This window comes from Oncorhynchus tshawytscha, linkage group LG27, assembly GCF_018296145.1.
Source record: "Oncorhynchus tshawytscha isolate Ot180627B linkage group LG27, Otsh_v2.0, whole genome shotgun sequence".
Classification (NCBI taxonomy): domain Eukaryota; kingdom Metazoa; phylum Chordata; class Actinopteri; order Salmoniformes; family Salmonidae; genus Oncorhynchus; species Oncorhynchus tshawytscha.
The window spans coordinates 13,131,443-13,203,193 of NC_056455.1; the positions used below are offsets into that span (position 1 = coordinate 13,131,443).

Here is a 71,751-nt window from a genome sequence, read left to right on the forward strand (position 1 = left end):
TTATTAATATTGTTGAAATTACATAGTTATGTTTACAGTGATATATTGGGGGGGACAAATAATTATTTTCCCCAGGATGGGGGGGCGTGTCCCCTCCATCCCCCCTGGGATTTCCGCCTATGCTTTGGAGGAAGGACATATTTGACACTAGTATCTAAAAGCATAATTGAGAAATAATGAATAAAAGTTGACATATTTATGTGTTAAATCTAGCAGTTGTGAAACTGTGGAAAAATATACCTGCTCTGTCCTCACTGTGTTTCTTAACAGTTAGACAGTCAGCTAAACCCAATCAAATCCATAAAAGTTTGTGAACTGTCAAATTTGTGAACTGTGAAAACATTACAGAGAAAAAACAATGCGTTGCTTAAACATAATTACAATACAAACTCCATGATGGAGCTACGCAAACATTAATCAAAACAGAAAGTTACTTGCTAGACAGACTAGCTACTTAGCATCTTGCAGAAAGTTATGGTTTATATAAACATCAACTCAGTTAATTACAGAAATAATAAATAAATAGTTGCTAACATACAACAAGAATATGCTGCTTTTACTTAACTAGCTACAAGACTAATGCTTAGCAAGGATTAAAGGAGTTTTACAGGGGTGATATTGTTGCAGTTTTTAGAGGAAGTTTGTTTGCTTGATACAGTGTTACTGTTTCGTTCACCTACGTCACCATGGACCACTTTCATGCGATGACAAAAACGGCCACTAGATTGCGCCAATGCTTTCTTCAACAGTAAATAAAAACGGAATGATAGCGGTTCTCTTGCGGTTCAAACGGAGTCCTTATGGGTGTGAATCGTTGGTTGGTATGAATTAATGTCACCCCTGGAAACTACTTATATAATTGTTTAGCTCTATGGTCCATCTGCAAGGTTTCTATTTTTGATGGGCATCCCAGTCATCAAGCCAGAGTCGCTGACTGTGTGTGTAGTGTCTTGTCCATTAGTCATGTGTCTTACTACACTGCCTAGTCTGATGTCACACAACCATGACTGCTGGAATTGTTTGGGACTATTAAAGGCTGAGTGCACTACTTTTGTGAAATAATCTATTTTTCTAAAATAAAACAATTATGTGATCACTTATAACCTAAATCACTTTATTAGGCTCACACACTACATTAATGTTTCCCCTAGGATAAAATAGGACATTTAAAGGGGCCTTTCTGTTTTGCCAACTGACACAGAATTTCATTATTATTTATTTATCATTATAAAACCTATTGGATAGACAACATCTTTTGTTGAATGCTTTTTAGCCCTCAATCTACAACTTTATTAAGACAACTACCTCCCTTTTGTCTACATCCTCAAATCATTTTTACCAAATCAACTTTGCCATTTTTCAATCATTTAAATGCTGTTGTCGATAATAGCTCATTGCAGTCATATGGCTTTCTCTATCTATTCAATCAGAATCTTTCAAAGACCTGTGAATGAGAGGCTAGCTGCCCTCACATAGACCCCCAACCAGTGCTCCCTCTCTCTCTCTCTCTCTGTTTCTCACTCTCTCAATTAAATTCAATTTCAATTCAATTTAAGGGCTTTATTGGTATGAGAAACATATGTTAACATTTCCAACGCAATGAAGTAGATAATAATCAAAAGTGAATTAAACAATACAAATTAACAGTAATCCTTACACCAAAATAATTAAGACATTTCAAATGTTATATTATGTCTATATACAGTGTTGTAACGATGTGCAAATAGTTACAGTACAAAAGGGAAAATAAATTAACATAAATATGGGTTGTGTTTACAATGTTGTTGTTTTCTCTGTCTCTCTCTCTCTCTCTCTCTCTCTCTCTCTCTCTCTCTCTCTCTCTCTCTCTCTCTCTCTGTCTCACTCTTTCTTCCTGTCGGGGATGTGCGCGCTAGAACAGGAAATGAATGCAGACAGCAGAGGCAGGCAAGCTGCGACCGGCACACACGCAAAGAGCACTCTCCCTCCCTCACACACACACACACACACACACACACACTGCCCAGAGATCCTCCAACCAGAGCTGGAACCTTTCAGCCCCAGGTGAAAAGACAGAAAGCGGAGGAGGGGAGTGGAGGCCGGCCAGAGGAAGAAGAAGGAGAGGGCAGGGGGGGGATCAGTGAGAAGAAAAGAGTGAAAGACAGAACAGAGCAACCTGTTTGTGAGATCTGGGACTCTGCTGAAGAAACCGTGGGAGCTGGGAACACAGGCTATAGGATGGTTCTGCTGTCCTCAGGCTCCAGGTACATTTTCTACAAAAACCTTTTAATAGACTTATTTCTGTGGTGATTGTTGTACCTTTATCACACCTTGTTACTCAGAAGTGTTTGCTTAGCTTTTTGTGCCATGGCAGAAATGTTGTTTGAGGGTTCTGTAGAGAAGTGGGACCTTTTTTTAACAAGCCAGGGGCGAGGGCTCTTATTTGAATGTATGAAAACAACACGTTTAACCTTAGATGCCCAGTGTGTGACTGTTTGGCTGTTGTCGTCTGTGTTTGACCGATTACAAACTTAGTGAAAGGGTGAAAGTTCACCATGGTTGTTGTGATTCTGTCACATGCGAATCACTCAGGAAAATTACAAATGTGTCACATGTTGATCTCTGAGAATGATCTTGTGGTGTTTGGTCAACACCCCAGTGGTCATGATTCATATTCATATCTAAACCTTCACCTTCGGGATTAATTTTTCATCGCTTTCTGTGGCTAATCTCAGCATTTTTGATTTTTATGACAGCCATACATTCAGAGATAGTATGGGTGTCCCTTTATATTCCTCTCTTTCTCTGTTTTTAGTGTGTTGTTGAGTGTGTTGATGAGTGTGTTGATGAGTGTGTTGTTGGGTGTGTTTACAGAACAGGAACATATTGAGTGCATGTGTCCCTGGAGCGCTCACACTACATTCCTGCCCCTGCCTGGTTGGGGTGGGTGTGGAGGGAAAAAGGGTAGTGCCGCGGGCTCGGTTATACACATACAGGTGTAGGATCTTAATTAGATCCCTTTTTTTGTTGCTGACAGTGTTTCTGCACCGGAGGAAATGCAGATGAGCTTTACATACATTCACTGAAAACACACACTCTCACATAGGGTCATTTTAACAGTATCAGATTTTTCATGTAGCCTACTTTTGGCCTGCTAATACCATAACCACCGATCAAGCAACATTATGGACTAAACTTTCAAGTCCTGTTGCTGCAGGATTAATTTTCTGCGACAATATAGGTCAAATAAAGATCCTACATCTGTACAGGACACATTCCAGCAAGTCCACCCTCGCTCCTACTGAGACACTTCTCTGTCTCACAAACACACACACCAACATCACCTTGTTCAGGTGTTTGGTGAATTTTTGAATGGCAGAAATGAACCATTGGTTCATATTGGTTATGTGGCTACTTTTATTTATTTAATTAACTAGGTAAGTCAGTTAAGAACAAATTCTTATTTACAATGACGGCATAGGAACAGTGGGTTAACTGCCATGTTCAGGGGAACAGTGGGTTAACTGCCGTGTTCAGGGGAACAGTGGGTTAACTGCCGTGTTCAGGGGAACAGTGGGTTAACTGCCGTGTTCAGGGGAACAGTGGGTTAACTGCCGTGTTCAGGGGAACAGTGGGTTAACTGCCGTGTTCAGGGGGTTAACTGCGGGTTAACTGCCGTGTTCAGGGGCAGAACAACTTTTTTTTTTACCTTGTCACATTTCGGTTACTGGCCCAACGCTCTAACCACTAGGCTACCTGATTAATGTGGTTGTATTTTTGTATTTTTTTTATTTCACTTTTATTTAACCAGGCAAGCTAGTTGAGAACAAATTCCCATTAACCACCATCACTGCTTTTCTCCTGAATCCTTAAAGCTCTAAGATTATGTGCCATTGCTCTGCCTTGAGCTCAGCATAGCCTTATTTGAAAGGTTAACAAAATCAGAGAATAGAGAGCAGTTCTAAATTTGGAACAAGGTTTAGTGTCAAGGCCTGTGAGTGTGGAGCGCCACAGTTCAGAGGTGTCCCATATTTGCAGTGGTAAGCTAAGCAGCGCAGCCTTACTCTTTTCCACCCTGGACATCCGGCCAGGAACCAGAGACACTGAGCGAGGTCAAAGGGAGCCCAACCAGAGGAAAAAGAGAGGTTTCCGTATTTAAACACAGGCTGAATGGGATCTGCCTCCTCCAATTGTTCTCCCTTTTCATCAGCCTTTTTGAGTTGGAGGGTGTTCCTCAACAGCATAGATACCAACCCAGCAAGGATGTTGGTTGAGTGTTAGATACTGCATTTGTTATTTTGAGCCAATGTTAAGACATTCATGCTACAACAGACTCTTTCTGAACACAAAACGTCTACAATCACACTTGATAAAGTTATGAAAACATTGTGCATTGTAAGAAATAAATGCATGTGTGTGATTGAAACGGTACGGTGAAAGGCAAGAACAATGTACCGAATCTGTTCTGAAAACATTTTATAAACATTTTGGGAACGTTTTGAGTCCCAGAAAAAGTTTGCTGGGATGGGCACTCTTTTCTGACTTGCACTGACATGAGGAATCACTGCATTGAGCATATCGATCATTCTTCTCCCTTTCTGTTCTTTCCCAGAGGGAGGGAGTCTCTGAAATGTTATCAAGTCGTCAAACAGGTTACTTTTCTCTACTAGAAGCGCCCTAGTTCAATCCTATGAAACTCTGCATTTTCACAAAGCCCTATTTGTTATGTCATGTTAGGAGATATGGATACATGAGCAGTGAGCTTGGCACTGAGAGTTTGTGTGGCTTTATCTCTGGAGACGGGTTAGGCGCTCCCTTCTTGGGTTTCTGTTCCTTTGGTAAACCACAGGATTGCCATTCCGGTGGGCCAACTCCCTCCCTCTGTTCAGTGTAGAAGCGGAGGCTGGGCTGTTCCGCTCTCTTCGTCTCCACCCTCTGCTCTCTCAGGCTGTGGTGGTTCTGCCCTCTGCAGAGGACCCACTCTGCTATTCAGGCATGCTGGAGCAGGTTGTCAGTGATATAGGGAGGATGGCTCGGCTGCTACAGATGTAGGTCTGACTCTGAACAGATAATCCACAAAATATCCCCAAAGCCTAAAAATGACTATGGAATGGTGTAGGTTATTCAATTGAAATGCATTGCATTGCACTGGAGGCCCATCTAATATGTCATCCAGTCTGTTAGTCAGTTTTGTTGTTAGGTTGGAGTGAATGATGGGAGTGGCTCTACAGGTTCTATGCAGAGGTGGAGCTGAAAGGGGCCAGTGTTTACAGTGTAAACAAAGTAGAGAGGGATAAAGGGGGATCTTTCTCCCCTCTCTCTCTTTAACCCTCTTTCTCTCATTTTCTCTTTCTCTAAATTCTCTCATCCCTCTTTCTTCCCACTGCAGCGACAGACACAGAAAGGATATATCACATGACTAGCCCTGCCTTGTCCCCTCTCCCCCCCAGAGTTATTTTTGATTGTCAGTCCTTCGTCACAGGTTAATTACCTGAGCAGTGAGCACTTCTGATCATGTAGTAGAATCAGGTTAGACCAGAAATACAAGCCAGACACGTTGTAGCATTGGCAGATGTGCTCTGTGGGGGCTGTTCTACTGGTCTATGGGAATTGCTCAAGCTGCACTGTGTTGTTCTAAGAGAAGTTGGTGTGTAAGACAAATCTGTTGAGAGGAGACACCTGTACAAGAACATGCTGTATGCTATGTAGTGTTAGAGTACTCATTATGTTTGACTACTGGTATTTGGGCCTGCACACAATGGCAAGCAGTATGCAGAGTATCAGTCATTAGTAATAATGAAGAAAGCTGTTCAATCTACCTGCAATTGAGAATACTGACATAAAAACATAGAAAAAGCATACAAGTGCAATGTATTTTCATTTTCAGTGTTGAAATAGGCAAATACCACCCTTTCCCTTAGGTTAAATAGAGTTGTGTTTCCTTGAGTGGTAGACAGTGTGTGGTTTAGCGTTGTGGTCTGAGATAAGAGAGACATATATGTGTGTGGGTGTGTGTCTGTGTGATATTCTCAAGATGTGAGAGAAAGAGGGGTCACTTGGTTTCTATGACGACATTTTGTGACTGCTCTAAATTGGCCTTGAGGAGAGAGGTCAACTTGTTCTCACTTTGACACGTCACAGTAAGCTACTCTTAGACAAGACCAAAACAGGCTATGATGTCAGAATGGATATGTCATTTTCCTATTGTGTGGGAGGTCTGTTTACGCACATGTGTGTGTGTGTGTGTGTGTGCATTGTATGTGCATGCATGTGACTTTTCAGCTGATCTAAGGTCAGTTTTGAGCCCTAAGGATTACAGTTAGTACTAGGGTATTAGTGTAGGGTATGCTGCTCCCAGATCTATGATGAGGAACGACTTCCATCGCGAGCACATCCTGTTTCATGATGTCTGGCCCGCCACGGACTGGTTGGTGTTATGATATATTTTGGCATGTTGCTGAGAACAACACAACTTTTTCCTGCTTCTCTCTTTGTGTACGCCCCATCCCTAAAGAGAGGAAGGAACTACCACTAAACTGTCACACTCACAAATCAAGCAATGCAGATATTCATTAAAGTCCTAAAAATAAGGGTTAGCCAAATGATTGACTGGGACAAAACAACACGCAGAGGAGAGGAGAGACAGAATGTATTTATAGGATGTTTAAAGCTTAGGAAAGGCTTCCGGTGCTGTGATTTTTCACCATTCAGGGAAAATCTGTAATATTTACAATGACCATGAAAATATCATCCTCTACCAAATTACATCATACTCTACCAAATAACATCATACTCTACCAAACTAGTTAGTCAGTGCAACAAGAGGTGACTACGCTTGTGTGATGAGTAACCTTGCCAGAGACCTGAATACTTGCATTGGCTCCCCAAGATAATACCTAGGGTTTAGCTTAACAGGCTAACACAATGTGGTGACATGCATAGTCAGAACAATCGTTTAGGAAAGCTAAAAGGGAACATATGACATGTTTTGCTTTTTTCATGACATAACACTTGTCCATTTTAGGGCTTAAAACAGTACATGCATATCAACCAAATCAGATGCATTCCATCCAACTTCCTTAAAGGACTTATATGAAACTTCTAAATGGAGAACAGCATTATCATGACATGTCATTTCCACATTTGCTGGATTGACAGATGTCCAGATGTGTCACAAGCAGTGATCTATGTGCTGTCATGATATAGAGCTATAGGGGGTTGACTATTATATCTACTGGTAGTGTGTGTTTGACCACTTGGTAGCTGGGTATCTTTGAAGTTAAACAGTATCTGTTGACAATGGGCGTGGGGCGTGGCCATCGAGAGATCTGCTGTGTTTGCTGAACACATATTTTGTACTGTTGGTGCTTCAACTGGAATGGCCTAATGTACACATTCCCATGTACAGATATACTTATATACTAGCATTTGATAGTGACAAGATCATGTGTACTGCAATATGTATATGTATATACATTTAAAAACAGTAATGTAATGCAATACCTTTGTAAAGTATGAGTAATGTAGTGAACAGGTTTTTATATATTTTTTGTTCCCTTTTAGGAGGGCTGCAGTGGAGCCTTGACCGTCCTTGGGGAAAGGGAGAGGGGTGGGTGGCCACAACGGACACTGCCACGGCCACCACGCTGCCACAATGTCCTCCTTGGTGTGCAACATGGGGCTGGTGCTGGTAGAGTTTGAGTACGAGTACACGGGCCGCGACGGGGGCCTGGTGTCCATCAAGCCCAACGAACGATACATCCTGCTGGCCAAGACCAACGACCACTGGTGGCACGTGAGGAAGAACGAGCAAGCAAGGCCCTTCTATATACCTGCTAAATACGTCAAGGAGCTCCCCGCAGAGTTCCCATCCCCACTGGACTTTGCTGACCCACCCAGTCCCGATTTGGTCCCGGTTCCTGGGCCGGTGCCAGTGCCTGTCCCAGTCCCAAAGCACTACGTACCAGACCGGGCAGAAATGAGGGCTGGAGATGAGGTGACTATCCGCCTCCGCTCCCCGAAGAGACACCAGAAGACTGAGAACCGCATGTCCACATTTGGCGTACCCTTAGAATTCCACGACCCGTCTCCCGGGGTATTGAAGCGCGGCGGGCTGAACGACTCGATGCCGGGCCTTCACTCCTACGTTGCCCTTGAGGTTCCATTAACAGTGCCCTCGCCTCAAGCCAACAATAGTGCCAAACACAAGAAGCAATTAAGCCTGAGTTCCGGTGTGCTCTTTGGCTCCTCCCTGTCGGTGGAGGAGCCTCTCTCCCTGAACCCCCGAGCCCCCAGCTTCAGCCCAGCTGACCCCCTCCACCGACCCTCCCAGGCCATCCCAGTGGAGAGGCCCCTCATTCCTGATGCCGAGGTCACCGGTGGCGGGATTCCCCATCAGGAACCTCTGAAAGAGCCGGAATGTCCTCTGGAGCTGGAGGAGGGAGAAAATGAGAAATCTAGTGTGGAGCCTGAGGACGAATCCAAGGAGGACTCTGAAAATATTTATGAATCCATATTGGACCTGAAGCTGGATGAGTCCCCTATATTAGTGGAGAAGGCCCCGACAGTGAGTCCTGCTGCTGTGGCTGAACCTACACCTGTTGTCGCTCCCACTTCTCCATCTCCAACACAGACACAGGTAAAAGTATTATCTGTAAAGTGGTTGTAAGTAGTGAACCTGCAGGGCGATTTGCCTATATGATTGCATTGGGGCCACAGCCTTTCCCTCACACTATGTATGCGCCTATGAAGGGATGATTAAAGGTGAGGCCCTACATTACATAGGGCCTTTATGGGGCCTTTTACAGTTCATAGAGTAATAGTATCCCATGAAGTTTAATATCTGGGAGGCCCTTCCATAGGAAGTGGCTAGTTATTATAGGATACATGTTGGATTAGTCTGGTAAAATGCAGCTGTTTTATGAATACATTGTTTAGAAGAGATCATGTTTTCATATTGTGAGACGCCAACGGACAAACATGAAAATGAACAATTTGACCTCCTTTTGTGGCAGTTACTCCGTACCATCTGTCTCAAGGAAGTAAGAATGGGAGGAAGGTTGGGGGAGTTGTCCATTGACCTATACAGCAAGGCAGGCAGATAGACAGACACTCACTGGTGTCTCACTTTGTGCACAGCAATTACAGAGACCAAGCAAATAGTTGGAATAGCATATCAAGTCAGACAGATAACACCGTGGGCAGGGTGCAGAAGAACCTGTTCACAGATGGTGGACGTTTTCTTTCCTCCATTGCTTAAGATACCACAGGGAGGCACTGTCTGCAACTAAATGTTGAGAAAATCAAGGTTGTTCCTGGCAACATCCACATATTCATCTTCTACCCCCAAGCCATAAGACTGCTAAATTGTTTGTTAAATAGTTAACCAAATAGCTACCCGGACTATCCGCATTGACCCTTTTTGCACAAGATTTTGTCTCATCACATGCGCTGCTACTACTGTTTTTATCAGGCATAATATTCCTAGTTAAATGTACACACAGTACATGACCAAAAGTATGTGGTAACTCATTCCAAAATGATGGGCAATAATATGTGGTCCCTCTTTTGCTGCCATAACAGCCTCCACTCTTCTGGTAACGCTTTTCACTAGATGATGATGGAATATTGATGCAGGGACTTGTTTCCATTCAGCCACAAGAGCATTAGTGAGGTCGGGCACTGATTAGGCCTGGCTCGCAGTCAGTGTTCCAATACATCCCAAAAGTGTTTGATGGGGTTGAGGTCAGGGCTCTGTGTAAGCCAGTCAAGTTCTCCTACATCGATCTCAACACACCATTTCTGTATGGACCTCACTTTGTGCAAGGGGGAATGTTCATGCTGAAACAGAAACGGGCCTCCCCCAAACTGTTGCCACAAAGTTGGAAGCACTGAATCATCTAGAATGTCATTGTATGCTGTATCGTTAAGTTTTCCCTTCACTGGAGCTAAGGGGCCCAGCCCCAGACCATTATTCCTCTTCCACCAAACTTTACAGTTGGCACTATGCATTGGGGCAGGTAGCGTTCTCCTGGCATCCACCAAACCCAGATTTGTCCTTTAGACTGCCAGATGGTGAAACGTGATTCATCACTCCAGAGAACGCGTTTCCACTCCTCCAGAGTCCAATGGCGGCAACCTTTACACCACTCCAGCCGATGGTTGGCATTGGGCATGTTGATCTTAGGCTTCTTGGCCATGGACACCCATTTCATGAAGCTCCCGACAGCTCGGTACTGGCACCTGTTGTATATAGGCAAGTTATTGTTACTCATTATGTATTTATTATTACTTTTCTTATTAAGTGTTTTACTTTTCTATTATTTCTCTATTTTCTTTCACTCTACGTTGTTGGGAAGGGCCCGTAAGTAAGCATTTCACTGTTAGTCTACACCTGTTGTTCACGAAGCAATGAAATATTCAAGGTAAAACTTCAGGAAGAGATTTGTTTTCCGTATTTCTGTCTGGTAACTTGACTTTTTCACTGAAAGTTGCAGTCCACTGATTCTTTGAACAAGTTCAACTTCTCAGGAGACTATATCTATAGTTCAGTCTTGAATCTGTGACTCCTCAATTGCCAATAGTGGTGAAGGAAGTGTGTTCAAAAGAAAAAGAGCAGGAATACAATGGTAATCAGTATGACCACTGCTGCCAGTGACATCACACACAATAGACTGGAGAAACACGCGGTTCTATATGCTAGCGTTAGTCATGAGGTCGTGGACAGCCCGTTTAATGCTTTGCCCACAGAGATAATGGAATAGGGAGGCCAGAGGAAAAAATGGAAGACAAAGGAAAAGAGGGTCAGTTACAGGGCGGCACTGCTGAGGTGACGTCAACGGAGAATATGCTTTTTTGAGCCATGGCGGCAGGAAGTGGTGAGTTTAACTCCAGGGGAAGAGGGGAATCAATCCAGGATGCTTTTCAACTTTTCAAACATATGAAAATGTAAAAGTTCTCTGGTTATACCACTCACATTCACAGTGATTTAAAGAGCTGTAAAAAGTGCTGGAACATGTTTTTAGGTCAGATAATAGGAAAATTGTAGGAGAGACGAGAGGGATTAGGGAGGATCTAGATCAGGGTTGTTCAGTGGGCGATTCCACGCCAGCGGGTGTAATCTTGCAAAGAGATCGTTTTGGCAGATCTCGTATAGAAACATCAGAGGAAGGATGTTTGATATGCTTTTACATTTGTATCACAAACAATGTTTTTTTAGAAAATCATGATGAAAGTGGCCATTTTAGGCCCTTTTTAGACCAATAAATGCCTCCTGTAAGACCCTATGCTCTGTGAACTACACATGATACAGACAACATCTTGGTGCCATTATCCTCTTTTATAGTGTGCTCTAACATATGGAGTATGTCTTGATTCTGAAATAAAAAATGTGCACATTAATTTATTCAACATTAAAAATATTAATATCTCAAAACTACTGTTTTTGATTTTGTCAATTTAAGGACATATATTCTACAAGTACATCACATTTCCAGAGTGCTAATTCTGAAGTTATGATACATTTTATGAGCACCACCAACACAGTGGATGGTTAACAGATTCAAAGGGAATGCCCCCTGCTGTGGTTGGTTAATGACCTATATTGTCAATGTCTATGTATAAAATGGGTCATATCATTAAAAGTAGCAGAGAGCCACTCTGGAAATTGGACGTGTTTAAAGAGTATATTGTTCCAATTTTTAAAAATAAAAATAAGCTAAATAAAAAGGGTATTTTGGAGATAATCATGTTAATATTTTTCATGTTGAATAAATGCTTGTGAAAATAGTACTTCGGAATCTAGACATATTCATACTCAGGCATTTATGTCAGAAGTTCGTGATCTGATGACACTGAGAATGCGATAGATAGAGCCAGGGTAAGTTCAAAGTTCATGCTGTACTAATGTAGTTTAAATATAGTAAAAAGTAGTTTAATGTTTGACTTTCAAGTCATTATTGCCTGCCTGTTTTAAATTCTCACCAGTGTTAAGTTAACCATTGAATGTGTGTAACACTCTTTGTTCTACCTACTATCTGTGTAAAGTCATTCACATGTAACCATCCTATGTATTCAATATCTTATCTTTTTAATTGACTACTCAACTTTTGACACTTCTTGTTAGAAAACTTGTTGTCACTTAATACATTTTGAGCAGAACTGAGACAAGTCACCACATGCCTATAGACTGCTGGGGAATATCTGAACCGGCACAAAGATTAGTAACCTTGGTTTACATTTTAGTCAACATAGTAATACTTTTAGACTGCAGTGGAGGCTGCTGAGGGGAGGACGGCTCCTAATAATGTCTGGAATGGAGTTCATGGAATGGTATTAAACACATGAAAACCATGTGTTTGATAGCATTCTATTCACTCCATTCTGGTCATTATTATGAGCCGCCTCCCCTCAGCAGCCTCCGCTATTTTAGAGGTATTTGCTTCATTCTCACATGCACAGTTTGATTTCTGTTATGTTTAAGCAGGTACACAGAAGCCTGAGTTCCAGTAAGAAACAAACTGAAGTGTATTTAAAATATGGCCGCTCGCTAAAAAGGACTCCATTCATGTTTGCACAATAACAATCGATTGGATTTCAGCCACATTCTGTGTCTGTTCACCTCTTTGCGTTTGACACAAAAGAAACATTGTGTGATTCCTAGGTTTCGGCTTTTGATTCTGTGGCCTTTTGTCAAGTGACTTGGTCTACTTACAGCACAGGAAAACAACAATGTTTGTTATTTGGAAGCCGAACTGTAGGTGACATTAAACTATAATTTATCATGGCTGAGAAGCATGGAATCATTCAATTACATTTGGAGTAGTGGACATTATATTTAGAAGGTGACAGCCAATGAGTTGGTCAACTTCTGTAAGCAGCTACATAAGGAAGAATCCATTCATCATTTATAACGACTGTATCCAAATAATTCAAGGTATGCACCCCTTAACCTGATAACGCGCTATTGTAAACCACCCAAGCTGTATGAGTTGAAAACTTTACGCTATATATCCATTTTCAGACATGTTGGTAAATTAGCTTTTATTGTTTGAAGAAATTCTGAAAGAGATTGGTGTGTTTTTTCACTATCTAATCATGGCATGGGGTTGTTCAATGACAGATCAAATCTACCGCTTGATGGTTTCATTTCAGAGAGACAAATAATCATGTTTTTTTGCTAAATATTATATATCCGCCTCACTCCCAGATAAATTAGTACTGCTAGGTTTTACACATTTAAATATAACAAATAACTACATTTTGTATAAAGAAATGTACAAATGATACATTTATGACATCAATATATACAAACATTGTTTCGTCATTGCTTATCCAGAGCGACTTGCAGTAAGTGCCTTCATCTTAAAATTGCTAGGTGAGACAACCACATATCACAGTCAAATAAACAGGATACGAACATCCCATTCCGGCTAAAGAATGGATATACTGTATAACGTTTAGCAAAAAAAAACACATTTTCATACACATCTAAAATCTATTGATAAAAAATCTGAGAACAGTAATATTTTACAAACACATGAAGGTACCCATAAGCATCCACTTCTGATGAAAAAACCCAAATGTGAAATATTGGTGAATATAGCATTTTGGAAATAAACTCTTCAAGTGTAGACAGTCATGAGAGTGTGAACTTTTTTTCTTGCCTTAATAGCTAAGTAATTCTAAATGTAGCCTGTGTCTGACTGCAACATGAGAATAAATAACTGCTAGATGCTTTGTGGTTGAGGTATAATCAGCAACATACATATTTGACAGGATGTAACATGCAGTATGACTCAATGAGCTTTCGATCATCTGAGCATGTCTCACTCACAGTACTCTAACATTTTCTATAGCTCTTAAGCAATAAATGCACTCTTCTCTGTTTCTGATACATATCAAATTGTATTTGTCACATGCGCTGAATTCAACAGGTGTGGACCTTTCCATGCTTACTTACAAGCCCTTTATTTGACATTTTTGAAGTAAGTAAGGAAATATTTGTTCAAACTAAACAAATAAGGCCTCCCGGGTGGCACAGTGGTCTAGGGCACTGCATTGCAGTGCTAGCTGTGCCACCAGAGACTCTGGGTTCGGGCCCAGGCTCTGTCACAGCCGGCCGCGACCGGGAGGTCCGTGGGGCGACGCACAATTGGCCTAGCGTCGTCCGGGTTAGGGAGGGTTTGGCCAGTAGGGATATCCTTGCCTCATCGCGCACCAGAGACTCCTGTGGCGGGCTGGGCGCAGTGCACTCACTCTAACCAGGTTGCCAGGTGCACTGTGTTTCCTCTGACACATTGGTGCAGCTGGCTTCCGGGTTGAATGCGCGCTGTGTTAAAGAAGCAGCGCTGCTTGGTTGGGTTGGGTTGTGTTTCGGAAGACGCATGGATTTCAACCTTCGTCTCGCCCGAGCCCGTACAGGAGATGTAGCGATGAGACAAGATAGTAACAATTGGATACCACGAAATTGGGGAGAAAAGGGGATAAAAATTAAACAAACCCCCCCCCCAAAAAAACAACAAATAAAAGTAACACAATACAATAACAATAGCGAGGCTATATACAGGGAGTACCAGTACCGAGTCAATGTGCGGGGGTACAGGTTAGTCGATCTAATTGAGGTAATATGTACATGTAGGTAGGGGTAAAGTGACCATGCATAGATAATAAACAACTAGTTGCAGCAGCATGAAAAGGGGTCAAAGCAAATATTCCAGGTGGCCATTTGATTAACTGTCTAGCAGTCTTATGGCTTGGGGTAGAAGCTGTTAAGGAGCCTTTTGTTCCTAGATTTGGCACTCCGGTACCGCTTGTCGTGTGATAGCAGAGAGAACAGTCTATGACTTGGATGGCTGGAGTCTTCGAACATTTTTAGGGCTTTCCTCTGATATCACGCCATCCTCTGATATCGCCTGGTATAGAGATCCTGGATGGCAGGAACCTTGGTCCCAGTGATGTACTGAGCCTTACACACTGTAGCGTCTTGCGGTCGGATGCCGAGCAATTGCCACACCAAGCAGTGATGTAACCAGTTAGGATGCTCTCGAGGGTGCACCTGTAGAACGTTTTGAGGATCTGAGGACCCATGCCAAATCTTTTCAGTCTCCTGAGGGGGAATAGGCATTGTTGTGCGCTTTTCACAACTGTCTTGGTGTGTTTGGACCATGATAGTTTGTTGGTGATGTGGACACCAAGGAACTTGAAGCACTCGATCCGCTCCACTACAACTCTGTTAATGTGAATGGCCCCCCGTTTTCCTGTAGTCCACGATCAGCTCATTTGTCTTTCTCATGTTGAGGTAGAGGATGTTGTTCTAGCACCGCACTGCCAGGTCTGTGATCCCTTCCCTATAGGCTGTCTCATCGTTGTCGGTGATCAGGCCTACCACCATTGTGTCATTGACAAACTTAATGGTGGTGTTGGAGTCGTGCGTGTCCACAAAGCCGTGGGTGAACAGGGAGTACAGGAGTGGACTAAGCATGCATCCCTGAGGGGCCCCTGTGTTGAGGATCAACGTGGCAGATGTGTTGTTGCCTACCCTTACCACCGGGGGGCAGTCCGTCAGGAAGTCCCAGATCCAGTTGCAGAGGGAGGTGTATAGTCTGAGGGTACTTAGCTTAGTGATGAACTTTGAGGGCACTATGGAGATGAATGAGGAACAGCATTCTCATGTAGATGTTTATTTTGTCCAGGTGGGAAAGGGCAATGTGGAGTGCAATAGAGATTGCGTCATTTGTGGATCTGTTGGCGCAGTGTGCGAATTGTGCTGGGTCTAGGGTTTCTGGGATGATGGAGTTGATATGAGCCATGACCAGCCTTTCAAAGCACTTCATGGCTACATACGTGAGTGCTACGGGGCGGTAGTCATTTAGGCAGGTTACCTTGGCATTCTTGGGCACAGGGACTATGGTGGTCTGCTTGAAACATGTAGATATTACAGACTCGGTCAGGGAGAGGTTGAAAATGTCAGTGAAGACACTTGCCATTTGGTCAGCGCATACGTTGAGTACGCATCCTGGTAATCCATCTGGCCCTGCGGCCTTGTGAATATTGACCTGTTTAAAGGTCTTACTCACATCGGCTAAGGAGAGTGTGATCACACAGTCATCCGGAACAGCTGGTGCTCTAATGCATGGTTCAGGTTTGCTTGCCTCAGAGTGAGCATAGAAGTCATTAAGCTCGTCTGGTAGGCTTGCATCGCTGGGCATCTAGCGGTTGGGTTTCCCTTTGTAATCCGCAATAGTTTGCAAGCCCTGCCACATACAACAAGCGTCAGAGCCGGTGTAGTAGGATTCAATCTTAGTCCTGTATTGACGGTTCGTCGGAGGCAGTGATGGAAAAAGTACTCAATTGTTATATTTGAGTAAATGTAAAGATACCTTAATAGAAAATGACTCAAGTTAAAGTCACCCAGTAAAATACTACTTGAGTAAAAGTCTAAAAGTATTTTAAATATACTTAAGTATCAAAAGTAAATGTAATTGCAAAAATATACTTAAGTATTGAAATTAAAAGTAAAAGTATAAATCATTTCAAATTGCTTATATTAAGCAAATGTATTTATGGATAGCCAGGGGCACACACCAACACTCTGACATCATTTTCAAACAAAAGGTGTGTTTAGTGAGTCTGCTAGCTCAGAGGTAGTAAGGAAGACCAGTGATATTCTCTTGATAAATGCGTTAATTGGACTATTGTCCTGCCCTGCTAATCATTCAAAATGTAAAAAGTACTTTTTGGTGCGAGGGAAATGTATGGTGTAAAAGTACATTATTTTCTTTAGGAATGTAGTGAAGTAAAATTAAAGTAGTTAAAAATATAAATATATAAATAGTAAAGTATAGTACAAGTACCCCAAAAAGTAACTTAAGTAGTACTTTCTTATTTTTACTTAAATACTTTACACCACTGGTCGGAGGGCATAACCGGTTTCAAAGAAATGTCCAGATTAGTGTCTCGCTCCTTGAAAGTGGCAGCTCTAGCCTTTAGCTCAGTGCGGATGTAGCCTGTAATCCATGGCTTCTGGTTGGGATATGTACGTACGGCCACTGTGAGGATAATGTCGTTGATGCACTTATTGATGAAGCTTGTGAATGATGTTGTATATTCCTCAATGCCATCGGATGAATCCCGGAACATATTCCAGTCTGTGCTAGCAAATCAGTTCTGTAGTTCAGAATCCGCGTCATCTGACCACTTCCGTACTGAGCGAGTCACTGGTGCTTCCTGCTTGAGTTTTGCTTGTAAGCAGCAATCAGGAGGATAGAATTATGGTCAGATTGACAAAATGGAGGGCGAGCGAGAGCTTTGTACACGTCTCTGTGTGTGGAGTAAAGTTTCACATGTGACATGCTGGTAGAAAGTAGGTACACCCACCCAGCCATAGTACCCAGTTAGCAGCACCCCTGGGCCACTGTGCTGTGTGTTTACAAACAAAGGAGGAGCCCTTTCCTGTACTGTAGGGCTGCAAGCCTCACCCCAAACAACTGGAAACAAACACACGTTTCCATACTCCACTCCAATAGGCTAGCCCCCACGCCACGCCAGTCTGCACACAAACACTGACACACACACACACTTAAGTTTTTGAGCAGAACTGTTTGCAGAGCTCCTGAATCCTGAAATGCTCTCCTGGCATAATTATTTAATTAGCTAAATGTAAACAGGCGATTTGAGTAAAGATACTCCCTTCAGTGTTTCTCAATTACACGCACGCGCGCTTTTCTAAAATGTTAATATTTAGTTATGCAAGGTATCAGTGTTGTGTTGGCTGCATTCGGTGCATTATGTGCACTCGCGATCTATGCAGGCAAGAGAGGGGTTAATCTGAGGAACATTGCAACCACTCCCAAGACTTGCTGCTGCTAGGCAGTGGCTTTACTTGTACTGTAGCGTACCTGACATGGCATGGAGTGCGTGAGTGTACAGTGTGGAATAGTGAGGTGAATACTGTACCTTAAAACTGGATAAAGGGAAAACTGAAGTCTATATCTTCTAAATGATATCTTTGAAGGATAGTCTACTCTACATTGAGCCTGGGATTAACCAAACAAACTTTAAACAGGTAATTTGCCCTTTTTATGGTCGATGATGGCTCCATTTGTTGTTTAGATTTGGATTGAGGTTATGGTCTGATTTCATAGGATTTTATGCGCATTAATAGCTACTAACTGTAACAGTTTTAATAAATGTATTATACATGTGGTGTAAATTACAGTGATTCAGAGTAAGCAATCATTTCTATCAAATTTCATTTTGGTCACTGGCAATAGCCTGGTATTATTTGAGCACACATTCCATTTTTGAAAACATGACCTTCCTCCAGTTGACTTATCTTGTCAATATACTGTACATTTGTATACGAAAATGACATAGACCACAGTGTCTGTCAATGACCTCTAACATACACCGTGTTTGACCCTCAGATGCAAAATAGCTCAGGTATAGATTGTGATTATGCATTAGCCCAGACCATGATGTTCTTGTTCTGTAGGGGGGTATTTCTGTCATGCTCTATAGGCTACTTACTATTACTCTAAATGTCTACAGGCTGAATATGGGTCCATAACCTTGATAGTGTCAGCTGTTTTTTCTTCAGTTTATTAATATGAGGAATTGATGAGTCAGTCCACTGTTGATTGAATGGAAAGGGACATCAACCAGTAAACCATGTGGCACTCACTGCCATGCAGCATTCAGTCACCTCATTTAATTTATAGGGTCAATACTGAGTGAGCGTTCGAAGAGTTAAGATGAAGACAGTATAAAGCGAGATTGAGATCATGCTCTTATATAGTTCCAATTTGTCCATATACACTGACTGTACAAAACATTAGGATCACCTTCCTAATATTTAGTTGCATCCCCTTTTTGCCCTCAGAATAGCCTCAACTCATCGGGGCATGGACTACAAGGTGTCGAAAGCGTTCCACAGGGATCCTGGCCCAATGTATTTTATTGTTTTGGACCTTTATTTAGCTAGGCAAGTCAGTTAAGAACAAATTCTTATTTACAATGATGGCCTACCGAGGAACAGTGGGTTAACTGCCTTGTTCAGGGGCAGAACGACAGATTTGTTGACTCCAATGTGTCCCACAGTTGTGTCAAGTTGGCTGGATGTCCTTTGGGTAGTGGACCATTCTTGATAAACATGGGAAACTGTTGTGCGTGAAAAACCCAGCAGCGGTGCAATTATTGACACACTCAAACCGGTTCTCCTGGCCCCTACTACCATAAAACCCTTTCAAAGGCACTTCAATATTTTGTCTTGCCCATTCACTCTCTGAATGGCACACATACACAATCCATGTCTCAATTGTCTCAAGGCTTAAACATCATTCTTTAACCTGTCTCCTCCCCATCATCTACACTGATTGAAGTGGATTTAACAATTGACGTCAATAATGGATCCTAGCTTTCATCTGGATTCACCTGGTCAGTCTGTGTCATGGAAAGAGCAGGTGTTCCTAATATATTGTACACTCAGTGTATCTCTATTCCACTACAGTGGTTTTACAATAGTACATTTTAAACCATCATGTGTCAATCAGTTGTAGTTCAGTTTAAACTGTAAAGTGTCAATCAGTTGTAATTTCTCTAATATTCTGGCACATTCTACGCAACTACATTATCATAAATGACACATTGGGTACAGTATGTACATCTCAAATTGTCTTTGACTTCCTTGTTCCTGTTTATGCAGTGTCAAAAGGCTTGATGTAATTGTAAGTGTGATAATATTATGATGACGGGCATGACAAGGTTTTCCCCAGCCCTGCCAGGGAGAAGGGGTCAAACTACAAGGGAGGAAGGCCATCTTGGTTTCCATTGCTAGTAGATATCAATCATTGACAATGAGTCACAAGCAGAAAGTTAATACTTGACCATAACCTGCTTGGATACGCGCAGCCAGGAACATAATCTGATGTAAAGGTGTGATATCTCTTCTCCTTCTGTGACAGCAGGCCTATCCTAGAGAGAATACAAAAAGTCACACTACTGCCATTATCCACTTTGACTCCAAACAAATGGTTGGCATGACAGGTATTGCTGACTGGCAGAAAATGTTCACGTTGCTGTGTGTGAACCAGTCATTCTGGTATCCTTTCCATTTAGTTTGGTTTGAGGAGGCTGGTATGCTATTTAGCTTGGAGGCCTTAGTGCATAAGAAACAATGTGCTTCCTTCCGGTGGATTGAAAGAATCATCACAACAATCACTTTTATTACTATTACGCATCTGTTATTAAATATCATTTTAGTTTCTTCTGCTACACGCACCTGCACTTGTAGCTTATTGTTGTGTTGCTACTTTAAAGGAAGAGGGAAAGGCTAAGCTTCATTAATATCGACTTTAGAAAAACTGGGGCTTTCCACAGTCAGGTCACTGCCACACTCCAAAGACAACTCTCCCACTGCAAAGAAGAACTTATCAGGTGGTGTTAACCGAAACCTGAAAGTGAGTGAGTGTTTGTTTTTAGTTTTGCTTGCATATTTACTGCTGCCCATGCTCTGCGTTGCCCAAGGCGTGTTTATTAATTTGTAGCGTTTATTACTCTGTCTAATGAAGCAGGACTGCATAGTGATTCTAGGATTGTGAGTATCAACCTCTCTCCTGCAGCTTTGTAACCCAGGTGGTTGCTAGGGTGTGTCTGTCGGAGGTACCATTTGAATAACAAAACAATTATGTTGGTACAAGAGTCTGGAGTTCTTTTTATAATGTTGTCATCTGTTGCGTCATGCACACACATACCCACATTCCTAATATTGATTTGCACCCCCTTTTGCCCAGAACAGACTCAATTTGTTGGGAAATGGACGACAAGGTGTTGAAAGCGTTTCACTTGGATGTTGGCACTTGTTGACTCCAATGTTTCCCACAGTTGTGTCAAGATGGCTCGATGTCCTTTGGGTGGTGGACCATTATTGATACATGGGAAACTGTTGACCATGAAAAACACAGCAGCGTTGCAGTTCTTGCGACACTCACACCAGTCACCTACTACCATACCCCATACTTAAATATTTTGTCTTGCCCATTCACCCTCTGAATGGCACACATATACAATCCATTTCTCAATTGTCTCAGGGCTTAAAAATCCTTCTTTAACCTGTCTCCTCCCCTTCAGCTACACTGATTGAAGTGGATTTAACAGGTGACATCAATAAGAGAGCATAGCTTTCAACTGGATTCACCTGGTCAGTCTATGTCATGGAAATAGCAGGATTTCCTAATGTTTTGTACAATCAATGCCAGCTGTTCATAGGACATGAACAGTGGGCAGACTCGCTTATCACAGGTTAACCTTTAGGTACCACCAAACCAGGGGACCACAGCTTCTGACAAACACCTCAGGTCTCGGAGAAGGTGACGTCACAGCACAAAGAAACACTATCCATGCTATCTCCTACAGCAGCATTCCAGCACAGAACTAATACTCTCATTGTGCACATGTGTATTTTAGATGTTAGAGTACCTTCAGGCATAGAGGTGTGTGTGTATCAATGTGTCCCAACTGGGATGTGTGTTTATGTTCAAAACGTCCATTAGCCCATCTTGAGAGGAAATGACAGTTGGACAGCCGACTCCCTCCCTCCACCCAGCCATGTATCTTATTTGTGTTTTTCTTGAAAGTATTTAGGTCTGTACAGTCCGTCTGTGTGTTCAGGCCAGTGTACGTCCGTGTGTGGTACACAGAAGAGTCTTGACGATACGAAAGAAACCTTACCTCTGAGCTAGGCTTTTCTTTTAAAGCTATTTTTTCATGACGAATGTCTGTTTTACAAGGTGCGAATTGGGAAACACGAAGACAGTTATTCCCTGGTGTCTGGCTTTTTCAGTGTTTCTTAAAAATGTATTCAAAAGCTAAAATTTAAAAAAAGCCCCTCTTCAAGCCAGGTAGTAATCAAAAGAAGGAACTGGTACATGGTCTGAAAAACCTGTGGTATGTCCTTGCCAATACTTCTGCTTTTGGATCTACTAGTTAGAATGTTATATCCCCTGATGGGATGCAACATATTTGATCATTACATTATTCGAAGAGGTGCCTTTTTCAGGGAATATGACCGACATGATCTTCAAGGCTTGATGTAGCTTCAGGCACAGGCTTGTGACTTTTCTGGGTGTCTCCCAGGTAAGTACCTAAGGGTGTGCGTCCCAATTATGGTATTTTCCTTCGTGACCACTAATCTAAGACTTCATGGTCATTTCACTCAGCCTCTCCTAATTTTTGTGTCTGTGCCAATTGAATTTAATTGTATTCCTGCAGTACTTAGCCTACATGTGAGGGTGGCAGGTACAGTAGACCTAGAGGTTAAGAGCTTTGGGCCAGTAACCTGAAAGGTCGACTAGGTGAAAAAATCTGTCTGCACTTAACCTTAATTGGTCCTGTAAGTCACTCTGGATAAGAGTGTCTGCTAAATTACTCAAATGTATATGTGGCCTATAGTACTGTATTTAGCTGTGACATCCTCTGCATTGTCATTCAAACTTCCCCAGTCTTTATAGCTTTTTATCATGTCTGGCTCATGTTGAAATGTGCTTGTGTTTGTCTATGAAGTAACGGTCTGCCACACAGCTCCCTGTGGTCTACTCCACTCCACGTGGTGGAAATCTCCTCTGTCTGAGATGTGATGTTTTGCTCTTCACTTCCACACCCCTGAGATGTATGTAGGGTTCGGGAAAGACATTAACGGGACAGATCACTTTTTTGGATGCAGATATTACTGACGTATGGCCATTTCCTCTAAAACTGAAAAAAGGCTTACAATTGAATGTTGATGTTGTCTGTGTTCTTTTAAGAAGAAGAAAAAAACACTCAAAAGTGAGATCCACATGTAGCTCTTTAAATGCGTGCACTTTGTAAGAATGGGCATATTGTGATGAGTTGGGTAACTCAGCCTATTCGAACAAAGGGGTTGGGAGAATGGTATTTGATCCCAAGTCAGTGCTTTGTTACTTGATGGGAGTAAAGGGAGGTGCAGGTAGAGAGAACTTTTTTCCCTCTGTCTTTTGTGTCGTGGAGATTCTCACGGATTGTTCTCATAGGGGCTGATGGGGCCATTGGCTTCACCACAAATAAGGTGAGTTTAGGTAGTACTACGCAGGCAGTCAGTACTCTGTTCATATAGAGCACAAGATATTATTGACTAGTGGCTCGCTGGCCATTTAGGACTGGGGGTGAAACGTTTATTCCTTCTCATGTTATTCCTGATGACTGACCTGACTTTTCTTTCATCTCTGTCTCCAGGTGGAAAATGCCAGCCCCAACACTGCTGTTTACGCCAACGTCACCGAGCTGAAGAAAAACATCCCACAATCCCCGCCGTTAGTAGCTCTGAGTCCTGACTTGCCCCTTACCCAGGAGGGATGGCAGGTGCACACTGACAAGGACAGTGGGAAAGAGTTCTATTACCGCCCAGCAACGGGCCAAACCACTTGGGCCGACCCCCGCAGCACCCTCCCCTCCACAGACATGGAGCTGCCCAAGGAGGCGTTGTCTGTCCCGGCCCTGTCCATGGCCCTTTCCCCGGGCCTGTCCCCGGCCCTGTCCCCGGGCCTGTCCATGGCCCTGTCCCCGGCCCTGTCCCCAGGCCTGTCCCCGGCCCTGTCCCCGGCCCTGTCCCCAGCCTCATCCCAGGGTTCCAACTGGGAACAGGTGTTGGATGAGACCACCGGTCGAAACTACTTCTATAACCCCACCTCTGGGGCCACATCCTGGGGAGCTCCGGAGCCCATCGCCCCCTCCTCTCCTGTTACTGAGCCTCCTGTGCTGAAGCTCCCAAACAGAGGACCGGTAGGGGTTAGCTTCTGCTTTGTTTGACTAATATGGCCATTGTTTCAAGCTCATCAACAGATAAGGCTTCTAAAATACAGAACCGTGGAAAGTGTTGTTGGATTGTTGACTGCTAAAGCAGTCTCTGTCAGACACCAGCGCATTAACAGCTGCTTCATGGTCTTGAGGGAGTCTTGTTTTGTTAGTTCATTAGCTAGTTATGTCTTAAGCCTGCTATGGCATACACATGTTTTTTGCTGTTTATTCTCAGAGTTACTAGCCAAGTTACTAAGAACGTTTGCCATTTCAGCAGAATCGCTAGCATGTTATGAACCATGTCATAAACTTTTTATAAATTAGCCACTCAGTTTGAGTTCCATCTTAAAAGCATTTGCGAATCTTCTGTTCCTCAGCCCCCTCTCCCAAAGGAAGACTACCTGACAGAAGACCACGAGGCTCCAGACACTTCCTCCTCGGTGTTCCCCAAAGACCTCCTACCAATTCCGCAGGCTAAACAGGCCGTCATACCCCGGGCCATTCTAGACAGTGTCCCGGCGGGCTGGAAGCGCTCCATGGAGGCAGATGGGAAGACCGTATTCACCAGCGAACGCACACAGGAGCAGGTAAGTGTATTGAATGGAGGTCTAGTGCTTTAAAAGGGTAGCGGTTTGAGAAACCATGCAGTGTGTGTCATACACTGTTTTGTCTTGTGTGTGTGTATATATCCTGGCAGTGGCTCAAGTCTGTGGATCAAGAAGGAAAGACGTACTACTACCTGAGAGACGGCTCCAGATCCCAGTGGAACCTTCCAGCAGAGGTGAAGAGAAGCAATATTGTAATTTCAAGGAATGGTTGAGTGTATTTTTACCAGGTCTCAAAGAGCTTGACATTGTATGGGGTGACTCTGTACTGCACATAGGTGAAACAAATATGCCCTTACCTCAGATTAAATAGGCCAGGGCCTTTACACTGTTTGTTTCTGTTAACCCTCTCAGCTCCCAGTTGCATCCAGTCTGCCCAAGGTGAGGAATGGAGTGGACCAGGACAGTCTGCCGGTTCTGAAGAACTGGAGACACACCATGGGCCCAGCTCAGTTTGGCCCCTCCCAAGAAGACAACGTGAGTAGCTGGGGAGCCTAGAGCATGGACAGGGACGTTGAGGGAGGTTTCACACCGTTGGTATAGCAACAGATGTTTATCGGCCATTAGAATCTCCTTTTGGCATCTAGACTGAATTTGGCACTACGGTATTGGAACATAGAAACTGCAGAATTTGCTGTTCTGGTAGTCCCAAGCAAACAAGCCATTAGGACTAGTCCCTGACATGAGACACCTGGCCCTCACAGCTTTATGCACAATGCCCTTGTGGAATGATGTCGTTGTGTATGTGTCATTGTTGACCCCCTCAACAGGAGATGGAAACACCTGTCCTAGTTGATTTCCTCTCTGGAGGTCACTTACAAACCTAAATGGGAGAAACTACAACAAGAATGGAGGGGGTAGGGGAGAAAGCGGATAGAATTATGACTCAAAATTTGACAGGATTTCTGCTGAAGAGGGAAGCTCTGTTTGAACAATAAGTCCCTATCGACTACTGTTGACTAACCAACCTGAACCCAATTCCCTCCCTTCCGTTTGGCAGAGGTTCTTTCCAACACATAGGAGAAACGTTTCGGACGTCACCAGTGAAGCATCCAGCTCAGGCAACTCCCCTGAGACGCCACACCATGTAAGTACAGTAAGAACGTACAACACGATAAGGTTTTGAATCCATAGGGATCTTTGTCAGGTCATTTTCTACTGGCCCTCAATAATAAATTGTACGTGTTGGACAAGTACACACAATAATTGAATTGGAAATTGCATTATTTTTCAACAATGATTTTATTGTTAATTTTATGAATTTAATTAATTAATTTCCTGAAATGGAATTGACCCCAACCCTTCTACTAACTCAATAAAATGTACTCTGCTGTACAGACAGCACACAAGGACTTCTAAATGACAAAGAGCCTGAAGACCCATTATCCCATTCATTGAAGAATTGTATTGTTTTCTCCATAAAGACTGATAGGTTGGGAGCACGGAGTAGACTGTCACATCTGAGCACAGACTCACATCATGAGCACGTAGGTTCTTACGGCCCACGTCAGGCCTGATAGGCATTGCATTCTGGTGGTGTGTGGGTGTTCGGATCTAACTAACATACCATAGTATAGAACTGGATAGGAGAACTAACGGCGCTTGGGAAGGGGAGCTAATGGATTAGATATTGGTTACAGTACATACTATATACATGTATGCTCTTAAAAGGGCTGATTAAGAGTTTCTTATGTGGTGTTTAAGTGAAACTACTAACTTTGAATGTGTTGTTCTCTCTCTCTGCTTCGTGTGTGATAAGAAAGCTATCTGGATAACAAGCATCTGCTAAATCAGGGTTTTCCAAACTCGTCCTGCCCTAGCACTACACAGCTGAGTCAAATAACCAACTCTTCATCAAGCTTAGATTATTTGAATCAACACTGTACTAAATGATCGTGTCAGGATAGACCACCATTGACACTCCCCCCTAGTGGGGAGAGGGAGCATTTATTTTTGTTGGACCTTTGCAAGTGGTGGCTTGTTGGGTAGTACTTTCAGATCTGATTGACATCATATTTTATTACATTGCCTTTCAAAGCATTGTGCTGAATGTACTTATGTCGCTGTCTTATGTAGTAGGCACAGTAATGTCAATGTGCTGAATGTCAATGCTATAAGCAAAGTCAACCCCAGAGGATCATTTCCCATTTTATGAATCCATGCAAACATGCTCACGCCCAAGCATGTATAACTGTGCGCTCATGCACAAAGATGCACACACACATATACTAAGCTTGACCACTCCCATGTTGACACCTGACTCACATTTCAAAGGTGCAAAGAATCTGCTACTTAAACTCTTTGCTCTTTACCTGTGGACTCATAGCCCAAGAATTCAGTTTAACCTGGAACACTGCCAACACAAACATTTGTTGCTGCCACCTAGTGGCCTAGTATATGCATTGCAAAGTCACAGCACTACTTTATCCAGGCCTAGAAATATAGCCCACAATTACAATAATCTGCTAACATGAACAGTCCAATGTTCATAACAGCTAGTAGCATATGGGCAATGTCCAGTAGCATATGGCCCAATGTGGGTAGTAACTGCTTAACTCATTTACCTATGTATGTCAGTGAAAACCATGTGTTTGATTTCATTCACTCGATTTCATTCACTCTATTGCGGACATTATAATGAGCCGTCCTCCCCTCAGCAGCCTCCACTGATGTATGTACAGTACAATATGACTAACAACATCTTTAAACCTGATCTGAGGTCTGTGGGTTCCTGGTAATCGCCATTAGTAGAGATGTTCATACACTCTCCCTCTGTCATTTGTGTTATTTTGTTAATATTTGTCTCTATTTTGCTCATTTTAGACACATCTACTGGAGAAGGCAGGGATCCTGAACAAAACCAAGGTGGCCGACAATGGGAAAAGAATTAGGTAATGTCAAGTCAACTGCACAAATGACAACACATTGTGATGTGCGCAATGGACCAATGATTCCTTATTTTCTGGTTTTCTAATAGGAAGAATTGGAGTCCGTCATGGACAGTGCTGCATGGAGGCATTCTCACGTTTCACAAAGACCCTAAATCTGCACCCTCGGGAAACTCAGTAAGAACATTTTGCTACAGTAACCACCCACAACCACCACTATAGAAAATAAGCTCTTTGAATTCGTAAAGAATGATTTGCTTGCATGTCAGGATTGGGTGTCCAACAACCTACTATTACGAACCACCAGGTCTGTTGAATGAATGTCATTGGTCCGTGATTCCTCAGAACAAGACCAATCAGATCACCCCGGAGTACACAGTGGAGCTGCGGGGAGCCACTGTGGGCTGGGCCCCCAAGGACAAGTCCAGCAAGAAGAACGTTCTGGAGGTATGGGCTCTGTTTAAGGTCTATCAGGGTTGAAGTCAGTTCTATTTCATTCAATTCAGGAACTGAATCAAAAGTAATTGAATTTAACTCTTGGTATGGCTTTTTCCCTCTCCCGCTCCAGTTGAAAACACGTCATGGGTGTGAGTACCTGGTCCAGTATGACACAGAGAGCATCATTTGTGACTGGCACAGGATCATACTGGACACGGTCAGACAGCTGGTGAGTATCCAGGAGGTGTCTATGTAACAAGTTGTAATTAGAGTAGGCCAAGGGGGCGTCGGTCTTCATTATAACGTCTCCTCTCTCAGGACCAAGATCACTTGTCGGAAGAGGAAGAGGAGGAGCCTATGGAGAAATCTCCACTTGCTTCAGACAGAGACAAGAGGACCAGCTGTAAGTATTAGTGTCCGACAACCTACTATTACGAACCACCAGGTCTTTCAATGCTTTTGAGGTGTAAATAGGTGTAAAATGTCAATATTTGAGAACTGGGCATTAGATCAGGTAGTTAACGAAAGCTGCACCCATCATTAATTTCCCCCTCCAGCAGCCACCAAAATTACGCCAGGCATCAGTGCCGAGTCATCAGATCAGGGGCGTGTCCGCACCAAACTACGCAAGTTACTCCAGAAGAGGCCCACACTGCAGTCAGTGAAGGAGAAGGGCTACATAAGAGGTGAGACTGGGCTTTATAACATGGTTAAATGACATAGCAGAGTAACCTTATTGTACCTTATGATACCTTTATGGCACTCAGAATGTTTTTGATCGTGGTTCTCTAGATAATGTGTTTGGTTGTCATCTGGACACGCTGTGCCATCGAGAGAACAGCACTGTGCCCAGGTTTGTGGAGAAGTGCATCAGGGCAGTGGAGATTAGAGGTAGGTATTCCTTCTTTATCCTGATACCGTAATATCAACCTTTACCTTTACCACCTCTAAAGAGGTAACAAAATTGTACATTCCCCTTAGGTCTGGACATTGATGGGATCTACAGAGTTAGTGGGAATCTAGCTGTCATTCAGAGACTACGCCACAAAGCAGATCATGGTAAAGCAAGTTTCAAGGACTAGTAAGGAATTTGTAGATGGAGCATCTTGCAGTATTATCAACCATATTCTCTGCTCTCCTCTCTCTCTCTCTCTGTCTCTCTCTCTCTCTCTCTCTCTCTCTCTCTCCAGAGGAAAATCTGGACCTAGAGGATGGTCAGTGGGAGGAGATCCATGTGATCACGGGGGCGCTAAAGCTCTTCCTGAGGGAGCTGCCTGAACCTCTCTTCCCTTACAGCTTCTTCGACAAGTTTATCGCTGCCATCAGTAAGTCTAGGCCAGGCCCTAATAAAACATTTTGCATGCATCTCAATAGTCAGACTCAAATGACATGATAGTAATGAACTGACATTGTCAGACCTAAATAGCATGAAAGGATGTGAATAAATTGACATTTGGGATGACTCTTTCTCTGGTAGAAATACAGGACTATCCTCAGAAGGTGTCATACTTCCGTGACCTGGTGAGGTCCCTTCCCCTGCCCAACCACGATACCATGCACCTCCTTTTCAAACATCTCCTCAAGTGAGTGCTTGTTGTGGTAGAAACTGGATTTTTAAAATATATATATATATATATATAATTCTATTGTTTTACATAAAACTATAAAGATGATATAAATAACTGATACACTAAACACTTTCCACCCTCCTCATACTTCCTTTCACACCCTCTTCTCCTCATTCCCTCCTCTTCCTCTCTTCCAGAGTGATTGAGTTTGGGGAAAAGAACCGTATGTCAGTCCAGAGTGTGGCCATCGTGTTTGGCCCTACGTTACTCAGGCCCCAGACTGAGTCGGCCAACATCACCGTTTACATGGTCTTCCAGAATCAGATTGTGGAGCTCATCCTCAAAGAGTTTGAGACAGTATTTGCCCCCAGCTGAGACATTTTCTATGCCATCCATGAGTCAAGAGGGACGGAGACAATGGGGGTTGTCAAGTCCTGGGAAAAGACTGATGGTTACATGGGTTGTTAGATTTGGTAAAGGGAGATTCTTTTCTGTCAGTGAACTAGCCTTTAACTGTGGTAGCTCCAAGTCTTCAACCTTCAGGCCAAGTTTCAAACTCGTGCTGTCCACCCATCCAGTCCAACCATCCAGTCCACCCATCCAGTCATCCATCTGTTTTGGTACTTCCACTCACAAGAACAAAAAAGGAAGTTATGGGAAAAATGGATGAACATGTTGACATATCAAAAGATTTCCATGGATCCGATGACAATACCTGGCAATAGGCATCATGTTTAGTTTTACGAAGAAAATATATATTACATGTAGGTGTACATGTATTTGGGGGAATATTCTGATGTTGTATCCATGGTTTGGAGTGACATATCTGAGACAGATCGGTCTTTTTAGTGGATGACCTCTTAACTATATGTTAAAGTCTATGAAAAATATTAAATATTGTATACCTTCCCGAATGTTACCGTATCAACTATGAGATATTCCTTATCAAACCAATTAAAATGGTTGTTGTTGCTTCCCTTTTGGCGAGCCATTCAGATTACATACCTCGGCCTTGAGTGTAAAGTTATTTGATTACTTCCTCCTTTAGAAAAAGCCTGTGGATTTATCAAGGAATACCACTTGCGACTATATTGTGGTTCATTATGCATAACGTGGCTGTACGTTATGGGTAGTACATATGAAAATATATTATGATAGAGCATAACTGTACATTATGGTTGTTTTATAGTATTAATGTTATTACAGAACAAGGATAAGAACAATATATCAAGATATTTTGAACAACTTTTTTTCTCTGTACATAAGAGTTCAGTTGACCTTATAAATGAATGTTCTTTTAATAAAATGTCATTTCTGTCAATGTTTCTGTCCAAAAAGCTGTGAAGTATTTGTGGTTAATCATATCAGTAATGTTAGTTCATCAAATCAGATCTGTAGCTCCACCCACCGGTCAAGTGGAGCAGAGCATGTTGGGCGATCTACAGCTCACAGAATAAGATCAGTAGTCAGAGTAAGAGTAATACGATCAGTAGTGAGAGAAAGTTCCAGCCATCCTTGTCATTTCCCACCAGTTAGCTTTCATTGTGTTACACACACACACACACACACACACGTTGGTTAAAGCAAGATGCCAGACGACTAAGTGCCTTAGCCCATTCATACTACATACACTGTGCGGTGCTGTGCTGGTGCATCTTCTGCATTATTAAAACACCTCAACTGGAATCCTACCTGTCTGTCATCTGTGCCCTTACCAGCACACAGGAACGAACACATGAAGTAAAAACCTAAAGAATATACAGCCCACCAAGTCCTCACTTGCAATGATTTATTTTACCTTGAAAATGACTGAGGATTAATTAAATTGACAACATGATGACAATAATCACGCTGCAAATCATTACCCAAAGATTTTGAAAGTATTTGCAAAGCATTTCGCTACACCCATAATAAAATCTGGTAAACATGTGTATGTGACCAATAAAATCTGATTTGATTTTGAAGACAAAGTTTAGATAGAATAATATAATTTTAATGAACTGTGAATGGCTGGAGTGAAGTATACTTTCCACTAATTGGTGATCTGCGCAGCGCGACTGCAATAAAAACGTACTGGAACGCAGCCAGAATGTGTGGGCTTTGTACTCCAAAACGTTAGAGGGCGGAAATGCACCAGTTGTTGGGCTGTCCAGTACAGTCACAAACCAAAGAACGTAAAAAAAAACGTACGTCACTTCTATCAGACACATAACAACACTGAAATGGCGGCTGAAGGAGTTGGAGAGATGGCCTCAAAGGAGCAACTTACAGCGGCACAGAAGCAACTTCTCAGGAAAAGACAAGATCTCGACTATTGGAAGAAAAACGCGCTAAAAATACGTAGTCGTAACCGCATAACTGGACTAGCTATCGGGGCGTTTGTCATCGGCATGTGTATCCTTCCATCTAGGTTGTCTTACAATACATTTGTGTTTAGTGAGTCTGCTAGATCAGAGGCAGTAGAGGTGACCATGGATGTTCTCTTGGTAAGTGTGTGAATTGGAATAAGCATTCAAAATGTAACAAGTACTTTAGCGTGTCATGGAAAATGTATGGAGTAAAAAGTACAAGTTGTCAAAAAATATAAATAGTAAAGTACAGATACCAAAAAAAAAAACGTAAGTAAAAATACTTTAAAGTACTTTACACCACTGGGTGCATTACATTGAAAATTATACACTGTTTGTAAGAGCGAACTGGTTTAGGAATGTATAGTCAATTCATGACATTTGCAATCTATGACATTTGTCTCTGTAGTAATGGTGCAGTCATGACAGTAAGGAATCTGCGCCCACTTTTATCTCTAGGACACTTATACAACAAAGCTTAATCATTACAACAATTATTGTCTGTGTGATTATTTCTCTAAGTGCACGGTGCTCCCGAAATAAAATGGCAGGTCGCACAACAAAATATTTAGGAGCATATGCAACCAAAATGGTTGCACTTTATAGCCCTGGTTGAAAATGATCTGGTCTATGCTTTACATGATCTAAGTAACGCCTTTCAGACATTTGGAACAGTGGTAATGGTCTGACTAGGCAATAGTTTTCATAGCTAATAACTAGCTAGCTGCTAATGTTAGCATGTCATGGTCACCAAATAGGTTCCTAGCTAGTTTGTTTGTGGTGTGTGTGTGTGTCTTATCATTTCTCACTGCTCTAAAAGGATCCACAGCCCTCAATATGGTGCTGTAATGAAAACCACAACTCTCAGAAATATACTGAAATGCTCTTTGAGAGGAAAAAGGCAAAGGTTACTCCTGTGGGTTTTGTGACCTTAACCATTTCTTGTCTTCAGTCAGCTACACTATCCTCTCAGTGAAGCAGGAGAGGATCATGGAGGACATTGATAACGAGGCAAAGATCAATTACATCAGAGGCCCCAGGACCGGGACCAACTCTTAGGGATGTTCCCAGCTCCCTCACCTGCAAAGGAGCTGTACTCACACTGGACTGGACTGTCATCCTGCCATAAGCAACTGTGCCCAAAAGATACACACTTGTTTTTGAAAGGTGGAGGCTCCCATCAATTTCTGTTATTTCAATATGCATTGTAGAGATCGATGTAACCATGCACATGCTCTAAACCTGGATACCCTGCAAACTGGTTTCTGAATATAATATTACTTGTTATATAAGAGGTTGGTAAGAATATTACATGGTTTGTGTCTTGTGCAACTAATTGGCCTCGTAATATAGGAGAAAGCTTACGTGTTGGGCTATTCCATGATATTCGGATGTTGTTATAGAATGAAATAAAACGTAAAGCTGCAATCAGATGATTAGTGTGTAATAAATGATTCACTTACTTGACGGTGTATCAGTTTAGAGTTTTCAAAGTCAATGCGTGATGATTTTGGACATCAACGTACAGGGAAAGAAACCTCAAAACAGTGCATGATGTTGAATAGTCATTTTATTAGCAATATTTAAAAATATGATTTAGGAAACAATCACGCTTGGAAGGTTAAAAAAAAGTATGGTAAAGGCACAGAATCTGCATGGCAGTATGTTTTCTAGAAACATGATTGACAACAAAATAGAGTTCATTGTATATTTACTGTTGATGTCTTGATTTAGAAGAACACAATCTGAGTAATATATTTCATGTGTTCTACTACAATCGTTCCCCATGTGCATACTTTAAGGCAAATAGCTCAGAATTCTTCACAGCTTCAGTTCTTTGTCATGAATCAAATAATTACCAACACTAAATGCGTAGGCACGCATACAGATTTAAAATATATAACTATACATCTTTACCCCGCTATTATTTATAGGGACGCAATTGTTCAATACTAATAGTGAACGACCCCTATGGAAAGTGCATTGTATCAATCCATAGATTAAGAAGATAAAATACATTTTTAAAGCATAAGCGTCCACACTATGCTTAAAAAAATCAAGGCTGATAAGTGACACGCAGTATCTTTACTACTAGGCCATAGAGAGTGAGTAGTATATTATAAGACCTGGAGTGTTTGTATACTGAACAAAAATGTAAACGCAACATGCAACAATTTCAAAGATTTTACTGGTTTACAGTTCATATAAGGAAATCAGCAATTAAAAATAAATTCATTAGACCCTAATCTATGGATTTCATATGACAGGGAATACAGATGTGCATCTGTTGGTCACATATACCTTACAAAAAATGGGCCTCGTCACGGTATTTCTGTGCATTCAAATTGCCATCGATAAAATGCAATTGTGTTCGTTGTCCGTAGCTTATGCCTGCCCATAACATAACCCAACCGCTACCATTGGACACTCTGTTCACAACGTTGTAATCAGCAAACCACTCACCCCACAACGCCATACACGTGGTAGGTGGTTGTGAGGTCGGTTGGATGTACTGCCAAATTCTCTGAAACGAAGTTGGAGTCGGTTTATGGCAGAAATGAACGTTCAATTCTCTGGCAACAGGTCTGGTGGACATTCTTGCAGTCAGCATGCTAATTGCACGTGTCCTCAAAACTTGAGACATCTGTGGCATTGTGTTGTGTGACATAACTGCACATTTTAGAATGACCTTTCATTGTTCCCAGCACAAGGTGCACCTGTGTAATGGCCATGCTGTTTAATCAGCTTCTTGATATGCCACACCTGTCAGGAGAATTGATTATCTTGGCAAAGGAGAAATGCTCACTAACCAGGATGTAAACAAATGTAATTTTAGAGAAACAAGCTTTTTGTGCATATGGAGCATTTCTGGGATCTTTTACTTCAGCTCATGAAACCAACACTTTACATGTTGCGTTTATATTTTTGTTCAGTGTACGTTCAGTAAAGTGACATTTAGTTTTTCATGCACCATGTGTGATTTGTGTTGCTTCATTAACATTTGTTTACACCAAATACAGCTCTGATGTTTTGCTGATACTTGCAGGCAGCTTGGATTGACTCTTATTTAGGTGTACTTGATTTAGTTCACCCGGCACGCCAAGTAAGCGGAGCTGCAAAATGGAAAACTGCTGACCTGACTTGCCGGTCAATACATTAGATGCATATTTGTTCATCCCATTCCTTACGCAATATTGCAAATCCTTCAAATACCAACTTGAAACAATATTACAAACCCTACAAAGGCACTGTTTTGAAGGCAATGATTACATCTCATCCTGCTAAAGCTATCTTATCTCTTGATTCATAACATCTGAACAGTAAAACACTGTCTAGCTAGGGCTGGATTTGATCCATATCGCCGAAGTATCGCAGATGACCCACATAAAAATGTTAAGGTTTTTTCCGATTGAGCAGACATGCAGCGTTTACCATGAATGCAGTCTCCACGACCGCAGGAACATTGCCTTTAGTTGTCAATTTCAACATTAACCAGATCTTCAGCACTTCGGATTGAATAGGGTCATATTGTATTAAGAGGAGTTCCTGCTTGCAGCAGTTGGATGACGAGGTGCAGGAGAGAGCAGGGCTTCTGGGACGTGTGTTTTCCAGGGCTAGCACAGGCAGCAACCGCATAAGAGCACACGCAGAAACACACACAATTAGCCTTCCTATGCTCACTTTCCACTTGACCTGATGCTACACACAGCTATATAAGCTTAGCATCCTTAAGATGGGGAGGGTGACATCCTTGGATTGGTGTCACAATACTAACTCATGGTATTGCACATGGACCAGATGGCAGATAGGATGCTTTGGTGCTCTGACAATGGGATCCTTATCCATCGTCGTTAGGAGGAGTGTTTAGTGATGTGGATGACCATGGCCTTTTCTCATTTGGGAAAAGGTCCGTCCTCCAACCTCTCCTTCGTCCTCTCACCTCCGTGACTCAGAAACTCATAAGTGGTCAAGGCGAACAGAAAAGTGTTCTTCCTCCTTGTTAGCCATCTTTCATAGATGATAGTCATGCGTCTCCTACCTGAGTCCTTCACGGAAGAACTTATAAATCTGCCACACCCCCTTTGAATCAGCTTTTGTTTTGTTGATGGAGAAAAGCATGCACATGTTTACAAACAATATGCTACTTATAGTTGTATCTATAAAATGTATTGAACAACTAACTTCATTTGTTTTTATCACTCTACACATTTATTTTGGGATCCACCCCTGTAAACGTCATTTGCCTGAGTGGAGAAAAAGTTTAATTTCTTACAAGCCCATTTTCGTCCTCGTTCACTCTCCTTGCTACCTCTCCTCAATGACCTTTTTCAAAAGGAGACGAGAGAGGACAGAGGAAAGAGGACGCAGGAGTTGGGCAAATCCAATTCAGAAAAGGCCCATGTCTTCTGTTCATTCGGTTTCCCCATCCCAAGGCTCAGGCTGGGAGCTATCTGTTCAGCACTGGGCTGGGCAACGTATTGGTCATCATTGGGCTCCCTCTTCCTGGTTGGGAGGGGAGGCGGCTGGCCACAGTATTACCAGCCCCAACCCCCAGTTCTCCGGATCACACAGGGAGACACGTCTCACTAGTAGGAGAGAGGTTAGAGGTCAGAGGGCGTAGTGTGTTCACCAAGTAACCAAGCAGGTTAACAAAGAAAAACCAAGGTGACTACGTTAACATATTATTTTCATCACTGCACAGGTTTTTAGAAGGATTACACCTGTCAAAATGTTCTATGTTATTGTTCAGACTAACAAGGTCAGGGTTCAGGGATCATGGGTCAGACAGTGTGCTTGCTCACCATCCGGTTGTAGTCGGGGGCAAAGGTCACCCCTTTACTGGACCTCTCCTGAGAGCCACTGCTGCTGCCACTGACTGAGTTTTTACGCATGATCCCTGTGTTTGTAAGACATGGAGGGAATAGCTAAGTCATAACGAACTCCCAACCAGATAGCAACATAACTACTACAAGACAAACTGACCTGCAGGGGGCAGTATATCCAGTCTCTGCAGGCTGTTCCTACGCAAGCCGGGGTAGTTGCCGCTCTTGGAGAGGCGCCTCTGGCGGTTGTTGAGCATGGCAGCAGGGGACACGATGCCAGGGGGAGGCACCTTTCCCATCCGCTCATACAGCGCCTCAATCTCCCTCTTCTGAGTGAGCTGGAGGGCCTGCACCTCTGACAGGTGCCTGAGAGAGAGGAAGGGAGGAAGGACAGAGAGGGGGAGGGGAGAAGAAGAAAGAGGAGGAGGGAATACAAGAGAGAGTGAATGGGACAGGGAAAGAGTTTCTGGAGAAGATGGTCAAGGTCAGGGGCAAGAAGTGTTTTATTAAGTTAGCTTGAATTGGTGTTTGTGTTTTCACAGTCAGGTCGTGAATTTGGAAGATCATTTAGGTTTAATGACCATTTGGAGTTGACAAACCAAGTTCTAAGCATGTTCAAAACCTTATATCATGCTCTAATGATGACAGTGGAGGCTGGTGGGAGGAGCTATAGGAGGACAGGCTCATTGTAATAACTGGAATGGAATAAATGGAACGGTATCAAACATGGAAACAGCATGTTTGACTCCGTTCCATTGATTCCATTTCAACCATTACAACGAGCCCATCCTCCTATAGCTCCTCCCACCAGCCTCCACTGAATGACGATGCATATGACCTTATTACACATGTTGATGTCAACAGTTCTTAGAAGTCTTTTTAATTCAACTAGAGTGATAAAGACACACTTCTATTTCCTATCAACAGTGTGGCCATAACTCGTTTGTTTTGTTTTGGAGGACTGGGGAGGAACCGGTGACCTTGATTGGTGGAATAACGTTTTCTACTTTGACTGTGTGTTTGTTCACAACCTCAGAGACTTAACTTCAAAAACAGAAATGGTGCGCCTCCTCTCCTCCACTCACCTGTCCCTGAGTTCCTGTAGCTCCTCGCACATATCCTCGTTCTCGCTCTCTGTCTCGTCACTGCTGACATACGAGGCGCTGCGCGTGTAGCTCATCCAGGGCTGGTTCAGGTTGCTTCCACTGAACTGGGGGCTCCCCGCTGTACCCTCCCACAGGCTCAGGCTCAGCCTCCGACCCCCCCTTCTCCTCAGCTCCTCCTCCTCATCCTCCTCTCCCTCCTTCTTCTCCTTGTCTGGCTCCTTGTCTGGCTCCTTGTCTGGCTCCTTGTCTGGCTCCTCCTCACTCTCCTGCTGGTCCTCCTGCTCTGTCTGCTTAGGGCCTCCAGGCAAGGACTGGGCGATGTCTAAGTTACACAGGGGCCCGCCGGGGGATCGCTGGGGAGGGGACACGGTTAAGGTGCTAACGCTGCTTTCTGATTCGCCACCCTGCTCCTCGGTGCTGGTATCAGATTCACTGTCCCGGGAGGAAGGGCTGGTGCTAACGGTGACTGTGGGCGGGGTTTGGTGTTGTGGGTGGGTTTGGGGAGGATCCTGGGCGGGGCTAGCGGAGGCTGCAGGGATCTCTCTGCTGGGTGTGACTTGGAAACGGCCGACGGTAACTGTAGGCTTTTTCTCTGTTGGAGGGAGAGAGAGAGAGAGAAGAGAGCGAGGGGAGAGCGAGAGTTATGTCACGGTACGTAATTGACACCCATTATAATGGTGTCTGGAAAGAGTCATTGACATCAAGCCAGCCTACTCATCTACACAACAAAGTATTTCTCATCAAAGTTCATACTACAGGTTGGGCACTTGGGGGGCAGACTTAACTGTACAATGATTTAAGTCATGTTGCTTGAGAGAGTACCTTGGGGTCATACAAGTACACAGTAAAAAGTGAATTGATAAATTAATGATCCACAGTATCGTATATTAAGTTGCCATGGACACAGCAGGTGCAAAAATACAATGTGTTTTTTCCTGACATATCGGCTGCCTTGGAAACAGACAGTGTTTTAAAAATGTAGATTAATTAAAAATGAATTGACGTGATTGACTATTATTAGCTCATCATGCCAAATGCATACACAATGAAAAGGTGTATGGCATGGAGAGAGAGAGCTTACCCTCAGAGATAGGTGACAGTCTGTTTTTGGCAGCGTTTGCTCCCGACTCTGACACCACCAGGGGTGAAGAGGTTCTTAGCTTGGGTGAAGACACCTTCAGGGTAAAATAACAACATTCTTTAAGCTTTACCAGCTCAGTACTTTTATAATACACTGTGCCAGAACATGTTACAGGCACGTGTAATCTAGACAACACTGTAGAGGAACAGGTTTGAGGTTTTAAAGGTAAGGCAACACAGGTTGAAGCAAATTCATATCCCAGAGTATACACTTCATCTACATGTATATGAGCACATATTTATTAAGTGACTTACGGTGCTCTAAATCAAATCAAATCAAATTTTATTTGTCACATACACATGGTTAGCAGATGTTAATGCGAGTGTAGCGAAATGCTTGTGCTTCTAGTTCCGACAATGCAGTAATAACCAACAAGTTATCTAACTAACAATTCCAAAACTACTGTCTTATACACAGTGTAAGGGGATAAAGAATATGTACATAAGGATATATTAAGTGACTTACGGTGCTCTGTGGGCTGGCTGGAGCTGAGGAGGAGGGGGAGCTGGTGATAGAGGTGGAGGCTGAGCTGTCAGTCTGCTCCTGGAACCCCACCCTGGGCCCCAGCTGGCAATACATCTGGGGACTCACCCTGGATCCTGGAGGAGAGAGGCTGGAGCCAGCTTGCCTGAAAGCAGTCCCATCCACTAGCCCGCCAGGCTGGGGTAACCCTGGGGCTACGTTGGCTTTCAACAGGCCCTGTTGGTGCAGAGCCTGGGTGTCTGCATACTGCTGGCACATGTCCAGATACTGGCCTGCTGTTATCTGGCCCTGGGGTGGGTAGGGGCCCTCCCCTGGCATCAGCTGGGGAGGGCCAAACATGGAGGGGTGGTAGGAGCCAGACTGGGCTGGGTTCAGACCGCTGGGCATGGAGGTGGGGGGCATGAAGGACTGGGCCACGCTCATGGCCAGGGACAACACGTTGGCCAGGGAAAAGAGGGGCTGGTTGTGGCTGTTGGGGGGCCACATGCCTGGGTTCTGCTGCTGTTGGGCTGGAGGGGTGGGCTGGGGGGTACTGCCCACTACCTCACCCTTCAGAGGTAATGTTTCACCCCCCTGCTGCTGCCCTGGGGTGGGCGGCTTGGCAGGGGAGGAGGAAGGGGATGGGGAAGAGGAGGAGAGGTTGGAGTTGCTTAGGACCCGGTGGAGGGTCTCGGGGGTGAGGGGGGCGCTGGCGGGCTTTGAGGAGGTCTGGGTGAAAGGGTAAGGGAAGGGGAAGTGGGTGTTGGGGACATAGGGGGGCTTGGGGTACTGCTGGGGCAGGGGAAGCAGCTGATTGAGGGGCATCACAGGGGGCACGGCCTCGGGGTGGGAATACTGGGGGTAATGGGAAGCAGGCGGGTGGAAGGTCTGGGAAGAACCTGGAAGACACATAAGGAATATTGGGGTTAGACTCATAAGTAGGGAAACAATCTGACTTATGACTGGTTGAATGGGTTCCATCCACAAACAGAATAAAGACCTGTTCTAAAGAGTTTATGTTATGTAGACATCATTCCCTTCTGCCTATCACCACGTATAAAGTAACCAATCAGTTATTTACAACATAAATCAAGCTGGACCACCTGAGGAAAGACCTACTTTCACTCAGATACAGATACAGTGACACAGTATTGGTTACATTCGCTTTTCCTCTCACAAATGTAGATACTTCCTTCCTTTTTCAATCTTACCAATGGGCAGAGATATCATTCCACAGCACGACTTCAGCTCAGTTAAGCACAGGTTCCCATGAAATCAAGGCATGTCAGTCAAAAGGAAAATTGACACCGCCCAGAGTGTCAAAAGTAATTAGAGACCACAAAAATAAACAAAAGCTAAAACGTGTCAATGATGAATGGATTATGTAACTCACTAAACTCCTCTTTCACATTGCAGCTGCACATAAACCTCGCACCTGTTAAAACAGACTGACTCGGCCAGTAAACATTCTGAGAGAGCAACTGGAGGGGGGAGACAGAGAATAAGAGAGGGTGCCTGAGAGGAGGAGTTGACACACAGTGCTGATAGCACTCTGCTCTACAGCAAACCTGAACACTAGAGGTGAGTGGGTGTGTCTGAGTGGGGTTCCCAGTTGTTTGAATAACCTTATGCCCATATATGCCCATATAGAGTATCACATGTTCTGTCTCCAATTGCCAGAAGGCCTATTGTTTCTAATGGAAATCTTCTTTTCTTCTTCTTCTGCCTATCTCACTGCCCGATTGGTAATATCAAAGTATATCAACACCGCTACTCAGACTACTACTGTAATAAGCATTGAAAGTCTAAGACTCAAAGTCTGATGTCCGAGGAGGAAAAAAGTGTTTGTTGTTTGCAGTTACTTTTTTGTTATTGTAACATCCCAAACAGACGTGGCAGTTTCACCTATTAAGGATTCCAGCTATAAATGAAAGGTTTTTGTTATTGTAACATCCCAAACAGACGTGGCAGTTTCACCTATTAAGGATTCCAGCTATAAATGAAAGGTTTTTGTTATTGTAACATCCCAAACAGACGTGGCAGTTTCACCTATTAAGGATTCCAGCTATAAATGAAAGGTTTTTGTTATTGTAACATCCCAAACAGACGTGGCAGTTTCACCTATTAAGGATTCCAGCTATAAATGAAAGGTTTTTGTTATTGTAACATCCCAAACAGACGTGGCAGTTTCACCTATTAAGGATTCCAGCTATAAATGAAAGGTTTTTGTTATTGTAACATCCCAAACAGATGTGGCAGTTTCACCTATTAAGGATTCCAGCTATAAATGAAAGGTTTTTGTTACTGTGGTTGATGGTGAGCAGCCAGACAGTGTTTCTGGGGTTGGAGTGTGGTACGTACTTGACGTGGTCTGGAAGGACTGAGAGCGGAGGGGGCGAACAGAAGGGACCGCCTTTGGGTCGATGTAGAAGTCTCCAACAGGCGCCACAGGAGACGAGCCTCGGAGCTGAGCAACGCTGCCCTCAGCAAAGTCTGGCCCAGAGAGACAAATAAACCCTTAAACATGCATGCGCAGATACACCAAAGTGACATTGATCATAACGTATCGATGTGTGTGTGGGGACTGATGACAAATTTTTGTCAACGATCTACACAAAATACTCTGTATTGTCAAAGTGGAAGAACATTTGGTAAAGATTCATGAAATATAAAACACTCATATACTTTGATTAGATTCACTCCCCTGAGTGTTGCAACATGTTAGAAACACCTTAGGCAGTGATTACAACTGTGAGTCTTCATGGGTAAGTCTCATAATTGCTTTGCACATGTAACAGTATAGCTTCCGTCCCTCTCCTTGCCCCTACCTGGGCACGAACCAGGGACCCTCTGCACACATCAACAACTGACAACCACGAAGCATCATTACCCATCGCTCCCATCGCTTCCCCTTGCAGAGCAAGGGGAACAACTACTTCAAGGTCTCAGAGCGAGTGACGTCACCGATTGAAACGCTATTAGCGCGCACCCCACTAACTAGCTAGCCATTTCACATCGGTTACACACACATGGATTGTGAAATATTTGCCAATTATTATTTCAAAATTCTTCAAGCTCTGTCAAGCGTGTTGGGGATCATGGCTAGACAGCAATGTTCAAGTCTTTGTATAGATTTTCAAGCAGATTTAAGTTAAAACTGTAACTTGGCCACTTCATTTTTTTCATCCATCTTTGCTGATGTCAAGCATACCCATACCATGATGCAGCCACCACCATACTTGAAAATAAGGAGGCAGTTACTCAGTGTTGTGTTGGATTTGCCCCAAACATAAGGCTTTGCATTTAGGCCAAAAATTGTAGTCCTTTGCTGTGTTTTTTTCTTTCAGTATTACTTTAGTGCCTCGTTGCATACATCTGCATGTTTTGGAATATTTGTATTCTGTATATTTGTATTCTTCTTTACACGCTGTCATTTAGGTCATTATTGTAGAGTCACTACAATGTTGTTGATCCATCTTCAGTTTTCTCCCATCACAGCCATTGAACTGTAGCTGTTTTAAAATCATCAATGTCTGATTTGTTATTGTTGCCCATCTACCAATCACTGCCCTTCTTTATGAGGCATTCGAAAAGCTCCCTGGTTTTTGTAGTTGAAATTCAATACTTGACTGAGGGACCTTACAGATGTTGTACGTACAGGGGACAGAGGAATGGCTAGTCTAAACCAAGGGGGTAAATACTTATGCAACAAATGTATTTTAGTTATTAAACTTTTGCTAATTTGAAAGCATTTGCAGAATTTTCTTTTCGCTTTGACATGGAGTATTTTGTGTAGATCAATGACAAAAAAATACAATTAAATCTATTTCAATCCCACTTTGTAACAACAAAATGTGAAAGAAGTTCAAGGGGGTGCAGACTTTCTATAGGCACTATAGAAACATACATCTATTCATATATTGCACACAGGGAATCTTCCTTACCGGGCAATGATGAAGAGGAATGTGTCCGTTCGAGTCCATGCGCATGTAAGTTTGGCTGAAATATAATCACAAAGCAAGTCAACCATTCAACTGTTAAAATCACTCCATGTCATATGCTGTCTTGCTGCAGAGGATTGCCATGCACTTGCTTTTGTTGTTAAGTTGTTCTAAAGATCAGGGGCAAATAACCCAGGGCCTTGAAGTTGTTGTTCATTGTAAGTGGGACCAACAAGTGCACAACTTAAAAACAACAACTGACAAAGCCAACCATCTGTCTCAGGGGTGCATATCTCTGGTCCTTGAGTTCTACAGTCTTGCTGATTAGATTTTTCACACTGATTAGCTGGAGAGTGCAAATACCTCCTTTCCCAGGTAGAAATCAGTCCCATTGTTGAATTCAAGACAAAAAACAGGACTGGTGCCCTCAAGGACTGGAGGTGTGCACCACTTACAGTTGAAGTTGGAAGTTTACATACACTTTAGCCAAATACATTTAAACTCAGTTTTTCACAATTCCTGACATTTAATCCTAGTAAAAATTCCCTTTCTTAGGTCAGTTAGGATCACCACTTTATTTTAAGAATGTGAAATGTCAGAATAACAGTAGAGAATGATTTAATTCAGCTTTTATTTCTTTCGTCACATTCCCAGTAGGTCAGATGTTAACATACACTCTATTAGTATTTGGTAGCATTGCCTTTAAATTGTTTAACTTGGGTCAAACGTTTCGGGTAGCCTTCCACAAGCTTCCCACAATAAGTAGGGTGAATTTTGGCCGATTCCTCCTGACTGAGCTGGTGTAACTGAGTCAGGTTTGTAGGCCTCCAGGCTCGCACACGCTTTGTCAGTTCTGCCCATAAATTCTTTATAGGATTGAGGTCAGGGCTTTGTGATGGCCACTCCAATACCTTGACTTTGTTGTCCTTAAGCCATTTTGCCACAACTTTGGAAGTATGCTTGGGGTCATTGTCCATTTGGAAGACCCATTTGCAACCAAGCTTTCACTTCCTGACTGATGTCTTGAGATGTTGCTTCAATATATCCACATCATTTTCCTTCCTCATGTTGCTATCTATATTGTGAAGTACACCAGTCCCTCCTGCAGCAAACACCCCCACAACATGATGCTGCCACCCCCGTGCTTCTTGGTTGGGATGGTGTTCTTCGGCTTGCAAGCCTCCCCCTTTTTCCTCCAAACATAACGATTGTCATTATGGCCAAACAGTTCTATTTTTGTTTCATCAGACCAGAGGACATTTCTCCAAAAAGTACGATCTTTGTCCCTATGTGCAGTTGCAAACCATAGTCTGGCTTTTTTTATGGCGGTTTTGGAGCAGTGACTTCTTCCTTGCTGAGCAGCCTTTCAGGTTATGTCGATATAGGCCTTGTTTTACTGTTGATATACATACTTTTGTACCTGTTTCCTCCAGCATCTTCACAAGGTCCTTGGCTGTTGTTCTGGGATTGATTTGCACCTTTCGCACCAAAGTACATTCATCTCTAGGAGACAGTCTCCTTGCTGAGCGGTATGACGGCTGCGTAGTCCCATGGTGTTTATACTTGAGTACTATTGTTTGTGCAGATGATTGTGGTACCTTCAGGTGTTTGGAAATTGCTCCCAAGGATGAACCAGATTTGTGGAGGTCCACAATTTTGTTTCTGAGGTCTTGGCTGATTTCTTTTGATTTTCCCATGATGTCAAGCAAAGAGGCACTGAGTTTGAAGGTTGGCCTTGAAATACATCCGCAGGTACACCTCCTATTGACTCAAATGATGTCAAATAGCCTATCAGAAGCTTCTAAAGCCATGACATAATTTTCTGGAATTTTCCAAGATGTTTAAAGGCACAGTCAACTTTGTGTATGTAAACTTCTGACCCACTGGAATGATGATACAGTGAATTATAAGTGAAATAGTCTGTCTGTAAACAATTGTTGGAAAATAACTTGTGTCATGCACAAAGTAGATGTCCTAATCGACTCGCCAAAACTATAGTTTGTTACAAGAAATTTGTGGAGTGGTTGAATAACGAGTTTTATTGACTCCAACCTAAGTGTCTGTAAACTTCCGACTTCAACTGTATATATACACTGAACAACATAATAAATAATAAATAAATGCAACATGTAAAGTGTTATTCCCTTTTCCATGAGCTGAAATAAAAGATCCCTGAAATGTTCCAAATGCACAAAAAGCTTATTTTTCTAAAATGTTGTACATAAATTTGTTCATTTCCTTATTAGTGAGCATTTCTCCTTCCTGACAGGTGTGGCCTATCAAGAAGCTGATTAGCAGGATAATCCTGACAGCAGGATAATTACACAAGTGCACCTTGTGCTGAGGATATTAAAATGCCACTCTAAAATGTTCAGTTTGGTCACACAACACAATGCCACAGATGTCTCAAGTTTTGAGGGAGTGTGCAGTTGGCATGCTGACTGCAGGAATGTCCAACAGAGCTGTTGCCAGAGATTTAATGTTAATTTCTCTACCATAAGCCGCCTCCAACGTTGTTTTAGAGAATTTGGCTGTATATCCAACAGACCACAAGTAACCACGCTAGCCCAGGACATACGGCTTCTTCACCTGCGGGATTGTCTGAGGAGGCGGAGGGAGATGCAGAGCAGTATTTCTGTCTCTAACAAAGCCCTTTTGTTGGGAAAAAGTAATTCTGATTGGCTGGGACTGGCTCCCAAGTGGGTGGCCCTATGCCCTCCTAGGCCCACCCATGGCTGCACCAATGCCCAGTCATGTGAAATCAATAGATTAGGTCCTAATGAATTTATTTCTATTGACTGATTTCCTTATATGAACACAAATTCTGTGAAATCGTAGAAATCGTAGCATGTTGCGTTTTTAGTTTTGTTCAGTATAGATGGTTGGTTTTGTAACTATTGTTGGTCCAACATAAAAATAAGACTTTTAAGGCTTAAGTTTTCATGAACCCTACATACAGTGGGGGGAAAAAGTATTTAGCCAGCCACTAATTGTGCAAGTTCTCCCACTTAAAAAGATGAGAGAGGCCTGTAATTTTCATCATAGGTACACTTCAACAATGACAGACAAAATGAGCATTTTTTTTCCAGAAAATCACATTGTAGGATTTTTAATGAAGTTATTTGCCAATTATGGTGGAAAATAAGTATTTGGTCACCTACAAACAAGCAAGATTTCTGGCTCTCACAGACCTGTAACAACTTCTTTAAGAGGCTCCTCTGTCCTCCACTCTTTACCTGTATTAATGGCACCTGTTTGAACTTGTTATCAGTATAAAAGACACCTGTCCACAACCTCAATCAGTCACACTCCAAACTCCACTATGGCCAAGACCAAAGAGCTGTCAAAGGACACCAGAAACAAAATTGTAGACCTGCACCAGGCTGGGAAGACTGAATCTGCAATAGGTAAGCAGCTTGGTTTGAAGAAATCAACTGTGGGAGCAATTATTAGGAAATTGAAAACATACAAGACCACTGATAATCTCCCTCGATCTGGGGCTCCACGCAAGATCTCACAAGAACGGTGAGCAAAAATCCCAGAACCACACGGGGGGACCTAGTGAATGACCTGCAGAGAGCTGGGACCAAAGTAACAAAGACTACCATCAGTAACACACTACGCCACTAGGGACTCAAATCCTGCAGTGCCAGACGTGTCCCCCTGCATAAGCCAGTAAATGTCCAGGCCCGTCTGAAGTTTGCTAGAGAGCATTTGGATGATCCAGAAGAAGATTGGGAGAATGTCATATGGTCAGATGAAACCAAAATAGACTTTTTGGTAAAAACTCAACTCGTCGTGTTTGGAGGACAAAGAATGCTGAGTTGCATCCAAAGAACACCATACCTACTGTGAAGCATGGGGGTGGAAACATCATGCTTTGGGGCTGTTTTTCTGCAAAGGAACCAGGACGACTGATCCGTGTAAAGGAAAGAATGAATGGGGCCATGTATCGTGAGATTTTAAGTGAAAACCTCCTTCCATCAGCAAGGGCATTGAAGATGAAACGTGGCTGGGTCTTTCAGCATGACAATGATCCCAAACACACCGCCCGGGCAACGAAGGAGTGGCTTCGTAAGAAGCATTTCAAGGTCCTGGAGTGGCCTAGCCAGTCTCCAGATCTCAATCCCATAGAAAATCTTTGGAGGGAGTTGAAAGTCCGTGTTGCCCAGCAACAGCCCCAAAACATCACTGCTCTAGAGGAGATCTGCATGGAGGAATGGGCCAAAATACCAGCAACAGTGTGTGAAAATCTTGTGAAGACTTACAGAAAACGTTTGACCTCTGTCATTGCCAACAAAGGGTATATAACAAAGTATTGAGATAAACTTTTGTTATTGACCAAATACTTATTTTCCACCATAATTTGAAATAAATTCATTACAAATCCTACAATGTGATTTTCTGTATTTTTTTCTCTCATTTTGTCTGTCATAGTGGAAGTGTACCTATGATGAAAATTACAGGCCTCTCTCATCTTTTTAAGTGGGAGAACTTACACTATTGGTGGCTGACTAAATACTTTTTTGCCCCACTGTAGATGCTTCACAAATGATTGATATGCAGGTTCTACTGGTGGTAATAGTACAGGTTTTTAACACACTGTATTGTGTTTTGTTTGGTCTGTGTATCAAATCAAATCAAATGTATTTATATAGCCCTTCGTACATCAGCTGATATCTCAAAGTGCTGTACAGAAACCCAGCCTAAAACCCCAAACAGCAAGCAATGCAGGTGAAGCAATGCAGGTGTGTACAGCTATATGCACATGTGGACCATGCCAACAATGGGCAGCAGCAGTGGTTAACCTGGCATCGTGGCACAGACCAATGTAGTATGTCTATGGCACTGACCTGCGAGGCGGACAGGGTGCCCACTTCGCTGAGGTAGGGGTAGAGCTGGTGGGCAGCGTCCCCCAGACTCAGGGGCTCACCCCTCTTCATCAGGGCCTCTGCACGCTTGATGATGTCACGCATGCGGTAGATGAAGCCCTCCTGCTCAGAGGGAAGGATGAACTCATTGTGGACCTGAGGGAGTTAAATCAGTCAATCAATCAGTAAATGAATCATTCAATCCATAAAACAGATTTAAGTGAAGGAACAGTTAGATTTGACGATTGAGACAAACACGGACACAGATGGACAAAGTTAGGGAAGAAAGAAAGGAAGATTTTGAACGTGAGTAAACAATCATCTTTGCTTGTTGTTGTAAGGATTTTATAACAGACACCCACTTAGCTAGCCCTGAAACATGGCTGTAGACTCGTAGCCACTATAGGAGTCTATAGCCATGTGTCAGGGCTACCACTTAGGCAGATGGCTATTGGAGCAGTGAGTCGATAGCTTTCATACACACTAGTTTTGAAACTAGTTTTGCAAGTACAATGCCACATGCATTGTACAGGTAACTGCCAAAATAAAGTGGAACATCAACATAAAGTGTCTTTTTATTTTATTTGACCTTTATTTATACAGGGTTTTCTCATTGAGATAACATCTCTTTTTCAAGAGAGACCTGGTCCAATAGTCTTAATAGGGTGTTGGGCCACCATGAGCCAGAACAGCTTCAATGCACCTTGGCATAGATTCAACAAGTGTTTGGAACTCTATTGGAGGGATGCGAGACCATTCTTCCATAAGAAATTTCATCATTTGGTGTTTTGTTGATGGTAGTGGAAAACACTCTTGGGCAACGCTCCAGAATCTCCCATAAGTGTTCAATTGGGTTGAGATCTGGTGACTGAAACAGCCATGGCATATGGTTTAGTGTTTTCATGCTCATCAAACTATTTGGTGACCACTCGTGCCCTGTGGATGGGGGCATTGTCATCCTATGAGGCATAGTCATGGTAGCCAAAATAATAGCCTGCACAGGATTTTTGTACATGACCCTAAGCATGATGGAATGTTAATTGCTTAATTAACTCAGGACCCACACCTGTGTGGAAGCACCTACTTTTAGTATATTTTTTATCCCTCATTTGAAGTGTTTCCATTATTTTGGCAGTTACCTGTATGTTGAGATGAGATGGACACAACAACATAAAATACAGGACACCATATTCAGATGACAAGAGAGAAAACAGTATCTAAGCAAGCCTAAATATCGTATATATTAAATGATAAAAAAAGATATATAGTTTTTTTGTTCCAAGCTAAATTATCTAATGTCATTGGTAGATCAATTTGTCTATGGAACCTAAAAACTGTATAATACAAGTAATTTATCTTATTTCAATAAATGTTTCAAGATATGTTATACTATTTCATATTAAGGTAAAATATCTTGGAAAATATCTTGAAATAAGATAAATTACTTGTATTAAGCCTTTTATAGGTTAAAATAAGCAATCTGCCAATGGCGTTAGATAATTTCGCTTGGTATGAATTATCACTCAATATAAGACCTTTCGGCTTGTTTAGATGTCACTTTTTGCAGTGCACCAGTTCAAAATGGTTCTCTGCGGTCATTTTCAGCTTGTTTTAATCCCATCAACTCCATGATGTGAGCAACTGCTATGATGTTTTAAGGATTAGAGAAATGATCCCCCATGACTGGGTCATATTCAATCAAAACCGTTAACCATGGGTTCCCAGGGCCAAGGCCAAATAATATTCTTTCCAAAACTGTGAGAGATCTTGCTGCTCATTGATTGGATAATTAGATGTTATATTCTCAAGGAGCAAGCATAGTGTTCTTCTGTGTTCTCTGGGAAGTTATTGTTCTGCTTGAAAAAAGCCTGATGTTTTGTAACACTGGATGAGCTTACAGTAGCTCAGTGGATAAGAAATAGTTGAGTTAAAGATACGTGCACGCACACGCACACGCATATACACACACACACACACACACACACACACACACACACACAGTGCACTCACCATGACAGCAGCAATGTCCTCCGGGTTGTCTCCGTCCAGGTCAAACTTAAAGGTCACCATCTTACTGTTATGAGTCTGGAGCTGACACTCCACCACACGGTCCACTTTGTCAGACAACTGGAAGGACAGGAGAAAAACGAGTGTTTATCCACTCAGAACACGTAGCCACTTTACAAGACCAAGGATGACTTGGATTGCAATCCTCTTTGTATGTGATTAATTCATTACGACAGACAGAGACAGAGAGACAGAGAGACAGTGAGACAGAGAGACAGAGAGACAGAGAGACAGAGAGACAGAGAGACAGACAGAAACAGACAGACAGAAACAGACAGACAGACAGACATACAGAAACAGACAGACAGACATTCCATACCCCAGTGATTCGTAAGCGTGAGCGGGCTCTCCTCCTGAAGAGCTTGGTACCGGTACGTTTGTTGGCACTCTTTTCTGATAGGCCCTCATTGCCATCACTCAAGCCTGATGTCACATCAGAGGCATAGCTGTGGGGATAATCAGGAAGTGGTTTATGACAACTGCCCAGGAGATGTAACACTGTCATTTTGTTATTGATAATACTAACTATTGCTATAAGAACACCTACACTACTACCACCACTACAAAAATGTTGACTACTAGCACTTACAGTACCAATACAACTACTACTACTGAAAGTACAACAACTACTACTACTGAAAGTACAACAACTACTACTACTACTACTACTACTACTACTACTACTACTTCTAGTCTTATTTATACTACACAACTAATAATGAACTGGTTACTAATGAGGCTGTAGTGTATGGCCAAACAAACCCCTGAGAGTATTCTAACTCCTATTAAAAGGTTATGTCCATCCCACCCAGCTCCCAGAAGGAAAAGCCTATTAAGACCATTGACCTTCTCCCCCAAGACCATTATGGATTACATTCAGAAAGGCACCTGAAGGGAAGGAAGTGCTCTGATGCCTCTTGCTCCACTCTCGCTCTAAATGCACACAGGAAATGGGGTAATTGGAGGATGAGGGCAGGGGGAGGATGGGGGAGAGAGAGAGTGTGTGTGTGTGTGTGTGTGTGTGTGTGTGTGTGTATGTGTGCGTGTGTTAGGTGAGTGTGTGTTAGGTGAGTCACAGGAGAAAAGGAAGCACACTCCAACGGAGCTCTTTAAAACCTGTTGATCCTACCCCCTACTTTTTCGAACATTCTGTTAAAAATCGCGCAACATTTCGGCGTCCTGCTACTCATGCCAGGAATATAGTATATGCATATGATTAGTATGTGTGGATAGAAAACACTCTCACGTTTCTAAAACTGGTTAAATCACCGCTGTGACTATAACAGAGCGTCTGTTTCATCGAAAAGCGCAAGAAAAACTGATCACTGAAAACTGAAAAAAATATCCATGCGCCACTTGCATGTATTGTTCAAGGGGCACGAAATTAAATAGGGCCGAGATTGCAAGTCCTACAGCTTCCACACGATGTCACCACTCTTGTCAATTGCCTTCTCGTTGTTTCTTGGTCAAACGAGGAAGAGAGACCACTTTCCATCCGGTCTCCGACAGGACGTTTTGGAAGAGAGATTTTGGAAGATGATTTGAAGACGTGGAGCTATTGAATACACATCGCCTCGTGATCAATTTGATAGATTATTAACGTTTACTAATACCTAAAGTTGGATTACAAAAGTATTTCGAAGTGTTTTGTGAAAGTTTATCGTCAACTTTTTTAATTTAAAAAAATGATGTAGCGTTTTGAAACGGTCTTTTTTTCTGAATCACACAGTTTCCATAGATGGATATTTTGGGTATATATGGACCGATTTAATCGAAAAAAAGACCCAATAGTGATGTTTATGGGACATATAGGAGTGCCAACAAAGAAGCTCGTCCAAGGTAATGAAAGTTTTATATTTTATTTCTACTATTTGTGTAGCGCCGGCTACGCTATTTCTTTTGTTTACGTCGCCTTCAGGTATTTCGGAGTGTTGCATGCTATCAGATAATAGCTTCTCATGCTTCTCATGCTTTTGCCGAAAAGCATTTTAATAATCTGACTTGTTGGCTAGATTCACAACGAGTGTAGCTTTAATTCAGTGCCCTACATGTGTGTTTTGATGAACGTTTGAGTTTTAACGAGTGCTATTAGCATTTGGCGTAGCGCATTTGCATTTCCAGATGCCTAGATGGGACGTCTGCGTCTCAGGTCGACGCAAGAGGTTTTAAACAGACATTCACGTGGCATCATTCATCAAAGTGTTGTTCGCCACAACAGACTCGCTCGCTATTTCCCATGGGGATAGAGAACAACACACAGACTCTAAAAAAGATCCCCTTCAAGTTCACTCACACCTGTCCTGTTTTAATAAATACTACCGGAAATGTGTGTTAACTGCAGAGATACCCATTAGACAGAGAAGTTATCCATTCTACTTTTATTTATTTTATTTAACTAGTTAAAAGCAGCAAAGTGCTCGTATAGTGGTTGTATATTTCTATAGTACATTTGAAATGTTTGTTCCTTTGTTGGGCCTTTGTTGTCTTGATTGCAACACTGCCATACACACATCACATTATACTTAGATACTGGCCATAAGGTGTGTGGGGCAGGCCTTTGCCTTTCTTTATACCCTGAACAACACCCCCATCATGGAAGGTTCTACATGTGTTTGGGTTACCTGTCGACAGGAGAAGAGAAACCACTGGCATTTCCTGACTGGGGCATGGTAGTGTTGGATACAGCGATACTCTGGGGGAGGGACAGAGGGTCAGAATAGTCTGTTGAGGTAGGGTGCTAAAATTAAACACTAATGGCTTATCAACTCATCACTCTAATCATAAACACATATCCCCGTTATATATAACTAGTAGGGCCCAGAAACTTTCCTGGTAAGGTGTTGTGTAAGAGTCCTAACTGGATATAACACCTTTTATAAACTGGCTGGTTCGAGCCCTGAATGCTGATTGGCTGACAGCTGTGTTATATGACAAAACATTTATTTTTACTTCTCTAACTACGTTGGTAACCAGTTTATAATAGCAATAAGGCACCTCTGTGGTTTGTGATATATGGCCAATATACCACAGCCCTTAGCCATGGTATATTGGCCATATACCACACCCCCCCGGGCCTTATTGCTTAAATATAACAGTTATAAGAAGTCATGATAATTAATATTTGGACTGTTGAGCTTTACATCCATAGAAATATAAACCTCAAGAACTTCATACAGGCTACCTACCGAGGGGAAGCGGAGAGCTGGGATTGGTGGAGCGTCAGGGGGAGGAGCCTTGATGGCCAGGGCCTCGATGCGAGGGATCTCCAGGGGCAACGGAACAGGAGTGATGGAGGAAGGGGCGAAATTAACAGGAGGCTGGAGATGGGGATCCCCGGGATCCTGGAAGCCAGAGGAGCTCAGGTAGCCATCCATTTCGCAGTCGGCTGCCATGGAGACACCATGGTTAAAGGAAGGGAAGTGGGAGGGAAGAGACAGACAGGCGTTAACATTAACATTCTTTATGCCATGTAACCCTGACTGTGTTCAACATATACTGTAAAAGTTAAGTCTTGTCTGGAAATAATGTATAATCAATGTTGCTTGTTATTTGTTCATGAAAAAAAATCCAAAGGGGTCCTTTTTGGGCTCCACTAACAGGCACTGTGAGGGACGGCTACATGGATTAGCAGGGCTAGAGGGTAACCACAACAAATGGACAGAGGCATAACTGCAAAAGATTAGCCTACTTAAGAAATATATAAAAAACACATAGGATCTACACAGGGCTATGTAGCACGTGCCCTAGGCAAAGTCTGTTGGGCCAACAGTTTCCAGTACACATGCACACACATACACACACAGTGCAGCTGTGATACTGTAATACCGAATCCAGGGCTTGAGCATGTCAGCAATGAATGTTTGAAGCATGTTTTGGCTAAACCTTCCACATATATCAGCGAGTATGTGCCCCAAGTACTAATCTTGAAGGTTGTGTGAATAGGATATCTGTGTTCTATATCTTTTTTATGGTAAACTTGTGGACCATGCCTATCTATCTGCGTTATAGGCCAGGCCAATGCACTTTGCATGTTGCCTAGACATGAGAAGGCTCGACTGTACATGCTGTCTGTGGGCAAATGTGTAGCTTCAGGAGTTCAGCTACGAAGCGACACAAGGTTGGGATAAATGTGTCTGCTATACATGACCATGTGATTACAGTATAGTGCAGTGGTTCTCAAAACTCTCCTTGGATACCCCCAGCTGCTCCAGAGCTAGCACCCCTGATTCAACTTGTTAACGGATCATCAAGCCCTTGAATAGATGAATCAGTTGAGCTAGGTCACGTCCGAGGGTCCCCGAAGGAGAAGTTTGAGAACCACTGGTATATTGAGTGCATCCTCACACGTGGCAGAGGTATAGCTGGCATGTCTGATGTTGTAGTGCAGCCGCTGGTCTGCCTCCTGCTCCTCCGTCTCTGCTGTGAAGCTGGCATTTATCCCCGAATCCACCGAGCCGTTAGCCACGGATATCACCGGCCTCGACACCATCGGAGTGGGCAGACTCTGGGCAGGGGGTGCCGAGACAGGGGCGGGCTGTTTAATGGGAAGGGCTATTTGAGGTTTGGGGGTGGGCGGTTCTGGCTCAGGGGCCAACTCTGGTTCTTCCTCAATGACAGTTTCCTGTTGTTGGCGCAAGGCCTCCTCGGCCATCCGGCGCTGCTTCTCCCGCTGCCGCTTGATGGCGGTGGCGCGGTCCCGGATGGCTTTGGCCACCAGCTTGTAATCTGCCTCACAGACGAAGCCCAGCACCACCTAGGGGGAGGGGGAGAGGGAAGGAAAGGGGGTGGTGAGGGAGAAGGTTAGGGAGAGGGGGAGAGCAATCAGTGAACTTGACACTTGAGATCCACAAAATGTGAAAGGGGTCTGGAAATCCATCAACAACCCACCATCTCCTGGGCCACCTCCTCGGGTACGTCCTTGTAGAGTTCAAACAGGAACTCGATGGCGTTGTTGTCCTTGTACTTCCCATGCAGCTTCTTGGTGTCGTCCATACGCAGCCACAGCTTCAGGCCAGACTTCACTGTGTCGTCCTCCTCCGCCAGCTCAACATGGACGCCATTGTTCTCCTTGAAGAAGGTGTGTTCCAGCAGGTCTTGGATGGTGTACCTGGAGAGGCCACCGTTTTCTTAGTTCTATAATCCATTGAATTGAATATTACTGTATTTTCTCAGTCTGTTCTTTTTATAGTCATTAACTAAACATGGGGGACAAAAACAGTTTTTTACTATAGGTGGGTGGATGTGGTGAGTCAGACTCTGTGCCACTTTAGACTATTGACACACAGCCAAAGGAGAGAGATGGATAGGTGTGTAATGTAATGTGCCCCTATTTAACAACAGGTCAGGTGTTATCTCATTGGAACCCCAGGGGGCCTGAAACCTGACAACATTTGAATTATGTCTGAAGTCGTTTCTCACTGTTATTTTTAGCTCATAACATAATTCGATCAATGCTTTGAAAGAGAATGAGAAAATAGAAAAGCTCATCATAAAACTGTTTTCTTGAGGGCATTTACACAGTTGTTGGCTGAGACTGATACAATTTATTTTTGTTTCAATGTCAGCGCCCTTAGATTAATGTTGGAGAGAGAGCAACAAAGTCTAGACAAACTAGCTTGACAGGTATAATATCCTTTGTCTAGGAGGAACAAAACTGTCGGTCTAATGTTTGCACACATTAAGAATACACACACACACACATACTTCAACCTAGAATCTTTCCAACATTTGATACCACACCACCGCAGTGCCAGACTGAAAGCGGATGTCTGAGGTAAGGTGAGTAAAGAGAATTCCTATCTGATTACTCTACCTCTGGTCTGTATTTATGCGGATGCATCCCTCTATGATCCCTTTCAACTCAGGGACTTTTACTTTGAAGAAGCTGTCCGGCTTAATTCCCTGTGAGGAGAAAGAAGGAGAGGGGAAAAAAGGAACGGTTAGATATGTCACCGACGTCAATCACTCCACCATTTGGGAGAGGAGAGGACTGACGCGGACAGAAGGACCCCTGAAGCAGAGTATGTGAGCAGAGCGGAGTTGGAGCAGAGCGGGAAGTGGAACTTGCCCAATTTGACTGGAGTGAGGAGCGAGATTCCCAAAGGCTGGAGCTTCGGCCTTCGCGCCCGCTCCAATTTCGCTCCAGTAGAGCTCACTTCACGAGCTCAGGGCATGCCCGGCCCAGCATGCATTTGTAGTCTACTTGGGTGCTGCTATAACCCCTTGCTTTAGCTACTGTCATGAAGTTCCCTCAATATTTTAATTTAAAAAAACACACAGGTGCAAAATCAAGGTGACTTACAAAGATGAGGACCAAGAACAAGAGAGGGAGTGTGGTGATGTAGTGTGGTGATGTAAGAATCATTGTGGAATCTGAAAAAACAAATATCCCGAAAGCATGATGGTGTAGGCTACTTACTACGTGCATATGCCAAAAGAAAGGAATGAGGTGGATAGCTAATCAAGTGTCATTGTAGCAAAGTATTTCTAAACAAAAATCGGATCTCTTAAAAGATTCCTTTATTTTTGTTCTATTATCTATACAATAGACCATCATTGATTTGGGACCAATAAGTCTGGCATATTCCAACTTTCAAGGAGCTTTCTGTTTTGATTGGGTTATTTTGCCTAAAAACATCCCTGACCAGCCTGGCAAGAGTGGCCAAAAGGGTGTTTAGCTTCCCCAGTGGCTCTGCAAGCTCGGAATATTCTCTGCTGCAGGCCTGCTCTCCAGGCACCATGGAATGAGCCTGAAGCCACAGACTCTGTCAAAACGTGGGTTTCTAAAAATGAATTCAAAGGCACTGTAAACTGAGCCCAATAAGGCATTTTTCTTTTAATTCTAACTATAATCTGGGTGGTTCGAACTCTGAATGCTGATTGGCTGATTTGATTTTGATTTGAGCGCTTAATGTCCCTGACTCCCTACCAGCCTAGTGTGTCACATTCACAAATGCTTCACAATTTATTTCTTTGTAGCTATAGCCTTGAAATAATTGAAATGATACAGCCTAAATAATCATTTTTGTTCCTTCTTAGTCTCCCTGTCTGGCGCCTGACCTATTTAGTATTAATATGCTGTTTAATATGACATGTAGCCTATTTGAAATGATGAGCGCTTCTTACATTCACCTATTCATGTATATTAAAATACTTTTCATTGAAATCATATCAAATCAAATTTATTGCTCACATACATGTGTTTAGCAGATGTTATTGCGGGTGTAGCGAAATGCTTGTGTATGGTTTGGTTTCAATACTTCAAAACCAAATGGTAGGTCCAGGTCGTCACAAAAAATAGATGGATGTTGGTTAAATTGTGATTTTAATGAATGGAGCGAATTTGGAGCGGTTGGAAAGGACATGGAGTGCCGAACTCCGCTCACCTACTCTGTCCTGAAGGAGCCAGGGTGATACGGGAGTGAGGAGTGAGGGACAATGTGGAGATTTTTCCCTAGCCTGCCCTACACCACTATGATGGATGGAATACTTTCTAAGTGTGTCTATATGCTTCACAGTAGATGTACATCCTCTATTCACATTGGTAGATCTCCTGAGCAGAATACCTTTAAATGTGAAATATACAGTGAGGGAAAAAAGTGTTTGATCCCCTGCTGATTTTGTACGTTTGCCCATTGACAAAGAATTGATCAGTCTATGATTTTAATGGTAGGTTTATTTGAACAGTGAGAGACAGAATAACAACAAAAAAATCCAGAAAAACACATGTCAAAAATGTTATAAATTCATTTGCATTTTAATGAGGGAAATAATTATTTGACCTCTCAGCAAAACATGACCTAGTACTTGGTGGCAAAACCCTTGTTGGAAATCACAGAGGTCAGACGTTTCTTGCGGTTGGCCACCAGGTTTGCACACATCTCAGGAGGGATTTTGTCCCGCTCCTCTTTGCAGATCTTCTCCAAGTCATTAAGATTTCGAGGCTGACGTTTGGCAACTCGAACCTTCAGCTCCCTCCACAGATTTTCTATGGGATTAAGGTCTGGAGACTGGCTAGGCCACTCCAGGACCTTAATGTGCTTCTTCTTGAGCCACTCCTTTGTTGCCTTGGCCGTGTGTTTTGGGTCATTGTCATGCTGGAATACCCATCCACGACCCATTTTCAATGTCCTGGCTGAGGGAAGGAGGTTCTCACCCACGATTTGACGGTACATGGCCCCGTCCATCGTCCCTTTGATGCGGTGAAGTTGTCCTGTCCCCTTAGCAGAAAAATACCCCCAAAGCATAATGTTTCCACCTCCATGTTTGACGGTGGGGATGGTGTTCTTGGGGTCATAGGCAGCATTCCTCCTCCTCCAAACACAGCGAGTTGAGTTGATGCCAAAGAGCTCCATTTTGGTCTCATCTGACCACAACACTTTCACCCAGTTGTCCTCTGAATCATTCAGATGTTCATTGGCAAACTTCAGACGGGCATGTATATGTGCTTTCTTGAGCAGGGGGACCTTGCGGGCGCTGCAGGATTTCAGTCCTTCACGGCGTAGTGTGTTACCAATTGTTTTCTTGGTGACTATGGTCCCAGCTGCCTTGAGATCATTGACAAGATCCTCCCGTGTAGTTCTGGGCTGATTAGATCTTGCATGGAGCCCCAGGCCGAGGGAGATTGACAGTTCTTTTATGTTTCTTCCATTTGCAAATAATCGCACCAACTGTTGTCACCTTCTCACCAAGCTGCTTGGCGATGGTCTTGTAGTCCATTCCAGCCTTGTGTAGGTCTACAATCTTGTCCCTGACATCTTTGGTCTTGGCCAGGGTGGAGTGTTTGGAATCTGATTGATTGATTGATTGCTTCTGTGGACAGGTGTCTTTTATACAGGTAACAAACTTGGATTAGGAGCACTGTGCTCCTAATCTCAGCTCGTTACCTGTATAAAAGACACCTGGGAGCCAGAAATCTTTCTGATTGAGAGGGGGTCAAATACTTATTTCCCTCATTAAAATGCAAATCAATTTATAACATTTTTGACATGAGTTTTTCTGGATTGTTTTGTTGTTATTCTGTCTCTCACTGTTCAAATAACATACCATTAAAATTATAGACTGATCATTTCTTTGTCAGTGGGCAAACGTACAAAATCAGCAGGGGATCAAATACTTTTTCCCCTCACTGTATATATGATAAATATCTAAATGGAGTTAAAGGTTTCGTTGTTATTGGTAACTTTAGGTCGTGTTGTCATCGGTAACAGTTGCCCGGACACCCTGCCCAGAGGCACAATGTCAAAAAACAGTGGCCCACAGTTCAATGGTGTTCCCGTCAGAGACATTCTCTGTGGGCCATCGTCATAAAGTTCAGACATAATGGAGCATGGCTATGCACACAAACAAACACGAATAAACGCACGCACGCACCAACACACACACACACAAAGAGGAGGGTTCGACTGTGTCCAAACCCATTCACTGTTTGGTTTCTCTCTGAATTCTACGGCCAGTTAGAACTAAAGGTCGAATGTGGTGAGAGAGTGGTGGTGTGTGTAAGAGTATTGCGGTGCTAGCCGGTTAGCTAGTGGTTTTGTACAAACACTCCGGTCATGATACATAATGTCCAAACCCATCGAAAGCACGCAGGTCTGTGTGGGTGCACGCACTGAGTACTAACTACCATGTGGTTTCCTAAAGGGCAGTCAGCTCATAACTCATGTTTATTTGGTTTAGACACAAATGTTCAGTGACGTAATACAAAATGTACAAAACCATCTAGAGGCTAGTGATGGGTATAACAGGTGTCCATACAGTAGCTGTCGTGACCGGATACAAATAGAGAGAGACTTCCTATGGGGCTGTTAGCTAATAGCTAACGTAGCATGAGCATGAATACCAAGCAGCAGCCAGATACTCACTACATAGTAGCCTTAGCCTGCGTGGCGGTGAATACAATGACTGGGTCACACAGATAAATGGGATACTTCCTATAATGCTGTGTGTTAATGCTTAGAGGTGATGCATGGCCAATATGCTCTTTAGGTTTATGAGGTAACTATCACCAGACACAGTGCAGGGAGTTCAGGTAGGGTGAGGGAAACAACCAACAGGGTGTCCTACTGAACAATCTGCATGAACAAACACATTACATTCGCACACTATAAAGCCAATGTCACACACAGAACCACACGCGTATACAGACACGGCCACATCACTAGACCACAGGTCTTTTCAGTGAAAGGATGGGAAACATGGTGTGGGTGGAAAGAAGATAAACGCTTCAAGAAGAGCTATTACCACAAGAAACGATTAAGTCATTCTCCCCTTTGAAGCTTCATGAACAGAACATGCAAGTCTAGCAGAGGAGATAACACATTTCATTGAGGTGATAAGACTCCCCGACAGAGGAAAATACCACTATTTCACAGTCTGTCGCCTCCATGGCCTCCACAGATTAAACAAGGCCTGGAGGGTCAAGGTCTGGAGTTACTGAGCGGAAAAGCAAGGTAAACCTCCTCCGTGTAAAATGTACGAGGCAGAAACAACAAGATGACAACAACGAGAAATGGAATGGGAAGCCTGGTCCTCGTTTATCACACACGCACGCATACACACACACGCACACACAGAAATCGTTTAACACAGAGTACAAAGTGTGAGCGGAGTTGATCACAAGATTTTCAGCCAAAGGAACCTGTCTGCACAAAGTGAGTGTTGTAATGCAGCTTATTTTTTTATTACATAACTCCTCAAAAAAGACCATAAAAAACTAATGTGAGATAATATTGGATTAAAGAACACAGTGGCATATTTGTGGAGGAACTTTAAATTGCTCAACCAGTTCCATGTGACGAATAGTGTGAAATACGTAGAAGTAAAAATAAAAAATTGGAGAGGACCAGTGAGATTTGACAAATGTGTTTTTTTCCGGTGGTGACGACAATGGCCCCAAATGCTCCTCTTTTCCCACTAAAGTGAGGGGAGGCAGCGGGACTTACTAATGGAAAATGGACTCTATCAAATTCTTTGGTGTTATCCGAGCAGATAATTGCAGCGTTTAACTACGTAAGAGAAAAAAGGAAGGGAAAAGACATAATAACAAAACAAACAAGACATTCTAAGTAACAAAAATTGAGAGAAAAAAAGCTAAATGGTCTCCGTCTTAACGGCTGACATGAAAAACCATCTGAAGACATGAATAAACCCTTCAGTCTTTAGAGAGGCTTAGTGAGGAGCCTGCTCTGCACAGTGGCTTTTGTTGGTCGGTGACATCAGCCCAACATCTCCCCAACGTCCTGACCCACCGGGAATCTGAGGTGTACTGAGGACATGAAGTCCTGAGATACAGAGCCAACCACTCCCCCCACCTCAATGAATAGAATGAATGAATGAATGAAAAGTCTGTTTTTAGAAGAGAGAGAGAGAGAGAAAGAGACAGGGAGATGAGTTGAAGATGGAGAGATATTGGAGGATATTATCTTCTGGAAGACAGACATCATAATGGACGCTCTCTATGATCCAATCTCCAAGGCATGGCAAGAACAATGTCAAACTGAAGGTTAATGAGAGATGATGGGTCTCTTGATTAGGGCCCCAAACCTCCATTCCATATATTGCAATTGGTAAAATTACACAATTTAATATTTTGCACCAGATTTGGATAGGAATATTTATTTTTGAGAACTCTCTCGCTTTATCTCTGTCTCTCCCTCCCCTTCTCTCTTTCTCCTAATGACAAATATTCTCCATAATCCCCACTGACAGCAAGCAAATCATCCTAATCACACAAATGAGCTTTCCAAGAACACCAATGTTTTAGGTGGAGAAAACACAGAAGCACTGATGGGTGTATACAGAACATAAGCATGTCGTTCCCGTCCAGCTAGACGTACTTTGAAGAGTACTGACTTAATTAGCTCTACAATTTGGAGTTAACACACACAAACTCAAATTCAACACACAGAAACACTGCCTCTAACACAGAAAAACAGTGAGAGCACCTTGTGTAATGCAATGAAAAGGCTCCACTTTCCATTGTGCTGTAGCTTCTTGACTTCTAGCACTCAGAAAGCCCTTTGAAAAATGGCTTGATGTGGATGCTTTAATCTCCTCACATAAAATAAATAAATAACGATCAAATTGAAAATGTTTCCCATGGAAATACTATGACTTGATGACTAAGGTTTTATAAGCAGACCACTGCAAAAGTTATTGCACTACTGGCCTTTTTAATACAAAGCTTACAGGCTGGCTCCCTGCTGCTAAAACAAGGTTATAATGCTAGTGGTTCTGAGATCAAAACTAGAGTAGAACCATAATCTAACTCAGTCAGGGAAACGTATGTACATGTATGAAACGTGTGTGGGACGATATGGGCCACAGGTCTGTCTACACGTGTGTGGGACGATATGGGCCACAGGTCTGTCTACACGTGTGTGGGACGATATGGGCCACAGGTCTGTCTACACGTGTGTGGGACGATATGGGCCACAGGTCTGTCTACACGTGTGTGGGACGATATGGGCCACAGGTCTGTCTACACGTGTGTGGGACAATATGGGCCACAGGTCTGTCTACACGTGTGTGGGACGATATGGGCCACAGGTCTGTCTACACGTGTGTGGGACGATATGGGCCACAGGTCTGTCTACACGTGTGTTCTTTATAACATGATTCAATCACACAGACTCTAGTTTGCCTGAGACGGAGAGAGAGACAAAAAGAGAGAGAGAGAGAGAGAGAGAGAGAGAGAGAGAGAGACAGAGACAGAGAGAGAGACAAAGAGAGAGAGACAGGGATAGCAAGAGAGAGAGACAGACAGAGAGACCACTACAACACCGAGCTTGCCTGAGACGGATAGCATTAATTATGTAAATTATACGGCTACTCTAATAATGCTCACATGCATAAATGTGCACACACAGAGACAGAAAGAGAGACAGAGACTGAAAGACAAAGAGAGAGACAGATAGATAGAGGCAGAGAGAGAGACAGAGATAGAGAGAGAGAGACTTTATCACTGAGATTACTTTATCACTGACCTCAACCCAGAGTCTCTCAGAGCATTCACAGTCAGCCCACTGACACCCCTATCAGATAACAGCAAAATCACAGTCCACTTGAATAGAGCAATACTGAATCACGAGGCATTAAAGCCAAAGGAACTGAATAATATTAAGACATTCTATAGATGGAAGGAAAGTAGTGTAGAAACCTACCAAAAACAATTAGGCTACAACAAATTCAACCCCTTTTAGACAACTTCCTGGACAAAATGTTTCACTATAATAGTGAAGGTGTAAACTTGGCAGTACAAAACCTAAACAGTACATTTGACTTCTCAGCTTCCATATTAAATCTAAAAAGTTCAAGCAGACAACCTAAGAAAATGAATAACTATGACAAATGTTGTGATGTGGAATGCAAATACATAAAAAAGAAATTGAGAAACATATCCAACCAAAAACATGGAGACCTAGAAAACCTGAGCCTACGCCTTCACTACGGTGAAACTGTCACGACTTCTACCGAAGGTGGCTGCTCTCCCTGTTCGGGCGGCGCTCGGCGGTCGTCGTCGCCGGCCTACTAGCTGCCACTGATCCCTTTTCTTTTTTGTTTGGTTTTGTCTGTCTTGTGTTCACCTGTGTCTAGTTTAGCTAATCAGTGGGGTATTTAATCTCGCCCTACCCGCTAGGTTTTGTGCGGGATTGTTTGTGTTACTGTCGTTGGTTTGGGTTGCGTTATTTTTACAGTTAAGCAGGTTTATTTTTAGGACTGTTTTTCCCGCACGTTAGTTTAGTAGAGGAGTGTTTTTCCTCCGTTTTCTACTAGACTGCGTTCCTGTTTTCTAGTGGCTGCTTTTGTGGTCCTGTACCTGTTGTGTTGGTGGACCAGTAATAAAACGCCCTTCTTGGAATTCTTGCTCTCCTGCGTCTGACTCCACACCCACCTCTCCTAGGGAGATTCTGACAGAAACACTAAAACAATACATTAAATACACTATGGAAAAAGAAGAAACAGCACGTCAGAAATCAGAAATTCTAAATTAAATTCTAAAATATACAGACAACAAATTCCAAGTCTACTTGGAAATATAAATATAAATATATATTTGACCCCTTTTTTCTCCCCAATTTCGTGGCATCCAATTAGTAGTAGTTACTGTCTTGTCTCATCGCTGCAACTCCCGTACGGACTCAGGAGAGGCGAAGGTCGATAGCCATGCGTCCTCCGAAACACAACCCAACCAAGCCGCACTGCTTCCTTGACACAACGCACATCCAACCCGGAAGCCAGCCGCACCAATGTGTCGGAGGAAACACCATACACCTAACGACCTGGTCAGCGTGCACTGCACCTGGCCCGCCACAGGAGTCGCCAGTGCATGATGAGACAAGGATATATATCCCTGCAGGCCAAAACCCTCCCTAACCCCGGACGATGCTGGGACAATTGTGCGTCGCCCCATGAGCCTCCCGGTTGCGGCTGGCTGTGGCAGAGCCTGGGCTCGAACCCAGTGTCTCTAGTGGCACAGCCTTAGACCACTGCGCCACCCGGGAGGCATAGTTAAACTTTTTAACATCATCCACAGCCCTGGCATCTTCCCCAATATTTGGAACCAAGGACTGATCACCCCAGTCCACAAAAGTGGAGACAAATTTGACCCCAATAACTACCGTGGGATATGTGTCAACAGCAACCGTGGGAAAATCCACTGCTTTATCATTAACAGCAGACTCGTACATTTCTTCAATGAAAACGATGTACTGAAAAAATGTAAAATTGGCTTTTTACCAAATTACCATACGACAGACCTCGTATTCTCCCTGCACATCCTAATTGACAAACAAACAAACAAACCAAAAACAAAGGCAAAGTCTTTTCATGATTCGTTGATTTCAAAAAAGCTTTTTACTCAATTTGGCATCAGGGTCTGCTATACAAATTGATGGAAAGAGGTGTTGGGGTAAAACATACAACATTATACAATCCATGTACACAAATAACAAGTGTGTGGTTAACATTGGGAAAAAACACACACATTTCTTTCCACAGGGCCGTGGAGTGAGACAGCTTGAGTCCCACCCTCTTCAACATATATATCAATAATTGGCGAGGGCACTAGAACAGTCTGCAGCACCCGGCCTTACCCTACTAGAATCTGAAGTCAAATGTCTACTGTTTGCTGATGATCTGGTGCTTCTGTCCCCAACCAAGGAGAGACTACAGCAGCACCTAGATCTGCTGCACAGATTCTTTCAGACCTGGGCCCTGACAGTAAATCTCAGTAAGACAAAAATAAAGGTGTTTCCAAAAAGGTCCAGACCTGGGCCCTGCCAAATGTATGACCATATTAGAGACACATATTTCCCTCGGATTACACAGACGAACAAAGAATTTGAAAACAAATATAATTTTGATAAACTCCCATATCTATTCGGTTAAATACCACAGTGGCAACATTTGTGACCTGTTGCCACAAGAAAAATGCAACCAGTAATGAACAAACACCATTGTAAATAAAACCCCTATATGTTTATTTATTTTCCCTTTTGTACTTTAACTATTTGCACATCGTTACAACACTGATTATAGACATATATTACATTTGAAATCTTTCTATTTATTTGGAACTTGTGTAATGTTTACTGTTCATTTTTTATTGTTTATTTCTCTTTTGTTTATTATCCATTTCACTTACTTTGGCAACACAAACATATGTTTCCTGTTAAATTGAATTGAATTGAGAGACAGAGAAAGAGAGACATCGAAAGAGAGACGGACCGAGAGAGAGAGAGAGACAGAAAGAGACAGAGAGAGGTCCTTCTATGGTTGTTTCTCACCCTCATAGTCTTTTTCTCTTTGAGGGAGGCTTTGTTTGGTCTGTCTAGGGAGATGACCACTAAAACAGCCAGTTTTCCTGAGACGGATAGCATTAATTATGTCAATTACACGGATACTCTAATTATGCACACATGACAGAGTTCAAAAAATGTTATATTCCTATCCAAATCTGGGGCACGATATTCAATAGTGTAATGTTACCAACTGCACTATATGGAAACAAGGTTTGGGGTCCACCAATTAACAATTATAAGCACTGGGAGAAAAACCCAATAGTAAATCTAGAATTATCCTAAATATCCAAAAGAATGTACCAAATAATGCATGCAGGGTGGAACTCGGACGATTCCCTTTAACTGTAAATATAAAGAAAAGGACACTAAAATGTTGACACCATTTGAAATTAACCCCCAAAACATCCTTACAATTCAAAGCACTGGAAAACCAAGACCTGAACCCTGAAAAGAGTCCCCGGTGTAGTTGTTAATACACTACACAACCCTATTATCCAATCACACAGGGAAACAATCACACTGTTACAGAAATGAAAACCTCTAACTTGACAAATTGGGAAAATGAAACAAAAACACAGAATAAACTAAATTGCTATTTGGCCCTCAAATGAGAATACAAATTGGCAGAATATCTCTACTCTGTCAGAGATACAAAACAGAGACAGATCCTGACCAAATACAGGCTCGGCGAACACCAATTGGCTATAGAAAAAGGGAGACATAAAAAGACATGGCTACCCAAAGAGGAGTGTCTATGTGGTCACTGCAAGACAGGGGAGGTAGAGACAGAGATCCACTTTTTCCTCTACTGTGAGAAATACTCCCAAATAAGATTATCTTAAAAAAAAACTCAATCAATTCCCAACCTCTGTGCATTTACTAATAACATAAAGCTGGGAATTATTCTGGTTGAGGGAGAAACCGCAAATATTACTGCCAGATATGTATATGACTGCCATAGTCTGAGGGACATCCCATGACCATTAATTCCCTGTAGTATTTACATTGTATATAACTTACTGGTAATACATAGTGTAACAATCATCATGTACATTCTGTTGTTTATTTATTAGCCATTCTTTCTTTTTTCTTTTATGATCTTATTTGTATTTAATTAAATGTACTGACCGAAGATTACACAATACAACAGCAGAAGTGTTGTACTTGTATACATGATTATATGTACTATTATTACTACTACTGAAATGAACTGTATTTTATTGTCGTCATTGCATTGCACTGTATTTACTGAAATGCTGTACCACTATACTGCTTTGGCAATACCTACCAATTGTATTTCATGCCAATTAAAGCAATCTGAATTTGAGAGAGAGAGACGAAGAGAGACAGAGAGAGAGAGAAAGCGAGAGAGTGAGAGACAGCTAAACTGAGAGAGACAGTGAGACAGAGACAGAGAGAGACAGAGCGACAGAGAGAGACAGAGAGAGAAAGCGAGAGAGAGTGATAGACAGCTAAATTGAAAGAGAGAGACAGCGAGACAGAGAGAGACAGCGAGACAGAGTGAGAAACAGCGAGACAGAAAGAGAGACAGCGAGACAGAAAGAGAGACAGCGAGACAGAGAGACAGCGAAACAGAGAGAGAGACAGTGAGCCAGAGAGGGTAACAGCAAGACAGAGAGACAGCGAGACAGACAGACAGACAGACAGACAGACAGACAGACAGAGAGACAGACAGGGACAGACAGAGAGACAGACAGGGAGGCAGACAGGGAGACAGACAGGGAGACAGACAGAGAGACAGCGAAACAGACAGAGAGACAGCGAGACAGAGAGACAGAGACACTGACAGAGACAGAGAGACTGACAGAGACAGAGAGTCTGACAGAGAGAGCTCCTTCTATGCTTTTCTCACACTCTTATTCTTTTTCTCTTTGAGAGGGGTCTTTGTATTTGTATTTATTAGGGATCCCCATTAGCTGTTGCCAAGGCAGCAGCTACTCTTCCTGGGTCCAAACACAGTAAGGCACTTACATTACATATAAAACAAAAGATAAAACGGTACAACATTTTTACCCCACTACATATCTACAATACAAAATGTAAAATACCACCATACAATATTACAATGTAAGTATGTGTAGAGTACGTGTGTTAGTATGGTCTGCCTCGGGAGATGACCACTAAAACAGGGATATCTATGTCAATTATAACACCCTAATTAAGTTCTCTATTCTTTATGTCTCTCTTCATTTCACCAATCTCCCTTCTCCCTCTCTTTGTCACTGGAAACAAGCGCTGAAACATAATAAATGACTAACCGGTGCCCTGCACATTGACTCTGTACCAGTACCCCCTGTATATAGCCTCGCTATTGTTATTTTACTGCTGCTCTTTAATTATTTTCTATTTTTATTTTTTATTTGTCTATTTTTTACTTTACACTTATTATTTTCTTAAAACTGCATTGTTGGTTAAGGGCTTGTAAGTAAACATTTCACTGTTGTATTCGGCGCATTTGACAAATAACATTTGTATTCGATTTGAAACACAAATCAGGAAGAACAGAACATTTCTGGAACAGCGGCAGATCCTTTAACAAACCCCCCCCACCACCACCACAAACACACACAGAAAGGAAGTGCGTCAGAGCTCCTTATTGCCTGGTGTGTGTTCGGTGTGTGTGGGCAGAAACATGTGGAGGAGGAGGGATAGTTGTGGTGTGGTGGCGTCCATGGCTCTGCTAGCTAATTATAACCCAGCAGTGGAGTAGAGAGGTAGAGGAGGGGCTGTGGAGTTACAACATCTACACAACACTGGCTGGTTGGGAGGCAGAAAATAGTAGAGACTAGAGACGGCCAGCCCAGGGGTGTTGGAGAGAGGGCCAGCCCAGGGGTGTTGGAGAGAGGGCCAGCCCAGGGGTGTTGGAGAGAGGGCCAGCCCAGGGGTGTTGGAGAGAGGGCCAGCCCAGGGGTGTTGGAGAGAGGGCCAGCCCAGGGGTGTTGGAGAGAGGGCAAGCCCAGGGGTGGTGGAGAGAGGGCCAGCCCAGGGGTGTCTGTTCCCTCATGCCCACACTCTCTCACTAAAAAGGGAAACAGGCAATGTACCCCTGTTTCAGCACAGGAGGGTTTTGGTTGTGTGGGCAGTACGTAGAGAATTGGCAATGTACTGATTAGTCTGACTCTCCTATTGCCTTTAATTGGCCCTCAAGATGTCATTGTATGGAGTCAGATCATGTTCAATAAGGGGAAAGGGAAATACCTAGTCAGTTGTACAACTGAATGCATTCAACTGAAATGTGTCTTCGGCATTTAAACCAACCTGTCTGAATCAAGGCATTGTAAGACCTTGTTCACCCCATAGTTGGACCCCATGTTGAAAACAATATGACTGCCACTCAGTGAAGATTGTGAGCTTAGGTATGTGGCTTCAGGCAATGACTTTCAATCACACCTCCCAATACTGTGACGTAAACATCACCATACCACACAGAACTACTGAAATCACACAAGCCTCTTAGCTTTATCCTCTTAGCAATTGTTCCAGAAAGGTGTATGAATGGCTCAATGGTGCTTGAGATCTACTCATTTGATTCAACAAGATTCATCCCAGAGGTGACTCTCGCCATTCAGTCATTTGTTACTCATTGGACAATTGATAGAGGAGGGAGGGTTAGAGGGCTGGTAGCCATGTTAACTACACACTCTGGTAAGCTGCCAGGAACTCCTGTTCTTTGAAGCCTTCATTAAACCCTGGTGACTTCTTGTTTAATGCCCCTGAACTGCCCCTGAACAAGGCAGTTAACCCACTGTTCCTAGGCTGTCATTGAAAATAAGAATTTGTTCTTAACTGACTTGCCTAGTTAAATAAATAAAAAAAGGTTCCTGGAATTCCTAGAATGCAATTTTCTCCTTACCATGTGAAATCACAAATGTGTTGAGGTTGTTGGTAGGATCAATGGAAATGTATAATATTCTGTATACTGCACATTGAATGAACATACACTATATTTACAAAAGTATGTGGACACACCCCTACAAATGAATGAATTCGGCTATTTCAGACACACCCTTTGCTGATATGTATATAAATCGAGCACATAGACAAACATTGGCAGTTGAATGGCCTTCCTGAAGAGCTCAGTGACTTTCAACGTGGCACCGTCATAGGATGCCACCTTTCCAACAAGTCAGTTTGTCAAATTTCTACCATGCTAGAGCTGCCCTGGTCAACTGTAACTGTTGTTATTGTGAAGTGGAAACATCTAGGAGCAACACCGGCTCAGCTGCGAAGTGGTAGGCCTCACAAGCTCACAGAACGGGACCGCCGAGTGCTGAAGCGGGTAAAAATCGTCTGTCCTCAGTTTCAACACTCACTACTGAGTTCCAAACTGCCCCTGGAAGCAACGTCAGTACAATAACTGTTAGTTCGGGAGCTTCATGAAAAGGGTTTCCATGGACAAGCAGCCGCACACGAGCACAAGATCACCATGTGCAATACCAAGCGTCAGCTGGAGTGGTGTAAAACTTGTCATCACTGGACTCTGGAGCAGTGGAAACACGTTCTCTGTGATGAAATGCTTCACCATCTGGCAGTCCTGTGGACGATTCCTGGTTTGGCTGATGCCAGGAGAACGCCCAAATGCATAGTGCCAACTGTAATGTTTGTTGGAGGAAGAATAATGGTCTGGGGTTGTTTTTCATGGTTCGGGCTAGGCCCCTTAGTTCCAGTGAAGGGATATCTTAACGCTAAAGCATAATGACATTCTAGACGATTCTGTACTTCCAACTTTGTGGCAACAGTTTGGACAATGCCCTTGTGCTCAAAGCGAGATCCATACAGAAATGGTTTGTCAAGATCGGTGTGGAAAAACTTGACTGGCCTGCAGAGAGCCCTGACCTCAACCCCATCAAACACCTTTGGAATGAATTGGAACGCCAACAGCAAGCCAGGCCTAATCGCCCAACATCAGTGCCCGACCTTACTAATGCTACTGTGGCTGAATGGAAGCAAGCCCCCCCCCACTTCAATGTTTCAACATCTAGTGGAAAACGTTCCCAGAAGAGTGGAGGCTGTTATAGGAGCAAAAGGGGGACCAATTCATATTAATGCCCATGATTTTGGAATGAGATGTTTGACGAGCAGGTGTCCACATACTTTTAGTCATGTAGTGTATCTATTATTGAGTAGATAGTACACAGTCAATACATGCCTCTTTTTCAAGATAACAAAGGGGAAAATCTGGAAATAAAACTTCAGTGAGTGACTTACGTTTGTGTACATTAACCTTTAAAATTGTGATTCCCTCCAGAAAGGACAACTGTAACCTGTATGCCACTCCTTGAGTATACCTCTTTAAACCCCTCCCTTAGTACTGTTGTCCTAGGGAAGGACCAGTGTATCCAATTGGTACTATACTGTATATAGCTGGCACCAGCTATCCTATCCTAGGAAGTCCCTAGGTGGCTTTACAGGTACAAGTCCTTAGCCAATTAGAGTACATTCTTATGAGGACCACCTTACAATCATAGATTTTATGACAACATTTAACAGGCCAGTAACCTCCATAGATACACAGCAGTAAACCGGTAGTACATACTTTTTAAGAGGCGCAGCAGGCGTCTGCTAACGCCTTGGTCACAAGGCTATGTCTGTCTCCTCACACACTCAGTCAGACCACAGCACAGAGACGGCTTTGAAGAGTTGGAGGAGTGATGCTGGGCCAGTTCTGCTCACCATATCAATGTCCTTTGTCAGCGGCGGCAACCCCTCTTCAGCTGACGCACTGGGTAATGTTCTGCTTCTGTAAGAACTCACTTCAACCCAGTAAACTTCCAAAGAAGACAGTGTTACTCTCCAAGTTAACTTGCTGTAGGTGTATTGGCTAAAGGACTTACTCTGTTGTTTTTGAAAGTTACTTGGGGGCATTGTCTTGGCTTTTGTGC

At 43.0% G+C, this 71,751-nt stretch overlaps 3 protein-coding genes across 7 annotated transcripts in view; 2 read left to right on the forward strand and 1 right to left on the reverse strand.

Moving 5' to 3' along the window:
- Positions 1-1,921: 1,921 nt before the first annotated feature.
- Positions 1,922-30,601, forward strand: LOC112226114 (rho GTPase-activating protein 27). Of its 3 annotated transcripts, none has more exons than XM_042307044.1 (19): positions 1,922-2,243; positions 7,543-8,617; positions 23,227-23,772; positions 24,165-24,374; positions 24,485-24,568; positions 24,747-24,869; positions 25,393-25,479; positions 25,817-25,879; positions 27,216-27,283; positions 27,370-27,457; positions 27,626-27,727; positions 27,849-27,947; positions 28,037-28,121; positions 28,279-28,404; positions 28,511-28,609; positions 28,700-28,777; positions 28,909-29,043; positions 29,196-29,301; positions 29,484-30,601. In XM_042307044.1, the coding sequence occupies exons 2-19, from the start codon at positions 7,634-7,636 to the stop codon at positions 29,659-29,661; spliced, it is 3,261 nt and encodes a 1,086-aa protein (XP_042162978.1). In that variant the 5' UTR covers positions 1,922-2,243; positions 7,543-7,633; the 3' UTR covers positions 29,662-30,601. The 3 variants fall into 3 exon arrangements, with proteins under 3 accessions (XP_042162978.1, XP_024246125.1, XP_042162979.1); XM_024390357.2 differs by having other exon boundaries at positions 1,923-2,243; positions 28,276-28,404; XM_042307045.1 differs by lacking the exon at positions 25,817-25,879 and having other exon boundaries at positions 1,923-2,243; positions 28,276-28,404.
- An 844-nt stretch (positions 30,602-31,445) lies between these two features.
- LOC112226115 (cytochrome c oxidase assembly factor 3 homolog, mitochondrial) lies at positions 31,446-33,067 on the forward strand. The gene is made up of 2 exons (XM_024390358.2): positions 31,446-31,680; positions 32,587-33,067. The coding sequence occupies exons 1-2, from the start codon at positions 31,509-31,511 to the stop codon at positions 32,691-32,693; spliced, it is 279 nt and encodes a 92-aa protein (XP_024246126.1). The 5' UTR covers positions 31,446-31,508; the 3' UTR covers positions 32,694-33,067.
- Positions 33,068-34,448: 1,381 nt separating this feature from the next.
- Positions 34,449-71,751, reverse strand: part of wnk4b (WNK lysine deficient protein kinase 4b) — a 70,115-nt gene continuing 32,812 nt past the window's right edge. For 2 of the 3 annotated variants that reach the window (XM_042307043.1, XM_042307041.1), the window contains 17 exons: positions 55,858-55,946; positions 54,933-55,152; positions 54,390-54,798; positions 53,231-53,430; positions 52,667-52,737; positions 50,934-50,978; positions 50,365-50,491; positions 49,989-50,105; positions 47,961-48,134; positions 43,111-43,165; positions 41,528-41,659; positions 39,170-40,065; positions 38,645-38,738; positions 37,543-38,155; positions 36,618-36,823; positions 36,437-36,531; positions 34,449-36,220 (listed from right to left, as the gene is read on the reverse strand). In XM_042307043.1, coding sequence (XP_042162977.1) covers positions 36,218-36,220; positions 36,437-36,531; positions 36,618-36,823; positions 37,543-38,155; positions 38,645-38,738; positions 39,170-40,065; positions 41,528-41,659; positions 43,111-43,165; positions 47,961-48,134; positions 49,989-50,105; positions 50,365-50,491; positions 50,934-50,978; positions 52,667-52,737; positions 53,231-53,430; positions 54,390-54,798; positions 54,933-55,152; positions 55,858-55,946 — 3,546 coding nt within the window. In that variant the 3' untranslated portion in view covers positions 34,449-36,217. The remainder of the gene's footprint in view (positions 36,221-36,436; positions 36,532-36,617; positions 36,824-37,542; positions 38,156-38,644; positions 38,739-39,169; positions 40,066-41,527; positions 41,660-43,110; positions 43,166-47,960; positions 48,135-49,988; positions 50,106-50,364; positions 50,492-50,933; positions 50,979-52,666; positions 52,738-53,230; positions 53,431-54,389; positions 54,799-54,932; positions 55,153-55,857; positions 55,947-71,751) is intronic. The other variant, XM_042307042.1, reaches the window with a different exon arrangement.

Coding starts and splice junctions, on each gene's coding strand:
- LOC112226114 (XM_024390357.2), top strand. CDS start 7,634: ATGTCCTCCTTGGTGTGCAACATGGGGCTGGTGCTGGTAGAGTTTGAG. Junction 8,618..23,226: donor CATCTCCAACACAGACACAG/GTAAAAGTATTA, acceptor CTCTGTCTCCAG/GTGGAAAATGCCAGCCCCAA. Junction 27,948..28,036: donor TGGACACGGTCAGACAGCTG/GTGAGTATCCAG, acceptor CTCCTCTCTCAG/GACCAAGATCACTTGTCGGA.
- LOC112226115 (XM_024390358.2), top strand. CDS start 31,509: ATGGCGGCTGAAGGAGTTGGAGAGATGGCCTCAAAGGAGCAACTTACA. Junction 31,681..32,586: donor GGCGTTTGTCATCGGCATGT/GTATCCTTCCAT, acceptor TCTTGTCTTCAG/TCAGCTACACTATCCTCTCA.